Here is a 71908-nt window from a genome sequence, read left to right on the forward strand (position 1 = left end):
CAAGAAAAAACCAGTAATTTAAACAGAGGCTCAAGTTAACCTGCTTGAGGTGGTTTTGTTTTACGTTACCTTATCACATCAACATATCTCTGCAAATCAAACTATATAATCCTGATTCTGTGAATGGTATTCATTAGTTCGCTGCTTTTGCAGAGGCAGCACAAAGTAGCAGGAATTTCTATTACTAACCTATGAGCTGGGGACAATCAGAAAAGCCTGAACAATAAACAAAAGGTAAAGTAGTTAATATCTCATTTTTTCCATTAAAATATTGAGTCCTGCAAAGGAGGTCAAACTTTTGCATAGAAACCCATTGCTAAAAGCTTTTGGTTATTCTGTCAAGGTTTTGGCTGACTTGAACTCCATCAAGTCCTATTCTTGACTCAATATTATCTTCTAACATTTCTGTGTCCTCTGCTATAGTTTTCTATTCTTGACAGTAGTATTTTGTCTGAAAGACCTGAGGGGCAGTCCAGCTTCTTAGAAATTATTTTTCCTCACATAGAATCTATTCACGTTGCCTTGGGCCTTTTTCTACTTTAAGCCTCCTGATCCTTCCAGTGTGCTGTTTACCTCTTCAAAGGATGCCAGTCCCAGCTATTCACTTGAATTCGTATTTCATATTGCACAACAAAGCATTGTTCATGACTGACTTTGGTTGTATTTGGACCTCCTTATCTCCCCAGACGATCATTACTGTTCTTAGTCCAGCTGGCAGCATACTTGGAACAAGGCCACCTCTGAGATGCTTATGACTGAAGCAGAAAGAAGCTATCACTAGGAAAAGAATGCATAAATAAACTTCACATAGCATGCAGGGTTAGTTACAATGGTGAATGACTGCTGGCAAACCAAGCATTTGGAAACGGAGAAAATACTTGAGATTCACCTACATACAACTTCTACTCAATCTTCCCCAAATAGAACTGCTGCTGAAGAACACATGTAATGCGTTTCAACAGCAAATGTTTTGTGGCTTAAAAAATAGCATGGTTTTTTAAATGTCTTTTAATGCTTGCACTACATGGGATAAAACTGTGGCTTTAAAGAAACACATAGAAACTCTGGCCATCAGCATTAATATTAACATATCATTAATGTATTTTCTGTATTTTGGAGAAAAGTTATGTTTGTTTTTTTCACTCTGTATTTTATGTTAGGTACTGTTTGTCTTGGTTCCTAGCTTCCCAGCCTAAAGTGCTACACGCTAATCCTGTTCGAGATTAATCTCTAATCTGTACCACCCATCACATCATTCAAGGTATAAATTAAAAACATAGCCCGAGTTGAGCCCTTATAAGAGTTCACTTGAAACACACATGAAGCGAACTGTAGGTAACTACAAGAGCAGTTTTTCAAATCCTTATGTACATACCAAGTTTGCTTATGAGACTACTGAGCTGTTGCCAAAAGCCTCACAAAAATCAAGACGTATGTCATAAATTAGGCCACTTGCTCTGTCAGAGAAATTACACCGGTTTAAGTCAATCTGCCTCGACACAGCCTCCTCGATATTTTCTCTCAGGCTATTTAAGTATCTGCTTTCGAGTCCAGGAGAGGTGTTCCCTTGCCAGAAACCCGCCCACTTTCCTCACAGCCGGCCACGCTGCTTCTCGCGTGAAGACTGACACAAAAAGGCACTGACGCACCTCAGCTTTCCGACCTTCACCTGCACTCCCCCCGTTATTTCCAGCTCCCTTCCTCGCTCCCTCCTCTACGCGCGCCGCCACCACCTCCCACCTGCGGCGGCCATTTTGGTTTAACCCTGGCACCCCGCGGGCCGGCCCGCCCCCGCAGGCTCCGCCCCCAGGCCCGTCCCGCCCTCTCGCGCCCCTTTCGCTACCTGACCCGGCCTGTCAGTCGATCCGGGCTCCGCCGTGGGGGGCGGAGCCCAGGCCGCTGTGGCAGCCAATCGGCACGCGAGGTGCGGCGGCACCGCGACCAATCAGCTGCTTGCTTCTTCCGGGGTGAGGTGCCTGCTGTCTCTGCGCCCCGCTGTGAGGTGGTGACACGGACTGTCCGCGTTGCCGCTTGAGGTGTCGCGGTAGCCGCAGCAGTCTGGCCCTTGCCCGGTGTCACTGAGGATGAGCCCCCGCGCTGCCCAGAGCGCGTCCCGCCCTGTCCGCCCGAGCCCATTCATCTAGCGACTGGTGAGGGGCGGGCCGCGACCTGCTGATGTGTCCGGAGGGGGAGCCGGGCCTGGGGGAGGGGCAGCGTCATGGCTGGCCCTGCCGGACGGGACGGGACGGCGGTGGAGGGGGGCCGTAGGAATGAGGCAGGAGAGCCAGGGATGGTAAAGGCCAGCCGGCCACGTAGGATGGGAGGGGACCGGCTTCGAGGCGGAAGAAAAGTGTCTGCGCCGCCTGTTTTGATAAGTCTCGTCTGTCGCTTGTCGCTTCCCGGCTACGTGGACTTGTGTAGTGGGAGTCAAAGCGGCCGCCTCTGCCCCTAGCCTGTGGCTGGCTCTTTGAAACACTTAAGACCTTCCCACTCTTGACACTGGCAGCAGCCTCTGCCAGGTTTCCTTAGCTGGAGATTCCCGGGAAGCTTGTTGTGTCCCTGGCCTTCTTGATGATACTTGTCTGCGGCTTTTGGGAGCAGCTCACAGTCTTGCTGGCTTTAAGCAGCAATGTAGGCACTAGAGAGCTGAAATCTCATGGTTTAGTTAAAAGGATTTTTCGTGTGGTCTTTTTAGGGGCCAACTACCAGATGTCTGAAATCTGGCTTTTTGTTGTCATGGTCACTGTAGTTGTCTCTTCATGGAAACTGACAACATTTTGTGGTTTACCAAAAAAATAATAATTGCCCAACACCTGATGTGGGTACTCTTTAATAATACTGTACCAAATGTTCAGAGTTCATTCTGAAAAGTCAGCTTTTCCTAAGACTTGATGTTATTTATTGGATATAGTTTTAAGTGTGAAATACAAACACACATTTGTGGTTCATTGCTCTTGACTTATCTTCAGGTTATCTATTTCAAGAAAAAATCTAGAGCAAGGTTCCAGTGTTTTGTGGAAATGCCTATAACTGCACACACTGTATTTGTCTATAACACTTCATGCTTTAACTTTTTGGACAGTGTTGAGTTATTAAATATAAGTAGTTTTGACTGTTTCAAGATAAGCCAAGCACAGTATTTCAGTGTTTACTGTTTATGTACTGTGATTCCTGACTAACAGATGTGCTGTGACATGTGCTAGACGTAGCTATCAATGGTACTTCGGTGGTTTTTTGACAGACGTGTCTGCCTTTAATTGCAAGTACTTGTTAGTCCTGTTAGGAGCAAATGTTACTGGATCACTGAATGTCTCATCCTGATAAGGATTAGGCTGTTGTTGCTGTGAAGGCGGAAGTTGTGGAAAGTCTGGAGAGAATCTCTAATGGTCACCTGTGCCAGGGTGTACCTGCCAAGTGGTGGCACAGAGGCTCTGACCTCTTTGTTTACTTCAGTAAATGAAGTAGCTTGGATCTCCAGTGGCCCAGGGGATGTAGCAGGTATGGTGGAACATGGTGGTTTTTGAAGCAAGTTGGTTTTCCTCCATAGCTTTAATTTTAGGCAGGTCACTTATTTAAAACTTCGCCTGGCCCATTTTGAGAGCCTCATTAGCATTCAGTTTATCATTTGAAAGTCCTTCCTGACATATAATCTTAATCCCTTAAGAAATCTGAACAAATAACTACTTATCTCACTGTCAGGGCTAAAATGGACTACAGTTTTGATTTGTCTTCTTTATGTAAAAGCTGTCTTATTCAAAGGCTCTGGGTGGTCTGTAGAAACTGCAGCTGAAAAAGAAAATAGATTGAATGTGCTCAGCCTGTACTCATGGGTTTTCTTATAAACTTCCTGAATCATAGTTGTTCTTTCCAAAGTTTCTTCTATTTATCTACTTCTCTTAAAACTTGATGTTTGAGCTAGAGGCAGCAGCCTACTTGATATCTTGTGTATTGAGAAGAGCAGAACCCTTGCTTTCTGTGCCTTGTATTGCAATGCCCTTGTAATATAGTTGAGAAGAAGGTGCTTTTTTAAAAAGACTGTATGTGAGAATTTCTGACTGCCAAACTACTCTTAAGGCGCTGCATAACTTAGATTTAACCTTTTTTCCTTGTATATTCTGTCACTTTCCCCACCCCTAAAATATATTGTGTGTTCAGATAGTATTGTTCAAGGGGTTGAAAAGCTTAGATTTATGCCCAGACTTCAACAAATGAGCAGGGAGTTTCTGACCAGGTTAAATCCTCTGTGGATGTGTAATCTGAGTAGAAATTAGTAGTGTAGCTGTTCTTTGAAACCTTGGATAATGTGCTGCTTATAGCTGAAAGGTGTGTTTGCTGTTATTTATCTGGAAATTCATCTGTGTTTCCTTGAGGGTATGTTGCTTAATGCTAGTGCTATAGACACTTTTGTCAGATTCTAAACCACTACTTTAATGTGTATTAGTGAAAGTTGCCATTAGGTAAGACTACGGTCGGCCGAAAATCCTGGAAAGTCAGTACTGTGGTCGCAAATTCCCTTGGCCTTAAGTCTGTAAGCTTTAGATTGTGATTTTTTTTTTTTTTTTTTAATATATTAGCTTACTTATCAAGTAGTCTGCATGGTGAAGTTTGTTTTAGGTACAAATATTTTCAGGATTTCCACGCTGTTATGGTTACAGGTCTTTTGTGGTGTTATGAATCAAGTGTGAATGGACTAACTTGGAGAATATTATTAAATGTCAGAATGCTTGTTTAAAAAGCAATCCCCCTTCCTCTCCACCCTGGAAATCTGTAACAACTTGCAATACCCTTACAACGATGGACTTAACCTTCCTGAAGCGTGTGATAGTGCCAGTTATATTTCTTTTCATTTATCAACTTAATTTCAGAGCAAATGAATTTTGCACCTTCTGAAAAGCCATATTGTTTACTTTTTTTTAAAGGAGGAATATTAAGATTGACAAGTAAAACTCTAGGCTTCTGTTATACAGAAAATAGAAACCATTATTTAGTTCCATTTTAGGGCAGCCAAATACTAGGTAGTTTTTCACCAAGTGTGTTGTAGATGCAACTGATATTTAGAAAAGTATCTTATTTTTCTTAATAATAATAATTAAAAAAAAAGCCAACAGAAAAAACAGTGACTGGAATGAGGTTATGCCAATTTGAAGATCAAATAAGATCTTGAGAAATATATTCTTAGTAGAGCAGCCTAAAGCTGGGTTTCAAGTTCAAGTCGCTAATTTGACATTTAATGAAGTGTGTATGGAAGATGCAAAACCAGCAATCTGTCTTCAGATGGCACTGAATTCTAACTAGCTGAATCTTCTGTTTTCTCTTTCACTTGCATGTGAGACTGTTGTCTTTATTAAGACCAAAAAAACCACACCAGCAGCTATTAGCCACTGCCATGGTACTGGTATCCCCATCCAGGTTAGGCAGATTTTGCTAGATCTAATACTGAGTATAGGCTTTCATCAGGAAGAATCTGAAAGACCACAGATACGAGTTCTGGTATCAAATGTGTGCCTCCCAGATTGGATACCATAGATAGACATTGAAACTGCCAGCCATGTGATAAGGGTTGGTTGCTGTTTCTTTTTTGATAGCACCCTTGTACCTTTGCATCAAGAATGCAAAACCTGTATGGAAATACGTTCTAGAAAAAAAGAAAATTGGGAATATGTTGGTGGAGAACATGATCCTACAGATGTAGAAACAACCAGCCTATATTTTCCTTCATCCAGTAGCTTGCGATGCCTCTGTGCTAAATGTCTCTGTTCTAGACATCACAAAAATTTGTGCTGAATACGCTCTGCTTTCACAGCGTTTATTTTCTGAAAGATAGTGACTAAGAAACAGTTATGTAGTAGGGGGGGTAGTAGGGGGGGGCTAAAGCTGCTTTGGTATCATCATTTATTTCTTCTGGCTTAATATTTGTGAGATTTGTATTACCAGAACACAACCGATTATATATTTTTTATCTATTCTGGGAAGCCTCTTGGATAACAAAAATAGGTAAGCAGAACCCTTGGACTTGAAGAACACTAACTCACCAGAAGTGCCTTATAAGCAGCTTTGATATGCAGAGAGATTTCTGGAACTTCACAGTGGGAAACTTCTGCCAACTCTTTTTATTTTAATTTTTCGCAATGATTGAACAGAATCTCAGGATTTCATGTCTTCCCTCTGCTGTTTGCAGGAAATGAAATCTACAATCATCATCCTTAGTTATTTGGTTATTTGTTAGCTTGGTCGTACAGATACATAGAATCTTAGTTAATTTGATACTAAAGAGAGGTGTGATAGTTTTGATTTGTAGACATTTTGGCAAAAAAGTGCCAAATCATTGCCTATTTGTAGTGACTTCTTGAAAGAAACAGGTATTTCAGACAACCACAGTAGTTAGAGAGCTGCTGTTCTGGCTCTGTAAGGTCAGGTGACGCGTCTGATGCACTCCTTGGAGGGGTTTGACAGCTGCGGTGCAGTGGTGCTTTGCCTTCTCTAAGGGGAAGAGCTGAGTGGGAGGGCTCTACCCACTCACTTCCAGGTGGTGAGATACCACAAACACTTTCTTGCTACTTAGGAATTGCTTCCCATTTGGTTGTAATCTTTTAGATTTTCCTGGGTGTGAACACTTCCAGGTGGTGAGATACCACAAACACTTTCTTGCTACTTAGGAATTGCTTCCAATTTGGTTGTAATCTTTCAGATTTTCCTGGGTGTGAACATGTTTAATAAGTACCTCATACCTCTAAGGAAAAATGCAGCAGCCTGCTTGCTGCTGAAGTAAAACATCTTTGGGATAATCTTAATAATGCTCCAATTCCTCCATTTTTTTTTTTTTTTGTGATTTGTTTTCTATAATGAAAATGCTAATTAGGAACCAGTTTTTAAAAATAATTTGAATTTCACATCATGCCTATTGTATAATAAAAATGTTTAAAACATATAATCTCATTTAGCTATTTATGTCTTTTAATAATTAGATCATTAGGAGGACACTAGTATTATAACATGAATATGATTAGCGCAGAGAAGCCTACAGAAATATCTGCAAATAAAAGCAGACACATAATCGAAAGGGCACTGTATTTTAGACATTTTAATCCAAAGTTTAGTAAATGCTGGTGCTGTTCCTATTCTGTGCTTACTTCAGGTGCTGTTCATTCAGCTGGGACCCCATATACTAGAAGTAAGCATTTGGACAGCACTAAGGTTTTCACACAGACTTGAGTGTCAGTTCACAATTTTAAAGTTTTAAGGTTTCACTTATGAACCTCCTTTGTATTTAAAAATAGTCAGATCTGATTATTAACCCTTCTCAGATGTTGCAATAACATGATATTTTGTGTCATTGGTGTGACAGTCTTTACTGTGGAGGGGTGAAAATTTGATCTACAGCCTCGAAACTCAGGGTGCATGTATCAATGTACTAATACAGTATCTAGTGTTGTAATGTTTATAGTAAAGGAGGGCTGGGTTAGAATGTCTTCTAAAGAAATAATTCAGCAGAGTCAGTTTTCACATAGCTTCAGTAAATGTCACCATAATGGAGCCTTTGTGAGGTAAACAGGGTTGTGTTTCTATCTGGTAGCAGATACTTTTTAATGAGTGGTTTGTTCACAGTATTTTCGTGTTTGGTGAAGCTAGAGCTCAGGTGCTTTAAAGTTGTTTTTCTTTGGCCTCTCTGTTCCTGTAATGACACAACTATCTTTGGAACCAGGATTTAACTTTCATCTGAATCATTTTCTCATACAATTCAGTGTCTTAAATAGGTGTGTACCTGCACAAGGGAAGGAGTGGCATGGGGCATGGCAGGACTCCTTCCTTGGGTGGTGGTTCCATTTCATATCAGGTTACCTAACAGAGTAGCTTATTTTGTGAGTCCCCTGAGTAATTTTTCTTTATGTTCTTTTTAATTTTACTTTTCTTTATTTGTAGCACTAATAGCAATGTCTTAACAGTGAATAATATTTAAGATGTGCTTTACAAGGCATATGTAACATTTATACTTCTTCAACATCGTAGTTTTATTGCCTAGTGATATATTGATGAAATGTGACAAATTGGTTTGAGAATAATAGCACTTCTGATGTTTTTCCTGTAGTCTCTGAATTTTACTTTTTTTTAGTTGTTACTATTTAGAAAGGTGTTTGATGCACAGGCAATCTGAGTCTGCTGATAGCAGTCACCTGACTCACTTTGATTCTGTGGAGCAGCAAGTCAGGCTGTGTTCTGTGAAACTAGAATGTTTTTCAAGCTTGCAGCAGTGATTCACTTTTCTTTATAGTGTGAGGCTTTAGAGAAGGTGAAGGGAGAAGAGTCCACACAGGTATATGTAAAATTTCTTGAGTTACTGCAGAAGTTTGTATGTTGGTTGTAAAATGCCCTGTGGAGTGAACTGAAGCTTGCTGTGACAAATGTAAGCTAAACAGTTGTGGTCAATTTTGGTCTCTGAAATAGTTATGAATGTTACTCCTGGTCAGGGATGAAGGGCTAAATTGCACTGAATAAAAACTACTTCCCCACCCCTCCTTCAATTACCAGCTTTTTGAAATTGTTTTGAAGGTACATACTGAACAAATTCTGATCTCTAGATTCCCATTCCAAGTATTTAAACTTTTCTGAATGAGGTGGGAAAATAATTGTTGAGGACTTTGTCATAACATGTTTAAATGAATACTCTTGGGTTATTTTTTTTTTTCTTGGAAGTTTAGATTGCATTACTAATGCTTGTTGTAAACTGATTGCTTTCAGCTTGGTGGCAATCTTGAGGATAATTCTTGAAATAGGAGGACCGGTATTTCTGTTTTCTTTTCCAAACAAAATCGTATTTTCCTGACAAGTCTTTGCAGATAAGAGACATTAAAAAAATATGGTTATACATTCAGTGCCTGAAAACCAGTGGAAGCTAACTAACAGGTGTTTTTGAAGGGGGTGTGGGCCAAGGAGTGGGGTGTGCACATCTATAATGATTGCTGAGCTGGAAAGACAGCAGGGTGAGGTTTTTTTGTTTTGTTGTTTTTTTTGTTTGCTTTTTTTTTCTCTCCCAAGGATTTCTTAACATTTCAGTTTTCATGTTGACATTGCCCGGCTTCTTTTGGCATATTTTACTCATGGATAGAACAACTTTAAACTACAGTTTGCATAGCAAGCAAAAACTTCAAAGAGTATAACACGATTGAATACTACTTCACTCAGTTTGCAATTTACACTTGAAAGATTGAAGCGTGTGTTTTGGGGACTGAATAGCAGTTCACATTAAATTAGGCAGTGTATCAGTGATGTATATAGTTCACTTTTTCTGTTTTAGATGGGTTTATGTATGATTTTTAGACTGCTGTCTGTACTTCACGTACTGTAATCCTTTTAAGTATAGCTTCACGTTTTTAATAGGTTAGATGAGTGCTTCTGTCAGGCCTTTTTTACTTTTGAGAAAGTGGATGCCAGAGAAAGATGTATATGCTGAAGTAGGCACAGATAAGCAGAAATGCTATATGCCCCAGACAGAATATATTTTTATGAAGAATTTGTATCTTTGCCTCCTTTTCCTTCTTCTTCCTCCCTGACCCCTTCCACCTTAGACCTTCATGTCTTCTTGCCTGTTTCAAGAGCTTTAGCTCTTAGCCCTACATGAGCACCAAAATCCTGAATTCATGTCTCTTGTACAAGTTGCTTGTCTTTACTCTGTTCCCATCTTTCCTCTCACCTTTGTCAGTGGCTCAGGGAGCAGTGGAGAGGAGCCTTCCTGTTGGTTCTGCTGAAGAGACTCAGTAGGCAGATGGGTAGACATTCAAGCCAGGGAGAAGAAAGAGGGGCATAATGCTTTTTTTGCAGTGGCTAAAGGAAACTGTGGTGGTCCCTCCGTCCTTCTGTGTGACCTGGCAAAGCTGCTGATAGCCTAGGTGTACTCAACAGCTATGGGGATTTTTTAGTGCGTGTTTCTGTTTTGGTGTGTCCCGTCCCCGTCCCCCCCCCCCCCCCCCCCCCCCCTTTTAGTTCAGTTCTTGGTTTGTGATCACAAAGTAGTGATATAATTAGATGGTAAACTCTCAGGGTCCTAAGGACCCTAAGTCTGGGAAAACAAACTTTTTCTTTTCCTTCAGATTACTTTTTTTGGATCCAGTTCACAATGTAGCCTCAAAGATTTATATCAGAGAAAGGGAGGAGGTGCCTTTGGAGGCTGGGGTGGCAAAGGGACTAATGCTTTTTTAAACTAACTGAATGCCTGAGTATAAGCTCAAATGGCATGGGACATGCAAGTTAACCCTTGCCACATTGCTCTTGAGCTTACAAGTGCTAGTTTGATATGCATTTAAATAGGTACAGTTGCTTAGGAAAATAATTTTTGTTTACTAATCTGTTCTGGTTTGTTCTCTTTCAGGTCTCCCTTGCAATTATGGAGTTTTAGAAGAATAAGGTAGTGTGGAGGGGGAATCCCCCTCTGCACACGTGAGTTAGTTCACTTTTGGAATTTTCTATGGACAAGAACATTTGTTATATAAGATGGTGAAATAAGACTTCTAAAAATATATATTTATAAGTATTTATTTGGATCAAGTGCCAAACGTAACAGTACAAAGATTTCTGATGGCAGCTCAATAAAACTGGATTTACATCTTCGGAATTACAATTTTTTTAAGGCACTGTGTTGTATACTAAATTGGAGTGCCTTGATACACTTAAGGGTTGTTCCCCTTAAGAAAGGAGCAGCTTTAGAAGTGAAGATGAATTCTCTCATGCCAGATTGTACTTCAAAGTGTCGATCTCTACAGCATGCTTTGGATGTTATTTCTGTAGTAACCAGAGGAAGCGAAGGCCAGATCAAGGCCTTTCTCTCTTCTTACTGCTACAATGCTGCAACTATAAAGGATGCCTTTGGTAGAAATGTTATACATCTTGCTTCATCTTGTGGCAAAAAAGGCGTGCTAGACTGGTTGGCTGAGACCAAAGGAGTAGATCTATTGGCAAAAGATAAAGAGTCTGGATGGACAGCTTTGCACAGAAGTATATTTTATGGATACATTGATTGTGTTTTGTCATTACTGAAGGTGAGTGATTTGCAACTTTAATTTTCCTTGGTATCTACAAGTTTTAGGGTTTTATTGGTTATGTAAAAGCGGGGTTTAAACTTGACTGAAAGCCTCCTGAGGATTGTCTTAATACTGTGTTTAGATCACAGTACATTGATTTACTGAAACGTTGTCTCTCTGTTCATACAAGATAACTGCCTTTGCCCATGCAGAAATCAGCACTGAGTAAGGATCCCTGAGTAACTGGATTTCCTTGAAGACTGGTTTGTGTGGATGATATCAGGGTCAGGATCTTAAAAGTGGAGAGTAATCAGACTAAATATACTCTAAAAACAGACTCTTCAATAAAGGAAAAAAAAACCCTGTACCAAGTAGCGCTTTTAGAGAACATAAAATAATGAAAGCTTGAGTAGAGTTATAATTAGAAGTGAATCTTGCATTTGAGAGATAGCACTTCAAGATACGGAGCATTTTACTAAGCAAATCCCTATTTCATTCATATTTTAACCAGGGCTTTTGCTCAATACCCCTTATTCCTTTCTTGCAATTGCTGTTTATTCCCTACCACTTCGGAAGTTGTGTTTAGTTTTGATTGTCTTTCCTTCTGTTCTTCCTGTCCCAAGTATAGCAAAGGGAAAGCTACATGTGGTTGAGATCTGTTCAGGGTCCCTTAACCATGTAAGAAAATGAAGTATTTGTGGTTCAGGGTTACTTAAAAGCATACCTTTTAAGGCAGACAACTTTCCATTTTGAGTTCAGCCTTTTAAAATTGCAATGACTAGCTGTTTGTAAAGAGAAAACTCTGCTTTCAACAAGATTTTAAGCAAAATGGTTGTGGATCCAGTATTTTTTAGTTCTTGAAGGTCTGATAACTGTTAAATACGTATTTCATGTTCTGTACCCTTACACAGTGAGGAGGTTTCCATGAAAGTTGACAAAAGTCATTGCTGGCGTGAGAATTTATATAATTCTGTTCTTTACAAAACTGGAAATTTTGTATGCGATGTATGAAAAAGTAATCAGTCCTCTAGTGCATGTGTGTATATCTGTATCTTTGATACTTGCTTAGAAGAGACCTGTACAGGTTTCCCCAGATGTATTCTACTTTTCTATCAGCTGCATGAATGAGTGAGATTTTTCTGATAGCTAGCTCTGCTGATACGCTTCTAAGAAGTGGAATGAAACAGCTCATGGAGAATGCTCTGCTTCCCAGTTCCTTAACTGAAGTCTCCCTGCAGTACTGCATTATAAAAAGGATATGCCCTTAAGGTATTACAGCAACAACAGGAAGGGATTACAGAATAAGTTTATGAAATAGCTGAGCTAGAAAGAGATCTTTGAAGGTTGGCTAGTCCAACCCACTTGCTCAAGCAAGGTTAGCTAGAGCAGGTTGCCCAGGACTATGCCCAGTTGGATTTTGAATGGAGATTCAAACATCTCTGTTACAATATTTTAATGCCAGTGCAGTAAAAATGGTGTTTAGGTTTAAACAAAATTTCTTACGCTTCAATTTGTGCCCTTGTTACTTTGTTTCTTTTGTTCCCTTGTGTCGATATCACTGCTATCTACACCTCACCTCCAATCAGGTACTTATACATACTGATAAGACACAGCCCCTCCCCTCCCCCCTCCCCCCCCAACCTTCTCTAGGCGAAGCATTCCAGTGCTTTCAGCTTCTTGTATGTCAGATGCCTCAGTCATTAGTTTCGTGGTGTTCTGGTGGATGTGCTCCTGTATGTCTGTCTTGTACTGGGGAGTCCAGACCTGAACACAACACTCCAACCGTGGCTTGCCAGTGCTGAATAATACCTGTTGGCAACACTTACTTGCAGCCCTGGATGCTTTTACCATTCTTAGCTGTGAGGACACACTGCTAGCTTGTGGTGGACTCGTTGTCCACCAGGAGCCCTGGATCCTTTTCTGCCAGGCTGCTTTCCAGTCACTTGGCCTCCAGCTGTATAGTGGGTTGCTCCTCCCTGGGCCAGGACTTACATTTCCCTTTACTGAACTTCATAAAGTTCCTCTGAGCCAATTGCTCCAGCCTGTCAAGGTCCCTCTGAAGGGCAGCATAACTCTCTGGCTTGTCAGCCACTCCTCCTGGTCTTATATCATCATCACCCTTGCTGAGGGTGTACTCTGTCCTGTCATCCAGGCCATTAGTGAAGATGCCAAACAGTACTGGGCCCAGAATCAAGAGCTGGGGTACACAACTGGTGCGGATGGCAGACTTCTTTTGTGGGCTGGGGGCAGTCATGACTTACTCTCAAACTGTATCTAAGTACAAGTTTTGCCACTCAGCAGTTGGGGTTTGTTTTTACAAATTCAGATCACGTGAATAGCACTGCAGCCTGTGTTCTGCTTGTAAATGACTTCTGTAGCTGCCAAAGAGAAGAATATCCAGCTACTTGTTAAATCATAAGAGTAGGTTGGTACTTGTTAAATCATAAGAATAGGTTGGTCTGTCTGTCATATAGTGAATTAATACGGGCACTGTTGCTAGTATGGTAGCCTTTATAATTTGGAGAATGTATGTTGTTCTGCAACTTGCAATAGAACATATTGCAAGTGTTTTTCCAAAGGAAGTTATGGGTTAAAATCCTTACTGCATATGTGGCTACTTGTCCTGTCATGTTTGAATGAATCCCACTCTGTTGATTTTTTTTATTTCATGTGTTTACTTCTTAAGTGTGAAATTCTGTAAGGTTTTCTTTTATATTAGCCATGAGCTGTGGTACATAGGTACAGCAGTATTATCCACTGAGTTCTGCGTGGGGACACCTGCAGTTCTTCCCTTCTGGGATGTGGTTGATGAAACTTGATTTCCTTAAAACCAATGGTGGTGTAGCAGCAGTTTTTTGCATTGAGAATACAGTGTACACAGGGAATATTTACCCCGCTCTGAGTTCTAAAGGAATGACCTGTTCATGCTTTATGTTTCTGAAGCTTCCATGCTGCTGTTCTGTTGTTCATGTCCTCTTGCCTTTTCTCAGCAACTGTGAACCACTGTTCCTTGCTTGTATTCAAAGCCATTGCAGGGTATTTTTGATGTTTTCACTTCTCTAGCTTGTCAAAACTGACTTTATATACCAATATAAGAAAATGTGTTCTTCAAAGCTGGTAAATGCATTTTGGTAAATCATTGCCCTTCCTAGATGGCCATGCTTTATTTTCAAGTGTGTTTCCTTTGTGTTTCACTGATTACATCTTATTACTCAGTGAGTATTCATACAATAAAATTCCAGTTAATAGGTTAACATGATGTATACTTGGCTGAACAGAATTGCACTGTTTTTTTCGGGTTTGCTTACAGTTTACGTGAATCTGAAGATTATACTTCATCAATATTAAACTTCAATTAAAGATTCATGTAGCTTCTCAAACATTTAACTGGCTTACTTTAAACTGTGGAGTGAAAATTAACTTCTGCTCTTCTCTTCCCCTCCTCTCCTCTTTCAGCATGGCGTTAGTCTGTATGTCCAGGATAAAGAAGGCTTATCAGCCCTGGATCTAGTGATGAAAGATAGGCCAATCCATGTGGTGTTCAAGAAAACTGGTAAGAAATCAAATTGCTTAAATTGTTTTATAAGGAGGTGTGTTTCAGCAATGTATTAATGTACATATGAGTGTAGACAAAATTCTCTGTTTCTAATTAGGACTGTGTAATGAGATACACCTGAAAATATGGGGTCACGAATATCCTGAGACAGCAGGGGCAGAATCTTGGCAGTAGGCACAGGATGCATGTGTGTAGCAAAAATGAAGGAATAACAAATGACAGGTTAAAAAAAAAACAAACAAGTGATATAATAGGTAACCCAAAGAGGTTGTGGAGATCTCATCCCTCTTTTATCTTAATTGAAGTTATTAGAGAGCCTTCAGTGTCTCTGAATTTGATAGTTACATCAGTTTTGTGTCTTGTTAAAAGAAGGGGAATATGTTCTTGTGTCTTCAGAATATTTTTTAGACAAGGTAGCTTGATGCAAGCTAGTTACACTCACTCTAAATACTCATTTTCTATTTGGAGAGATTGTGTGTAAGAATAACTTGTAGCATACAAGATTTTCTTTGACAGGGGAGTAGTTTTCCCAGTAGTGTTTCTTTATTTATGTACTGTTTTATACTTCTCTACAGCCCCTTCTTTCCTCTTTTCTTCATGTTTCCAAGTTCAGTCTTGTACAGTGAATTTTTTTCTTTTTAGCTTGTTTCCAGTCAGTTTAAGTAACGTTGGTTATACAAGTCCTGAGCATGTTAGTGTTAAAAATTGTCACAGCACCTTGCTTCTTACAAGAATAAATATTTTTAAAGTTCAGGTTTAGTTAAAAACAACTTTCATATTCAAATTTTTAATAGAAACAGCAGGAGTTGCTTTTTCAAAGTCAGTATGCACAAGACCAGTATATTTACAAGCTGCAGAGAAAATTTTTTTCATTGCAGATCCCACAGAAGTCTACACCTGGGGAAACAATATAAATTTTACTTTGGGCCATGGTGGTCAACAGGGCAAACATCATCCTGAATTGGTGGACCTTTTTCCTCGGAACGGCGTGTATATCAAACAGGTACATTTTACATAGGCACCTTTTTGAGTGAACTTGAAATGGTGTGTGAGAGGGAACAAATATTGAAGATGTTACCAAGTTTTGAAAATTTGCGTGGAAAAAAAAAGTCGGGTCTGTGGGTTTTTTGTTGTGTTTGTATTTGGTATTTTGTCATGTGTCCCTCCCCTACCCCCTCCAATCTCTTTCTTTCTTCCTAGTTTTTTATCAGCAAGCAGCTTCTATTGATCTGGGAAGCAGCTTAGAGCACCTATGGAGTACTAGAGTAGGCCTGCTGTATTACATTCTTGCTGCTTTCCCCTCCCACCCCCAACCACCCTCAATGAAATTATGGTTCTCTATTTTGGTAGGGAGAGTTATTTTTTTTTATTTCTATGATTTACTTTGGATATATGGCTCATATATCATTAAATAGATCCAGAAACATGATACTGCTTATCTGTTCCGATTTTCAGACTTTTTGTGCAACTCCAGTAGTGAAGTGGGACAATTAATCTGTTTGATACAAGTTGAATTAAAATTCTTCTTGTGTTGAAAACAGCACGTGCTGTTAAACACACTTTCTGTAGCAGTATTTTTGTCCTTAATAACTCCTTGAGACTTCAGTTTAAGAATGCATGGAAGTTAAAAGAACAGCTTGAACAAGCATTCAAGGCAGGCAGTCTGTGCTGCGGTCTTAACATGTTTCCTTCAGCTCTTTTGAGGCAATATTGTTGTCCTTAAAACTCAGTCTTTTGAGCTTCTGTTAGCCTGTAGGGGCATGCTTGAAATGATTTTAATAAATACAAACAGTAGGTCTCTTCAGGTAGGTTTAGGCAGTACATAATAAATTTAAATCATTTTAATTAAATTAAATTAAAAAAATTAAATAAATTTTGTGTTTTATGACTTGATTTGGTGGTCCTGTGCATTAATAGTAGTATCTTACTTGTATTTTCACAAGCAGATCTTTCTTAAAGCTGAAATTCTTCACACAGTAGTTCTGGCAGGTATTCTTGGATTATTCAAGAAAATTAATTTGTCCTATATTGCTTCCTCCCCACCCCTTTTTATTTCAGGTGGTACTCTGCAAATTCCACTCTGTGTTCCTTTCCCACAAAGGTCAAGTTTATACATGTGGACATGGACAAGGAGGACGCTTGGGTCATGGTGATGAACAAACATGCCTGGTGTGCTATCTTATGCTATCTTGTGTAATCTAGCGTGATGTTTTTTTTTATTTGAAACATCAGGTCTAAAAAGTGATTTAGAGTTTGTGTGAGTGTACTTTGAAAACGAGTTTGCTGTTGATTTTAAACAAATGCCCTTGCTCCCCATCAAATAACAGAAAAAACCAAAACCCTCTCCAGTACTACTAGTGAGGTGGCAGAGAATAGAAATGTGCTTTTAAATATATTTTAATTTAAGATAGCTAGGTACTGTGGTTAAACTTCTATGTTATGGAAGGGTTGTTTTAAAGGCTAGCTGATGCCATATAAGTAGAAGCAAATAGTTTTTGGCTGAGCTGGCTTCTTAAATAGGTTTGTGATGCTATCTGATGAGTGTCAAGACTGGCACAAAGGAAAAAGCAGTACTGTGGAGCTGTAGTGGCATGAAAAGTGATGGTAGGATTGCTCCTTCCTAGACTTGCACAGCTATTAACTGAAAACTCACCTATCATTTTTGTTTGAATAGTACATATTGCAATATGCAGAAACAAAATTTGAGGAGACTTAAGATATGATGACAATACAATTCTTAGACTTTAGTATCTTATCCTGTGTGCGTTACCTGGTAGTGTGCATTTAGTTTGCAGCACGATAAGTTTTAAAAATTTCTAATAGCAATTATCTGGTAGAACTTGATATTGTGTCGCTGGATGTTACTGTGAAGACTGGAGCTCAATTCTGAACACTTTTTAAAAAAAATGCAATTCTATGAAATGAGATTTTTTTGCAAATTGCTGTTTTGAATTTGGGATGTTACCCAGGGATGTTACTGCTTCCTTCTCTGGAATTTTCTTAGGATTATCCTGTGTTTTGGAGGGAGAAATCTTTATTGCTCGTGGTAATTTAAAAAGAAAAACAAAAGAGGTAATATTTAATATTTGTCCAGCTGTCCAGAAGTTATAGTTTTCAACCTAATTTTGGAACAGATAGTTTAAAAATCATCTCCCTGGTAGGAGAGGATGCATTTAAAATGAAAACAGCTCATCTTATTGCATTGGCTGTGGTAATTATGTTAATGAGTGTATTGTATGTTCAAATGCATTTTTGTCTGTAGTTCAATATTTCGTCATGATTTTCTGTTGGGTTTAATGTTTTTCATATATGGCCACTGGCTAATACCAAACTAGTATATTTTTATATCAATGCTGGGGTTTTTTTTGTTCAGGTTCCAAGACTTGTGGAAGGCTTAGCTGGCCATCAGTGCTCCCAGATAGCTGCAGCTAAGGATCATACTGTTGTTTTAACAGAAGATGGATATGTTTATACGTTTGGCTTAAATACTTTCCATCAACTGGGTATTCTTCCTCCTCCTCCTCACTGCAGTGTTCCTAGACAGGTAAAAATAACATCAGTCAAAGCTTAGTTGTTCATATGTTGGTTTTTTTCAACAGAAAGTAAAATGTGAAGATTGTGGAAATAACTTGTAAACCTTTTCAGGACAATTAAGTCAAATATGAGTTCAGATAAAATCTTGATTCTGTGTTATCATACATCTTAATCTGAAATACTTAACTGTGTCCTGATAAACATCTTACTTTGTAACCTGAACAGTACTACAGTGTGTAGTGCCAAGTATGATATAAGGTACAATTGCCAAAACTCTTTTCTTCCCCATATTGTTGTGTAGGTGAAATAACATAAAAGTAATAGATAGGTATTACTTGAGATTCAGGCTCTTTGCTCTTTTAAATCACTGGATGGTATATCTCAGGGTTTGATGGTTGTGTCCATTGCTTAGAAGCACTATTCATTCTGGAGTCATAATGCCTTGGGAGGAATAGTGACAGGGCAGAGTGTGTATGGACATTAGCATCTTGGCTGTATTTCTATGCTCAAACTCTTAATGTTTTCTTTTTTTTTTTTTTTCTTAAGTAAGTAAGAGTTACATTACTTATTATTTAAAGAAAGCTTCATCTGGAGTAGAACAATGTTGCGCTTCAGTGTTACAGAAGTAGGAAAGAATAATTTGCCAAAATGCAACAGGATAGTGTTTTGGGTTACAATGGGGTGCTTTTCAATAGTGTAATGATAGCTGTGTATCCACAGTATTTGCTTTGATCTTGATCATTTTGATTTGGGAAATCAAGTTAAATTTTAAGTGTGGAATTAGTGTTCTGTAGTGTGTTTAGGGCATTAGGATTTAAAAGCTGCAACTTTTCACTTGACACTTTTGCAGGACCTGAGTCTTTGGCTGTCTTATACGTGTCCTGTACAGTCTTGTTTCAACATCTTAAGACAGCCTGAGGAAATCTGATTCTTGTTCTGATTAGATAATGCAAAAATTTGACTACTTTTTGTGCAATATTTTTGCGTTATCTTTGCGTTATCATACATGCTTTGCTAGTGCAATGGCACCCCACTTGACAAACTTCTAAAATAATCCTGATTTAAGACTGTATGTGGATTGATACCGATTCTTGATGACTTTCAGAATGAAAAGTTGTCAGAAGTTTGTACATGAGAAATTCACCTGTTGCTGCTTAATATTAAGATGTACTTTGGATTTGTGCTTAGGTTCAGGCAAAAAACCTGAAAGGTAGAATGGTGATTGGAGTGGCTGCAGGCAGATTCCATACAGTGCTATGGACTAAGGAAGCAGTGTATACCATGGGGCTGAACGGCGGCCAACTAGGTAAGGTAGAAGCGTTCTGAAAGCAAAACTGAGCCATTTAAAAGATGTTATTTGTGCTGAAGCTGTTATGTGGTTCTGCAACAGAAGCCTTGTTAAAGCTTTCTTCTTGCTCTCCCCACCCCCCCCTTTTTTTTAAACCAGTCTGATGACATCATTCACTCTTCTTTTGAAGAATATTTTTCATTCCTGCCAGTCACTTTCACATTTTGAGATGATAGGAGCTAGTCAGACTTAGCTCTGTTATTTGAACTCTTTTGTAATTAGTTTGCCTTCCATGTGTCTTGTGTGGTCCTGCTGGTGAAGAAGGCTCTCCTGAAACTGAATGTGCTGTTTGCGATGCAAATTACCCCAAGGCAGACTTGTCTCCTTCCAGGGGCCTGGCTGGTACTACTGCCCTTAATAAATTATAAACTAGCATTCAGCTCTCCTGCCTATGTCCTTTTTTCACCATGCACTGTAAACATGCTACTGATAACTTTTTCCATACCAACTTTTTAAACTGAAATGCTTGCCCATATCTAGAATTTTCTTCAACAATGCAATTTACAGAATCTTAATTCAGTATTATTCTGAAGTCAAGAAAGAACCTAACAAAAATATATTACCAACTAGTGAACTTTTGATTTGTTGTATGAATGGGATATTTTAATTGCTTTTGTCTTTTTTAATAAACAGGTATTGCAATATTGGTTTGGATTTGCATTTCTGCAGTTCTGTATCTGTGTGCAAACAAAACTGTTAGCTAGCTCTGGTACTTACAGTTAATCTGCATCAGTTCTGGCATCAGGTTCAGGCACTTTTTTGTGTTCCTATTTAAGATTGCAAAGGTATGTGAGAAAACTTGTCTTTGTCAGAGAAGTATCTTACTAATGAGTATTTTTTTTTTCCAATGCATCAGTCATACATATTATTTTTTTGTGGTTTCGTGTGTTGTTGAGATTGTTCTGGTGTGCACATGGCCCAGTGCAGTACCATATGAGACAGTAATTGGGTTCTAAGCAGTATAGTTGTGTCAGCTGAGCGCTGTGATAGACCTGTGGTAATAAACCTTGCCTCTTTAAGATGTTTGGGCATAGCAGTACACTGTCATGTGACAGGGTCATTTTCAGCTTTAGGGGTAGCTGTGCTGCTTTTTCCTGGATATTTGTACTCTGTGGCACAGAAATAAGTGCACACAGAGCAGGGTTATGTTCTGTATGAGATACTTTGTGTTAGGTTTCTTGATGCAGTGGAGCAGCAATGGCCTGATTTATTTTTTTTAACGTTTTTAGTAACCTTACCTTACAGCTCCAACCTTGTCTGCTGTTTCTTGTAATTGCCTGTCTTCATGCTTATGTGTGGTTGTAGTAACTTCTACGACAAGCTTGTTTGGTGTCCTCCAATGGCTGAAATAATCTATAGTTTATGCCAGTGTGATGATGTTTCTAGTGTCTTGAGCTGTAGTATGATTGAATAGATGTTCTTTCTTTGAAATCAAAGGCAGTACCACTGCAGAATCTAACTGCATTAAATAGCTTTCCTTGAAGAATATGCCTTACTTCATTTCTTGTGCATCAAATCTTGAATGTTTTCTGGTGTTTGTGGTGAATGAACAAGTATGTGTGGAGTCTCTTACCTGTCTAATTATTTTAAAGATGAATTATCTACCCACCTAAAAAAACTCTTAGCATTTAAAGGTTCTTCAAAGCAGTGTAGCAAAGTGTCCTTTAAATGCACAGTGTGTAGAGTGGCAAATAATGTTTTTTGGGTATGTTATGTTTTCTAGGTTTTCTGCTGGATCCTAATGGAGAAAAACGTGTAACTACACCTTGCCAAGTTTCTGCTTTACACCATAAAGATATCTCTGTGTCCTTGGTCTCTGCAAGTGATGGCGCTACAGTATGTGTTACTGAAAGAGGAGATATTTATTTACTTGCAGACTATCAGTGCAAAAAGATGGCTTCAAAGTATGTGTTACTTTTCTAATTTGTCATGAAAAATATGTGAAGATTTCACTGTAGTCTTATACTTGCAAGGTATTTTAAAGATTGTTGTGCATAAAGTAGAGATAATAGAGTGCTCCCCTGAGTTTTCTTGATTTGCGGTTCTTTCATATGAACTGCAGCCATCTTTTTTATTTGTTTTTGTTATTAGATGAAGCTAAGGTGCCACTCACTGTTTACCAAAGGTATTTTTAAGAAAAGCATACCAAGAGGAAATATTTTGTTCATAGGTTTAAAAACACTGCACCTGGTATTGTTTGTTCCTCTGTTAGCCTGAATTTGTATAAAGGTATCTTGGTAAGGGTGCTGAAGATCTGCTATTCTATTTAGTTATGTTCTTATAATTTTGCATCAGTAATTGGGGGTCTGAATTTTGTAATTAATTTGTGCACATAGTATATTACAAAGGGTAATTTAGGTTGCTGGGGGGACCTTGTGACATTATCTGGTCCATATGCTAAAACCTGGATGAAAAACCTGTTAAAAGAAACTGGGCCCATGGCTCATAGATTTAGGCAATTATTTGATCCCATACTCTCTTACATAGTTTTCAATAACAGATTATAAGAGGTGACTATACCTTGTTTTCTACATGGTTGTAAGTGAAGGTGCTGGCACTTGGAGAAACCTAATACTACGTACTGCTCTCTTATACTAAGAAATTGAAACGAGGTAATATGCATGGTTTTGATCAGGTAAAAACCAAAATGCACCAAAAACCTGAGAAATGGCCTACTGGGATAGAATAGGTCTTTTAATACAAACAGCTAAATGAAATTTATGCAACTATAATTTTTCTAATGCTAAAGATCAAAGCTAAATCATATATTGGTTTCTACTTATGAAATTTTGTGAAGAACCTATGAATATGATGTAACTTACTTAAAAGCAAAACAAAAATTACAGTCTACTAATAGTATTTTATTTGCAGTCATTATTAGCAGAAACAAAAATATTTTTTCAGTGTCACTACCTCAACTATATTTTCTAACTGCTGCTCTAAATGGAAAAGGTAACTGTTACAGAAGCAACATAAGTACATAATGAAGAAATACTAATTTAATCTTTTGTGTTCTTTCAGACAGCTAAACCTTAAAAAAATTCTTGTTAATGGGGGATATTTGGAATATAAGGTAGATACTGAGCATCTTAAAGAAAACGGGGGTCAGAAGATTTGCATTCTAGCGCTGGATGAAGCTGGAAGAGTAAGTTGTGCCTAGAAATCATAATTATATAGCAAGCTGCATACTGACTAATCAAACAAACTTCAAACATGAGACAAGACAAAAATCATGGACAGAAAATATTCAGTTAATTTCTGTAGAGCTGCTAGTGATTTATTTTTTTTAAGGACCGTGGGGAGATACTGAAGTAATGTACAGTAGTTTATTTCTGAATCTGTGAACTTCTACTAGCTTTTCAGTAAAGGTGTAAACTCCACTGTTTTTGCAGAGAGAAGTGGTTATATAGTGTTCATGGTCTGTGTTTTTTGTGGGTGTTCTTTTTTCTTTCCACCCGCCCCCCCATCTCTCCTCTCACCGCACCTACCCTGTCGCCTTTACATCCTCCAGAAACAGCCTCCAAGTAGTCTCTGGACTTGAAGTTTTAGAGCCTTTGCTGAAAAGCAGCTGTTTTGTAGGTGGGATGTTCCTTTTATTGTTGAAAAGTTGCAACTAAACCTGGTGAATTGTTTAGTATTTATAGTTAAGTGTAGACACTGTGTCGTCTTAGAAATGGAATACTGTGGTGGATTTATTGTTTTCTTTCCTCATTCTTTCATACAGTAATGGTTTATAGGACCCTTGAAAATTCCAGCCTTTTCTGAGCTGCTCACTGGGAGATCTAAGCCTGCAGTGCCATCTAGTGGTGTTTACAAAAAGGTTTTGTTACTGAAATGCTGTCTTAAAGAATGGTAAAAACTGAGCTTGTATATCAAAATAGGGAGCAGTGTGGCTATTTCCTTTTGTTTCCTTGCATTTGGCTGAATTATGTTTTGGGATGATCTTATCTGTTTATTAGGTCATTATTTGTCTCACATATTATAAACTTTCAGTTTGGTAGTTGTTCATGTGAGGTTTCGCTTCCAGCATCTGTAGTATTGGTAGTGCCCCTTCAGCATCTTTGGGACGCTGCTTTAGTGTCAAAGAAACTACTTTGTCTTCCTGCATCAGTGCAACTATGTCAACCTACCTTTCGTATCTTTCCATGCTGAATACTGACAAATGCTGGGATCTTCAGTACTTTTTGGCATTATAAATTATTGACTAAGGAGAGGGATGGAATCTTAATACTTCTGTTTCCTGAATCTGCACTTCCTGGTCTGTCTTGATTGTACTCTCTTTAAGAGAGCACTGTTTAGCCTAGGAAGAGGCTCAAGGGGGACCTTGCCAATGTAAGGGAATACTTGAAGGGAAGATGTAAAAAAGATGGAGCCAGGCTGTTTTCAGCAGTGCTCGGTAACAGAACCAGAAACAGTGGGCACAAACTGAAAGAAAGAAGACTGTCTGAATGTCAGGAAGCACTTTTTTGCTGTGAGGGTAGTTAGAACTGGCACAGGTTGCTCGTGGAGGCTGTGGAATCTCCATCCCTGGAGATATTCAGAAGTCATCTGGACATGGTCCTGGGCAGCTGGCTCTGGGTGGCCCTGCTTGAGCAGGGGGTTGGACTAGATGACCTCCAGAGATTCCTTCCAACCTCGAGCATTCTAGGATTCTGTAGGTCTCAAGAGAGAGCAAAGGAGATAGGTTAGTCAAATTCTTTTGTCCTCTCCTTATGTAGGTGTTAACAGACCTGTGCAGGTTCTTCAATGGGAGAAGATGAAAGCCTGGCTAATGCCACATCTGGGCTTTATCTTGCGTGGGATTGTTTCTTCATGCTCGCTTCTTTCAGACACCTACAGTATACCTTGTTGCGATCATGGTGTGCGTGCAGTTCGTCATGTTTCTGTTGAATGTTTTGAAGTTTGTATTTGGTCATTATCTCCATTCTAAAACCATGGCTAGTACAGAGAAACCTGAGTTTTTGTCAAACAATTAACTTGAAGTGGTTTAAATTTTTGGTGTGCTGACTTTGAATTTTGCCTGATTTATAAGCAAATCAGTTTGACAGATCTGTAAATTAAGAGTTAGATTAAACTTGTTTCTTCACTTGATGACAACTTTTGCTGTCCTTGTTGTGTCAGTAAAAACTGATCGGTAGGTGACTGCTGTGAAGATGTTTGAATATTCAGAGAAGCTTTTCAAATGCCCTTCACGAGCAAATGGTCTTGATATCATAATAGGTTTTCCCTGTTTTACTTGTGGGTTCTTTGTAATAGATGTTCATAACACTTTAAGGTATAATTTTGAAGAAGTCTTTTTTCCTTCTGTATGCAACTTTGAGATGACATGTTCTTGTGTTTAAAAAAAGTAGTTTGTAATATATAACTGGGTTTATATGATATGAAAATTGACCTTTTCTCTGAAAAAATATTGTAGGTATTTTGCTGGAAGTCATCTAACAACTCCATGAAACAGTGTCGTTGGGTGTATGGCCGGCAAGTCTTCATGTCCGATGTTGCTTTAAATGAGAACGAAATAATGTTTGTCACACAGGATGGTGAAGCCTTTACAGGGAAGTGGGTGGAAGAAGGGAGGAAAATCTCAGAAAAGAAAGGTTAGCTGTGCTTTCTTAACGTTTTTTAAGTACTTCAATATCAAAGTTTAATTGAATCTTTACAGCCTCACAATGTTAAGTGGTGGGTTCGTTCTGTCTGTCCTCTGTGGCTGATGGTTGGTAGCATTGACCACTACTGTTCTCTTTCTTCAGTAATACTAAGATTTACTTTACAACCTTCAGTTATCCCTCATGTGAAGACTTCCAGGAAGAAAAGTACTTCTGAAGAGTAATAGTAGTACAAGGGTCCAGTGTAATGATCTTGTCACATATTAGATGACCAGTCCTAAGAGACTGGCATTGAACAAAAGAAGGAGCATGTATTTGCTTGCACTGCTAAGTGTGAAACCTTACTGTGTTTCCCAGACCCATATCTGGGCATAATACAGGATCCAGAGCCATTTCCACCTTATTAACTTGGCTTGTGTTGCTTGAGAGTGAGTCCTGCTGGACTGTTTTTCTGCAAGGTAGATAACTCGTCTAGGACAAGATTTTAATTGAAACTGTCATCCCTGTTCATGTAGGGGTCTTTAAAACTCTATGGATAGAAATGGATTTACGTCCAACCTGGGATGTATTTGAACTTTATAGCTTTATGTTGCAGTTCTTCCTTTGATACCAAGATTCCATCTTTATTTGTGTCAGTCCATTTTTGCATTCTTTCACAGCAAAAATCTTTATCCTCAGTTGCTCAGTCTGGAGTTGTATACTGGTTTTGTTCTGTTGCTGCTTTCTTTCATTCTACACATCACACAGTAGTTCCCTCATTACAGAGGCACCAAACACATTGCCTTTTTGCTCTGTTCTGGTCCTGGTATGTGTCTACAGGCACTCTCTTCTTTATGCTTGTTCCTGTTCTTTTTGTAGTTTTAGTATCTTAAGGAAACTTCAGAATCCAGATCTGTTGGCTAGTTGAATGTCTAGTTGATGTTCATCACTGATCTGTAATGAATGAGAGCTTCTGGCTTTTTGAAAGGTTCTAATGAATGTGGTGAATGGTATGTACATATTAAGAAGCGACAAAACACTTCCACAAGAAGTTCTGGATAAAAACTTGTCTATATATAATGTAAAGTCTTATTCTTCAAATGTCTTCCTGCATTTCAGTTAAGCGAACTGAAATCTTCAGCATAATTTAGCCTTATTCATTGACTCCATCAATGGACTTAGAGCAGTCATGTATCTTGCCTGTTCTGTCAGTTGCATTTTAATTAGCTGGACCCTTCAGTGGGTTTTTTCAAATTTTTCTTTATTTTAGCAGAACTTGTATCAAGCCTTCAGAATTCTTCATGTGATGTGTCTTGTGAACATGATACAAACAGTGTGTATGAAAGAATTCGACTTCAGAAGCTTACTTTCGTCCACCGAGCTGTTAGCATTGCCACTGATCCTAATGGCTGCAATTTTGCTGTTTTACAGTCAGATCCTAAAACAAGGTATATTTAAAATATCAACAACTATAATTTTTCTCTTTTTTATGTGGGATTGCCGTTCAGTCATTCTGCTTTTCAGAACCATTTTTTGGGTCATGGAAAAGTCACAGTAAATGCAGTTATCCATACTGCTAGAGAATAGTACTTGTTAGTAAACAACTCCCTTGAAGTTACCCAAAGACCTCTACTTATATATTTGCATAATTAGTATAAGTAGCGTTGATGTTTTATCTAAAGTATTTAAAGCAAGCATTGATGATGTATTTTTTTAGCACACTCTGAGCTCTACATTCTGTAGAAATTAATCCCTTCAGTAATCACCAATAATCAGCTTTTGAATAAAAGTGAAAAGTGGATCTTTCATTTGTTTGGAAAAAATGTTTGAAGTAAAATGAATAAATAGAATACTGAACCATATTCCTTGCGCTTTCATAATAGTTTCCACTGTATCTGATAAATAAGTAAATATTAGCTTTTTTCCTCATTACTTTGGATTGTAATAAGAAATACAGCAAACATTTCTCTGTTTTCATGTTGGAAAAATGAGATGAAGTTAAGATAGTTGTGGTAATACAGATTTACTGGCTGCATTATGAAGACACAGTACTGTATTTGATATTCTGAAGCTAGAAGGATCTTACATATATTGTTTAATTGCCTAAATGCTATGTTATTAGTTCTACTTATAAAGAATAGGACAAGAGATGTTGAGTAGTTCAGCAATGTAAGAAAAAAACCCCAAACCGACCAAATGTAAACAACCTCACAATCTTCATTAAACATACTATGTAAAATTTTATGGAGCTTGTAAACAGTGGTTGGGTTTTGTTTGACGGGTTTCATTTCGTTCTAGTCTCTATGAAATTCCAAGTGTGTCAGTATCGAGTTTTGGAGAGGATTTTGGCAAACTGTTAGATGAAACAGACGAAATGGACAGCATCCATGATGCAACTTTTCAGATTGGCACAAGAACTTACCCTGTGCACAAATACATCTTGGCTGTACGCTCTGACTTCTTCAAGAAGCTGTTTGTTGCCAGTGACAACCAGCTAGACACTCCAGATGTCTACCGGAAAGATGAAGATGCTGTTGGATGTGATCTTTATGTAATAGAGAAAGTTCATCCAGATCTGTTTGCTTACCTTCTGCAGTTTATATACACTGACACTTGTGATCTTCTGACTCATGGTTATAAACCAAAAATCCTGCATGAAGGAAAATCAGAAGAATATGAAGATACTTTAATTTCTAACCTGAGCAAAATGAGTTTTGATGAAAATATTAATGGAAAGTCGGCATTTGAGATTTATAGAAATAATCAAGTGCAAGTTCTAAATGAAAAACAGAAGAGCAAATCTAAAAAAGGCAAAGTTGTGGGTGAAGAAGCTAACCTCATAAAAATGTTGCAAAGTGCTGCAAAGAAGTTTGGACTCAGCAATTTAAGTGGAAGGTAGGTGCAAGGAAATGCCTTTGTATTCTGGCAAGCTCTTCAGAGTGGTTTTGTGTAAGCTGATCTAACTTTAATGACAACTAAAGTAGAAAGGTAGTTGGGGTTGATAAGTTTGCCTTTTTTTGCTTGCTTTATTGTTTCTAATTATAAAAGTTTACAGTGAATATCATGTCGTCTCTTTAAAGTAATGTCAGTTTGTTTGGATGCACTTTGCTAAGAGAAAGTATGTATGACCTTTTTGAATAATGTCAGAAGCAGACTTTTGCAGCATGATGATCTACTTAAAGCGTGATTTTTCCATAGGCTTCTATGTGATGGAAATGTGCTTTTGGCTCTCACTGTGTCATAGAACCTCTTGGACATTTGTGTTTAAAACATCTGTCCTGTAAGTTTTTCCTGGTTTCAGCTGGGGTACAGTTAATTTTCTTCTTAGTAGCTGAGTAATAGTGCTATATTTTGGATTTAGGATGAGAATAATGTTGATAACACACTGATGTTTTAGTTGTTGCTAAGTAGTGTTTACACTAAGTCAAGGATTTTTTCTTGTGAGTTGGCTGAGGGACACGAGAAGCTGGGAGGGAGCATAGTGAGGACAGCTGACCCCAGCTGGCCAAAGGGATATTCCATACCATAGGACATCATGCTCAGTACATAAAGTAGGGGAAGAGCTGACGGGGGGCCACTGCCGGGCATTGGTCCATGGGTGGTGAGCATTTGCATTGTGCATCACTTGTTTTGTATATTCTAATTCTTTTGTCATTATTATTTTCCCTTCCTTTTCAGTCCTATTAAACTGTCATTGTCTCAAACCATGAATTTTACTTTTTTCCCCAGTTGCGCCCCGCCCCCCCCCCCCCATCCCAGTGGTGTTTAGCTATCAGCTGTGGGGTGTTTAGCTATCTGCCGGGTTAAACCATGACAGTATCTTTTAAGGTGTGAACTCTGAAACTTGACATCTGATGCAGATCATCTGACTTTCCAGATGACTATCATAAAATATCAATACTTGTTTTGTTAGAGACAGCTGATCTGAGTGTTGGATTGATGAATGTCTACACTTTGGTTCTTAGTCTACCAGTTTTTCCATAGACAGTGGAAATGTTTAGTGTAAAACAACACGAAAGCAAAGTTCTGTTTAACTGATGCGTTTTTAATGTTATGTGATGAAACTAATGGAATTGAGACCAAATGTTTCTGTAGAACTGTATTACTCAGTTGTTTGGATTTTTTTTCTGCATTTGTTTTTTCCTTTCAAAGGAAGGAATGAGCTTTTTCAGGGCAGTTTTCTTCACTGTATTTTTCACAAACAGTAAAATTAATCAGTGAATCAGATGTGAAGCTGCTGCTAAAACTGAGTCCCCAAGTAAAATTTTCATGTTAAAAGCACTTTCCCTTTGAAAGTGTATTGTTTTGTAATCCACTAGCAGCACTTCTGTGTCTTTACTATCCCATTCACAAACCTCGATGAATTACGGTGGTAAAGAAGCCTGTGCTGAAACATGCCTCTCTGAAACCACTGTCTTTGCTCAGGTAGCTGATGAGTAGCAGTATATATAACTCCTAGATTTTTGACCCAGTGGTGTTCAACTTTGGCTTTAACTATAGCAGTATAGCTTTCACCTAAAATAATAAATAAGGTAGCTAAGATGTGGAAAGAATGTCAGTTACATTTTGCATCTGCGGTGAAGACTTTCAAGTAACAACTGGCCCTTTCTAGTTTTCTGGAATGGATGATTTTGATCCTTTTTCATAGTCACAATATGAGCCCACTGAAGTGCAGTTACTTTGTGACACTGTTCTTCTTAGTGGTTTGAACTGTAAACTAATTGTATTACTTATTACTAATGTTAATGATTTGCAGGTTGGATGGAGTCAGGTTAGAAAATGGAAAAATTAATGTTGTCAACAAGAAGAATGGGAACAAACCAAAGTTAAATCAGAAGAAATGGTAAACTCTTTAAATGAAATGCACCCTCCCCCCCACCCCCCCATCTTCTTATGTTATCTATCTGTTAAGTGTAGGGTAAGATTGATCAGCTGCATTTTAACTTCTGGTGTGGACTTGTCTCACAGCAACTCATGTTTGAAAGATCTCTGTAGATGCTTGTAGAACTGATTTGTGAATTGGTAATCTGGGATAGATTATGTATGGTATATTTTTGCTTCTTTTTGCTGTACAATAATGTGTTCTGTAGATTAACTGTCAGAATACTAATGCCAGGATAAATGTGAGTAGTCTAATAAAAAGTAGTTAGACTTTTGCAAATATACTTGCTGTGACAGTAAGACCACATGGATTGGAAATAAGCAAATGTATAATACTCTTTCTATTTAAGACAATTTCTGGAATATCTTTCAATAGAAAAAATTCCTGATGCTTTTATCAGTGATGTTTGTTTTTTCATTCTCTTGGTATGATTGGGTTATTTATACCCAAAGGCTTGAATTGTCTACTTAACATAGTAAAAGCTACATTGCATAAAAGTAGCTTTTTCACAGAATTTGGATTGCTTCACTCTTAAAATGCATTGTCAAAGCTTAAAGTAGCTAGTAATGTAAAAGAAATAACTAAACTCAGATCATTTAAGACTGACTGAAATTAGCCATCATTAATTTATTTGGTCATAGCAGTTTCGAAACAGTAATTGACCATGTTTTGCAGGAAATAACTTCAGATGCCATTTTGAGAGCTTAACTTTGGACAAAAAATTTCTGTCTTGAAACTATCATACCTGTACTTTTAGGTTCATCTTATGTGATATTATTGAAGTTCAGGTGTGTTTTATTTTAAAGGATAAGTCCTGATTTGTTGAAGTAAGATTTATTTGTTGTAGTAAGCATTTATTTGTAGAGTTTATGACTTGTAGTTCTTCTGAATAGTCACAGTTCTGATCCTATCAAATATCTTACAGTTCCTATCTCTGCGATGTGACCCTGAAATCTTTAGATGGAAAGGAATTCCCATGTCATAAGTGTGTACTTTGCGCAAGACTTGGTATGTCTGTGTATTTATATATATTTTATATATATATGAAATAGAAGTCATATTGTATTCTTTAACTGAAATTTTATTGCATCTTGAACTGAAATGCCTTTCTTTACAGATTATTTTCACAGCATGTTAAGCAGCTCATGGATTGAGGTAAGCTTGTCAGTAAACATGCGTGGTGGTATGTTTTGTTGCATCAAGTAAGTGACAGTTTTTAAATTTTTCCTAGAATAACATATCTTAAATACTGAGGAAAAGGAAAGGCTGGATTCTTGGATCCTGTTTGCAGGGAAAAAAATGAATAACCAAACCACATTTGTGGTTACTCTGTATTTGTACTATTGAGATTGTATATTAAATGAGGGTAATAGATGTAATAATGTATATCGAAGGAAGTTAAAGTATTACTTTCTTTTTAGGGGTTTATTTGGAGCTAGTTCATGGATTTATAAAAGCTGCTAGACTGTTCTTAAAGTATACGGCTTTGCTTGATTTTTGTTTTCTGTGAAATATTGTACAAGTTAAATAATATGCAGTATGGAATAGCTTTTCATAAGCAGTGAGTGAAAAATACAGCAGAATCAAGAGTCAATGTGTAGAATCTCTAGCTGACTTTCACTGTTAATGAAATAGAGTATATAAAGGAGTACTCCACTTAGTCACCAGCTGCTGCTTCAAAAGGTGTAGCTTTTTTATTTGTTTTGGTTCCTGTTTGCTAGCTGTGTGTCAATGCCCTGGTTATTCCTGGATAACATAATTTCACTAAATGCCTGTTTAAGTATATCAATACTATTGATAATACTTGTTGAAAGAGAGGAAAGGCGTAAATGGAGAAGTGTTTTTCAGTGACTGAAAGCTGAAGCAGTGTGCAATAGTTTTCTCAACTTTCATAGCTTTTTGGCAGTATGTAAATCTAAGAACCTGCCAAAGTACTGGCAGTTCTCTTCTGCTGCGTAACAGAACTTCACCTGTCCTCAAAGTTACTGTGCTGCCTTTTCCTCAGTCATCCCTGAGGAAACATGTCCCAAACACTGTGAGACAAGTGATTGAATTATTTTTAATTATTTTAAGTGCTGAATGTCCATTTGTATTGTTTATTTCTGTATCATTTGTGTGCAGTTTGTAAGTTACGTTATTTTGTAAGTAAATATAAATCATACTAAATTCATAAGTAAATATTTTGTGAATCAAGTGCTCTGGATGCTATATCAAAATCTTAATGTCTGCAAGAAGTTTTTAAACTTCAGATGGGAAATAGGTCAGTACCAATAGCTTGTTCTAAAACAAAACAAAACAAAAAAGTATAAAACTACTCTAGTACCACATGATATAAACCAAAGTTTTTAAGCAGTAAAGTTGCACAGACTTGAATGGTGACAGTTACATGGTTTAATGGCTAATCTTTGCTCATACAAAAGCTTTGCCGTAATGGTTAAGATGATTCTTCAATTGTATGATTTGCTGAGGACCTTGTTTTCTGAAGGATTGACAGTAATGCCTCCCTTTGTTTTATTCCTGCATGGGAACTTCTGATTTCACTAGATCTTCTACCTTGAAAGGAAAGCAGTTCAGTAGTTGCATGTGGGATTCCTGTAGTTCTATTTTTAGACAGTTACGGGTAACGTAGTATAATACAGTAATTTAATATAGTAATATGATATAATCAAGGATTGTTAGAGAAGATGTTCAAACCGATGAAACATTGAACTGTTTCATGGATATTTGCTCAGAAGTTTGGGCAGGTTTTAATTGCACTGCTACAATCAGTTCTTAATGGAAGAACTTCAACAGATTTTATGCAAATACTTAAATAATTGTTTAACTTTGCAAATGTGACCCTCAGTCTGAGTTATTTGCTAAATGCAATTGCTGTCTTAATTTGATATATTATTCCAAATAGTCAGCTTCTTTTACTCTTTCTGTTTGTGGTTTGGGTTTGGTTTTTTTTGTTTTTTTGTTTTGTTTTGTTGTTTTTTTTTAATCCTTTTGTCTTTTAGGCTTCCTGTTGTTCAGCTCTGGAAATGCCAATCCATTCTGACATACTACAGATAATTGTAGATTACCTGTATACAGATGAAGCTCTTGCCATAAAAGGTGCCATTAATATATTTTCAACTCAATTGTAGCTCCTGCTATTTTTGTGTTTTTAAGATAGAAATTCAATACTTAATATACTTTTGTTGAAGTTTTATGTAGAAAATCCGTGTTTGTGTGACTCGTGCTTTAGATTTTGAGGTGATAGCTGTACACCAGGCCCTTTTGTAGCTCTTCTTTAGTTTGTCAAACTGTAGTTTTCCTTTTTCCTCCTTTTCTTGCTTCAAAAAAATGACTTTTTGTGCTTCACTAAGCTATTCCTTGTGCTGTAAAAAACCTATGAAAATTTGCAAAGCCATTACATTAGTCCTTTGGTAAAATCCCATTGAAGCTGTATGTGTTGTAGTTGCTTTTGACTTGCCCACAGTGTTTATGTGATGCTTTGTTTTCCAGATTCTCAAAATGTGGAATTCGTATGTAATGTTCTTGTGGTAGCAGACCAGCTTCTTATGTCCAGACTCAAAGAAATCTGTGAAGTAGCCATTGCAGAAAAACGTGAGTTCTTCCACTTGTATTATGAAGGGTTAGAGAATAAAAATTTTTTTTTAGATACTATGTTCTTGCCTGTTTCAGCACAGAATTATTTACTTATATTCTTTTGCTCTGATTACCTTTTGCTGCTCATTGCATAGCTGTTAACAGTTGCTTCTTTAGTCTGGGTGATGTTCTAAGTTAGTATAATCTTCTGTTCTTTATGCATCATTTTCTTCATCTCATGTTCTTCAATAAAGGAAAAAAAAAGTAGAAAAATGCAACCCCCGCCAACACCAACCCCAAACCACTACAACAAATAAAGCAAATTTTTATAAAACCTTTATTTCATTGAATTCAAACTTCTTATCTTTCAAACATGATAAAATTAATTCTGTGTTTTTATTTCTGTCATTGTATTTAGTTTTACTGGTTCTTCTGTTGTTTGTTTGAGACAGTGCTGTTTCTATATGGTCATGAAGATCTGCCTTTTCTAGGAAACACTAAATGTTGTCACTTGGTACAAGAAGTCAGCATACAATATTTGCTTGGCATTTCTTAGGGACTTCCATTTTTATCTCTTCCCCCCACGCCCCCTTCAGCTCCCTTTTTTTTTTTTTTTTTTTTTTTTTTCTTTCTCCCTGCTAAAGGAACATTTGGAACTTTTAAGAATTGTTTATGCTGTGTATGAAATCTGGTATTTTTCCTTTCCCCCTTTGTTTTGAAACCAGTATGTTTGTAGGTAGGGCCTTTCTGTTTCTGTGGAGCACCCGTTGCATTCAAGCTGCTACAAAGTTATGTGGACCTTGCTGCGGTTTATGGCCATTTGAGCATTAGTGGTTTTTTTAGGAATGAGGAAGTATATGTTAAGTTTTAATAAATAGATCACACTGTGCATTAAGTCTTAAAAACTGCTGCATGATATTGCAGCACATTATCCAGTTTAGTTTGTTGTGTTTCTTCTTTGCAGTTACTTTAAAGAATGCTGCTGAGCTGTTGGAGTTCTCAGCAATGTATAATGCTGAACAGTTAAAACTATCCTGCTTGCAGTTCATAGGTCTCAATATGGCAGCTTTGCTTGAAGCAAGGTAAGGAGGAATGCAAATGTTTTTATGTACTAGCTGTTAAATTCAAACATCCCCAAAAGACAGAAGGGTTCAAAGAACTAATAGAAGCAGTTAAATGTTAAAATACAGCTGAATTCTTCTAGTTTAAAAGGAGGCTCATTTTTGCTGAACAGGGAGAAACAAACTAGTTAAATATCTGTAAATACTGTACCAGTTCTATAGTATAAAACCCTATGTTACCATCTGGCATGAAGAGCCTGAATTAAGGGGAAAAAACTCTCTTGAATTCAGTAGGCTTTGATGTTAGGCCTAATCCTGTTCAGATTTTTTAAATTGTTTTTGAAGATGTATAAAACTGCTGTGCGGTTTGTTTTTTTTTTTGGTGTTGTTGGGTTTTGGTTGCTGGTTTTTGTTTTTTTGTTGTTTTTTTTTTTTAACATGATAGTTACTATGAAAATTGAATTTATTTTAAGTAGGTTTCTTATAGCTGGTACATTTTCCAAAGACAATGGGCCTGCAGTCTGGTAGTCTTTTTGCTTTAACTGTCTGCAGAGAGGGCTGAACAAATTAATTACCCTTGCTTTCCACAATGATACAGCTAGAGTTCTAAGAAGCTGAATTCTTCTCTTGATGTTTCTGGACAGGGCTTCAGGTTGCTTCCAGAGTACATACCATTTTCTCAGAGCAAGCCTTATCAATGCTGGTTGAACTTTCCTAGCAAAGCCTTAAAAAAAACAACCCAAAAAACCCCAAAACCCAAATGAACCCCCATCTCTGTTATTGGTCCACTCTGTCCATTCCTAGCCTTTTTGTCATGCTTCCTTTTACCTGTAGAAGTTCTTAGAGATCTGAACCAGTTCAGAATGCCAGCACTTCATTGCTGTGTGAGGCAGCTACTGTGCTTGTATCACAGATACAGGAATTCATTCATATTAGCAATTTTCCTCTTCACGTCTTTATAAAGTATAAACATTTTACCCTTTGATTTTGGAGAGAAGAGTAAAAATCTGATAACATTGTCTTAAGTATTATTTTGGATTCAGATTTGTTTCATCTTAAGCCTGGAAAGGACATGCAACATTCTTACTACAGTTAAGACTATATCTGTATTTCAGTGAAAACCTGAAAATGTCACTACTGGGTACCAAGACTTTTAATCTGAGACACCTGAGTCGGATAGAACTGAATAATGAGAGCTTTGTGCAAGGAGAGCTGCTCACACAGCAATATGGTTCTGTTGAGTAGTTTGTTGCTATGGTATATTTTGGCATAAATGTCAAGGGATGTTGTGGCTGAGTTTTATAGAAGAATTTGCATGGACTTGGGAGTTTTAGATACATGTCAGGAAGACTTGAAAGTATCCAGAAATAGGTAAAGTAATGACAAATTCATGGTAACTTAACTATATAGGTCTATACTGCCTGTGGCCTTAGGTGAAGGTAGGCTATCTAGAACAGTTGTAGGTTTAATCCTGCCTTACAATAAGGGCATTGATGAGTTTATATTTTGTGTTCATTTTCTTCCTTCTGACTCTGTGACCACCATGAATAGATAATAATGCCTGTAGGTGATACTAATCTACATTGTTCATTTGTGTTTTTCATTAACTTGGGTGGGGTTTTGGGTGTGGTTTTTTTAAGCTGGTAAGATAAATTTGTATTTATTTTTTTAGGACTCTGGATGTCTTAAGTGACGAAGTTGTAAAGGATCTTTCTGTTTATTACAGGAAAATGGTAAGTTGTACAACTTAAGTGTAAGATGCTTAGGTTTAAAATAAGAAGAGATGAGTAATAAATACATACCTGCAGGGTCTGTAGATGGCAGGCTGGATCTGGAACATCTGACTCAAAGCCAAGGTTAGCTGCTGCTGTTGTCACTCTCATGAAGCTCATATTTCATTATTCACTAGCCACTGCTGCAACAGCATTGTGTCCTTTAATTATATACATTAGATGTATTTATGTCCTGCAATTAACAATTGTTGCATGAAAAAACATAAGCAAAACCTATGGAAAAGAGCATCTGTTACTTGGAAGAAAGAAGAGTAAGCAGATTAGACTTCTCCAGTTAAAAGTTCAGGGTGATCATATAGATCTTAAAAACATCTTAAAAGAAAAATAATGTTGAAGCTGAACTTTAATGCAAAGAGCAAAACCAAGGCACATTGTAATCCAGTATTCTTTTAACTGTACAGTAATAAAAGATGAATGTTTGCAAAACCTTGAAGCAATTTTTTTTCAGTAGTTATAGCCAGTTGAGGTATATTCATTCTGAGTCTGTGCCTTAAAATAATTCTCCTTCTGTTTTGCTTAAAGATATAATTTAAGTTTATAGGCTGGTTAAATAATTAATCGGTCTGTAAAAGTTTTAAGTGACAGTTGGTTTTGGTCCTTTTGCAAAAGATCGTATATTTGCTGGCAGTGAATTTAAGAGAAACATAGTGTATCGGCTTTTATGAATACAGATTCCAGCTATGGTCAGGAGGGTAATTACTCCATATCCAGATGGACCTGACATAAGTTCTTTAGAGCCTGAAGATGGAGAGAACTTTATCTTTTTAAGGGAAGAAATGAATACAGAACAAAATTCACAGTAAGTATCTTATTTTTCATCAACATTTTTAACTAGGTGAGCTGCATATGGTATTTATTCCCCTTTGGATGGTGCCTGACTCCTTTTGGTTTCAGAACTGAAACATGAAGAAAGAGGAGAAATGGAGATTTGAAAGACAGTTCTCAGTTCCTTTAAGTATTTTAAAATGTTATAGAACTGCAGCAGAGCACTCTTTTTCAATTTATAAGTAGCATATGAGTAAAGGTAGCAAACCAAACATTCACAGTGAGTTGTGTGTGTGATGTGGGTATCTATGTATGTATGAGATTGAATTAGGAGAAAGCAAAAGAGAAACAAACACACTTTAATGTCCTATGGATGTGTCCAGAAAAATGTGATAGTCTACATTTCTTAATCTTAACAGAACTGTCATGTGAAATGCAAAGTCTTGTAGCATGAGTTTTTAGTCTGTCAGTTTGGAGTGACTCCTGTCTGGCTGTAGAGTAACAAAACAAGTAACCTCTGTTTAAGAGGTGTGATCCAAACAACTGTAGATCAAGTAGTTCAGCCTTGGTGGTTTTGTGGACTTCTGGTATTCTGTCTTTGAACATTTGTTCAGAAGACTTAGAGGTGAGAACAATAGAATCTGTAAAGTCTTGTCAGACTAACTTAATAAATAATAAAATTAGAACTGCTTTTTTTGGTACAGTTTTAAAACTGGAGAAATTGACTATGACATACAACTACGAAAAGTTAATTTGATGGGATGGTTTGGTAACATGCTTCCAAATAGTGAAATATGATGTCACTGTGCAGATGAGACCTCACCTGTGGTATTGTGTACTGTTCAGACCACTTGGGTAAAGAAAAGTTATGCTAAATGAACTAGTAAAGATGAAGACTAGTAGATCAAGGGAAATGAGAGGCTATTTTGTATTAGACTTAAAACCTTCCAGTGTTCTGAAAGGGTAGATGATGGCATTTAGGGAGTAGGGCAGTCCAAGGGTTACAAAAAACCCCAAGCATTGTAAGGTTACACTCCTGATGCAGGAATAAATAAGTATGTGTATAGTTATTCCCGAAAAAGCTTCTCAAAGAAGCTTTTTGAAATAGGGTTATTGTAGCTGTGATTCATATAATTCTGAATTTCTAGGAGTTCTCTTAAAATGAAAGATGCCTGTTATTTGATTCCACTCTTCCTAATATCATGTATAGGAACATGTGACATTTTGCTAACAGGACTGTGTACCTGCTTTATTGTATAAGTAGTATTATCTTGGTGGCAGTATTTGTGTTGGGGGAAAAATGAGACCAACTGTGGAGTTTATTGAACTTCAGTAATTCAAGAGAAATCAAAAGAGAATAAAGTGGAGCCTTGACTGTAGTTTGCTTTATGTCAGTTGCTGTGATGTGTAGCAGGTTTATTGTGACCTAGGTGGCAGTGCCAGCCTGTGCAGCTACTGTTTCTTCCACTGTCTCAGCAGAAGTCTTTTGTGCAGTATACTAGACCAGAGACTAGAGCTAGACTGGAAACAGGTTTTTTTTTTTTCTTCCTCCTGGATTCACCTCCCTCCCCCCAAATCATTTACTAAATAGTTGTGCCAGTGCATAAACAGAGCAGGAACAAGCAGCTAGTGACAACTGGTGGGAGCAGATACTGCTGTTTGAAGTGTAACTGCTGCTGCTGACTGAAAAACTTGACATTGACACTGATAGTTCTGAGGCTCAATTTCTTTGGTTTTAATCCATCTTGGGGGGGGGGTTGTTTGCTTTTAATAGGGAAGCCCTTTTCAAAAGAGCAAAAAGTAAGGCAAAAAAGAAGCCACGAAAACGGTCTGACAGCTCTGGAGGATATAATCTATCAGATATTATTCGGAGTCCAGCCTCTACAGGTCAGTGGAAAAGAGGTTCCTTTCAGGTATTATATTATATTATACCTTTCAGGTATAAACCCAGAACATTTAATATGCAATGCAGTGTGATTTCTATACTTCAATAAGGAAGTCTTGCAAATACTATTTCTTTTTTAGTCAACGCCATAGTTGAATTTGAATAGTGAATTAAGTAATCTTAAGGGTTTTTTGAAAGGATGTTTGTCATATTAAGCTTGTGACAAAAGTTCAGATTCTGTAAAAGCATGTATTTTTTATAAAGTAAAACTAATGGACAATTTCCCATGTGTTTGTAATAAGTGGAAGATTACTACTGATGTGGTTTTGGGGTTTTTTTCTGGAATATAAAAAATAAATTAGTTGTTGTTTATTGGAAAGATGGTAGGAGCCTTCGTTTTCCACAGAAAAGTGTCCATGTTACTTCCTAAAACTATATATTATGAGACAGAGAAGGAAAACCGGGAGTAATCTTATTCTGAAAAAAGTGGTTAAGATAGTCTCAAATTTGCTTATAGTTCTATATATTGCAGTCTAGTTACACTGGATTAGTAACTTCCAGTTATTTTGTATTCATCATATGTAGCGTATAACTTCTGGTGGTTTTTTAAGCATTGTTTAGTCCAGCTCTCATGATTTAATATTTCTGTTCTCTTTTCTTATTTCTTAGGCTCAGTAAAACTGGATAAAACTAACTCTGTAGAATCACTTCCAGAACTTTTAACATCTGATTCTGAAGGTAGTTATGCAGGAGTGGGTAGCCCCAGAGACTTGCAGTCCCCTGACTTCACAAGATTTCATCCAGAGAGGACTGAGGTTGGATTTCTTTGTTCCTAACAATTTACTTGTTTGCATTTATCTAGTCCATCAAAAGCAGAGTTTGTATTTTGCGGTGTTTCTGAGAAGCTGTTGTCCTGAAAATGGAGTAAACAACTTTAAGTATTATTATTTGTCTCAAAAAGCAAATAAAAATTAGTATCCCTTATTAAATCTTCTAAGGGTAATTTGTTCATGTGGTACCCTAATAAGAATTTTTATATACTTACTGTAGCGTTCAGGAAATATCAAGCTGAAAGGGCAGTTATGTAAAGGCTTTATTAATTTAAAATGCAAAGCAAATCTGAAGCTCATAAGCCAAAAAACCTAAAAGTGGATACAAAAAATCTCCAGGAAAATCCTGCTGTTCTTCAGCTGTTGTAGTTGGACAGGAACATGGTCCAGCATAACTGGGCCATAACTGCCAAAGAGAAGTAAGTTTGAAGAATTGTGCCCATGGTAAGTTTTAAAACTTCAGATGTGAACATCTGTGAGTAAATTTTCCCTTATCAAGATGCAAATTTGGACTTAACTCAGGGTAAAGTGAAAAGAAAAAAAAATATTTACAAATAGCAGACTGATCAGGGATTTGCTATGTTATTGGTATTTTTGAGGTATCCTTTACAATCTTTTCACTTACATGTGTCATTCAAACTGTTTGCAGCATTACTCTTTCCACCCCACCCACCCCTGCCAAATGAAAAAATGTGGCAATATTCAACATTTTTCCTTTTTTGTTTTTTTTGGTTTTTTTATAGATGAAGGACAAAGCATGCAGTCAGGGTATGAAACCCTCTCAACCTAACAAGGAGATGAAGTCATACAAGGGATCATCAGCATTGACACAGTCTATTCCACAGTCCATTCCCAGCGCCAAAAATAACTCTGCAAGCTCTCCCAATTGGGTAGCAACTAGTTTCAGGTGGCGTAGTAGTTGTGGTGCATAACTTACAATCACTGTTTTACACTTGGTAGTGAATGCTAGTAACATTCTCTTCTGACTAATTTACTCTTCAAAGTGATACATTACTTGACACATGAATTAAAGATTTTGGCAGTTTTATTAACCTGGTACCTTTTTTAATTATTCTTTGAGAAAAGCAATTGCTGGATTTTTTTTTTTAAATGCTACTGGTATAGACTTCTCATATCCTTTTTAAGAAGGCTTGCTTGTAAAAATACTTGCAGTTTTTTGTAGAATCAGAACATGTTTAAAGCCATTAGAAGCACTGTTGTACTTTGACGTTTTTAAGGCATGCCTTTAGACTTAAACAGTCTGTGAAAATCAACACTTCAAGTTTAAGTGATACAGTAATAAAAAATTGTAAATTTTTATCTGTAGCAGTATCTGCATATGGAAAAGGAGCAGTACTGCAATAGACTGAAGTTCTGTCTTGCCTGGTGTCCTGTCTCTGACAATTGTCAATAGAAGTTGAATAAAGAAGAGTTTAAGGATTTAGGGAATTGTATAGTGATAATTTCCAGCAGTTTTCCCAGGCTCTGTTGGTTTGTGGCTGATGGGCTTTGTTAATACAGGTGATGCAGCTGTAGAAATTAAAAGTTGCAGCTTTGAAGTGTATTGTTTGGTCAGCAGGGTCCATTAAGAATCTGTGTTGTCTCACTATGTATTTGTGCAAGCCTAGTCTATGCAGAGGGTAACATCCCACAGCTGTCTCTCTGGCCTATAGACTTGTTGGAAGAAGCTCCGTGTTCATCTGCTATCTTTGAGTTCTTCCTCAATGTTTTGTTAGAGGATTGCATGGAAGGGGAATAAATAAAACCATAGGACTTTATTGTAATGTCACTGTGCCTTTATGGGATTCCCTTGTACTATTTCTTCACTTTTTCTAGTGTTGCTGGTATGATATCAAGAAAAAGCAGGCGGCACTGTTGTGTAAAAAGTTTAAAGGATTAATACTCTAGCCTATTTGGTTGAATTACTGTGGAGAGTCAGTGGCAACAGGGTTTGTTGTGACCTTCCAGTGGTTAATTCACTACTTGGTCTGTGGCAGTTGGATTTATGTAGGAAGAGACAGAGGGAATGCAGCTTATATTTTATTTTAAAGCCTTGAATCTAGTTGTAACACAGCTTAGTTTACAAATGCCTTTAGATGGACAGGTTTTAATTCATAATTTTATGTAAAACTTCAAAATGTCTGGATTTAATTCATGTTCATCTCTGTGGAAGTTTAAAATTGGGTAGTTTATGAAAAAGAAACTGATTGCTGAAGTTTGAAAAAGAGCTGTGTATAAACACCAGCAACTAACTTTGCAAAGGGTGTTCTGTTTGCCCTGTGAAGTAATTTTTATATTTTTATTTATTTATATGATTTAATCCTGTTCTTCAAAGAAAGATCTAATTCAACCTTCATGAAAGAGCTGTGAGCAGTGCCTCTCTAATACTTAGCATGAGCAGTTGACTACTAAATAAGTATTCTGGATTTAGGTATCTAATTTTTTTAAAGTAATCATAGTTCACATCTTTTTGTTTCGTAGTATAATGAGTCTTGAAAGTATTTTTGTAGTGTGCTCTTAAATATGTATATATTTATAAAAGTTTTGTCAGAAACATTCTATTTGAGGTTTGCCATAATTGAGGAAACAGACATAAATTATACATCCGGTTACCAATCTTATGTATGATTTAGAGGATTTCATTGAAGGCTGGAACTGTGGAATGTAAGTAAAAATCAATGCCTTGTAAGGTAACGTTTTGTTTTTCATTTTGCCCTGCCAGCCCTCCTGCTATGGATCTAAGGACTATCATGGAAATTGAAGAAAGTATGCAGAAATGTGGAACCATGCCAAAGGCAAATTCAGGGTTGGTAAAAAACCAAAATCTATAAAAGAAAAAGTGTGATAGACCAGGCTATTATGAATTTTACTTAGTGGTTCAGGCAGTTTGGAGTTTAAAAAAAGCAGGAGAAAAGTTGTCCTGTTTCTTTTTGAATGACTTTGTTTACTTCAGTTCATTATGGTGTTCTTCTGTGAGCATACAAAATTTGTCCCTTTATTTTATTGTAGTCTTGTTTGATCAACTACTGCAAAACCGTGTTTAGCTGTTGAAATGTGAGGGGAAGAGCTAGTAAACTAGCACCTAAAATCAGTGGCCTCCTCTGCTGAGCTTTCCTATTTCCAATGACCAAGAATTAATTCTTGTCCCTAGCACTTTGGAAATTACTTGTGGAGCAATACTGTAGTTGATCCTAAAGTTTGTTTCTTGTCTTGCATTCTTTGACCTCCCTGAACACCCATGTGTTGATATTGACAATTCTTCCTCAGGCAGAAGCAAGGGTGTTCTTGCTCAGAGAAGCATCCCAAACACACAGGGACATAAATGTGCTTTTTTCATGAGGCAGTGGATTAGATCTAGTGTTCTTAACTGGCAACATATGGAAGAGAACTGGAGATTACTTTTGTGACCTTTGAAGGTCTTGTAAGGCAGAGCTAGGAGAGTAGTCCTGGAGCCTAATAAAGGATTGCTGGCTAGGTAGGTTCAGAAGCTGTGAACAAAGCAGCCAAGACTGAAGAATCCAAATAATTTAGAAAACAGATTATTACGAATGGAAAAAATGTCTGTATGCCATCGCATACATTTCTGTGCACGAATATTTTTGGTTTAAGGGAGCTAAGGTTCTGACAGTCTCTACGAAATCACAAAATTAGATAACAGTCTTTGTCTGGTGATAGTCCATCTGTTTTAGGTACTTGATTCCTACTCTGCATGTTTTAATTTGTAGGCATCTATGTGAAGAATAGTTTTATGAGATTTTCTTTCTGTTACTCTTGATATTCATTGATCCTTCTTCTGCTCTCCAGCCATCCAACCCCTCCCCCACACCTATATTCCCCTTTTGGCACTCTAGACAAAGTATTTTGCTCTAGGAAAGAATTATTTCTCAGTTTAATTTGCAAGATTAAAGGTGAGTCATCTCAAAGGACACTGGTCTTATATCTTCTCTCTTTGCAATATCAATTCACAGCAGAATGGTGTCTCATGGAATCAAGCTTTCTCAGAAGCAAAGGAAAATGATTGCCCTGGCAGCAAAAGATAACGGATCAGGAGCTAGCAGCACGGACTCTGCTGCACTAGTAACTACACCACCACCACCTACAAAAGTTGCAAAACTAGGGAGTGCATGGTATGTTATAAATCAGTTATCACTTTTTTTTTCTTTGGAGGGCTTTTACATTGAATGCACTCTTAGAAACAGTTGCTTAAATAAAAGTGGCCTTGGTTCTTTTTATTAAAGAGACTAGCATTGAACTATGTGTATCTACATTTGGTAGTAATCTAGAAATTCAAGGTGGGCAGGGAAATGCAGTGGTTGCAGTTTAACAGTTCTTTGAAATTTTACTGTAGTGAGTCAGAAGACTGCATCCCATCTGGTTCTTCCCTGTGTGTGATGTGGTATTTGCAGATGGTATCAAAGTGAAGCATAGAAAACGAAGGTTTAGCACAAGCTCTGAAATTTAGGCAGGAAAAGGTTGTTTAAAACCATTATGAATCCTGTTTTTTCTCTGTCAAAAACATCAAGAAAAATGTGTAGCCCTTCTTGGGGGAAGGGGCTAGAATGACTTCAGAGTAGAGCAAAATTGACCAAAATTACAGATAACAAAGTTGTTTAGGAGCTGGAGGGAGTGATGAAGCTGCTACAAATTCTTATGGTGGAAGGGTGCATGACTGCTGATTACAGAGTTTAAATTTCCAGTTAAGTGTCACTGTATTGACTAGAAGAATGGTCTATCATGTTCAGTGAACAAGGTTTACAACAACTGTAATGAGGTGGTAGCCCAAATCATGCTTTGTTCTTTACATTTACAGTTGGTTTTGGATGAAAACGTAAAGGCATAACTGTAAAAGTTGCAAGCTATGTAAATGTTTTTAATTTCTGCAGAATAAATACCTATGTGTATGCTCTTAACTTGAGGTAAATGTTGGGCAGTTTCCCCCTTTTCCCTTTTCAAGATTTCCAGACTTCTGTTGCAGCTTCCTTCTGTACTGCTACCCTAGGAGATCTGTGAGTCAGTCTCTTCTCTCTGGAGCCTACCTGTTTGTGCATCAGTGGGGACAAAGCTTGCTGCGTACCCTTCACAGTCGCTCTATTTTAAATGAAGCTTTTTAAAGACAGTTTAGCTTCTAAATGCTACTGTAGCAGGTTTCCTTTTGTATTGGAAAGATTTCAAAATAAAATAGGAGTCTGCCTTTCAAAGGGTAGGTTTATTTTCCACAGAGCCATCTCCCTCTACTGTCTTTTGGCGCTCTTTCCTTTGATCCTTTGTATGAATCGATTGCTCCTTTCAGAAATAAGAGTAGTAAGCATCTGCTGGAATCTTTGCCTTTCTGCTATGCCCCTGTAAGTTCAAAACGGATATGTAGCCTGTTAGTTATTTAATGGGCGTATGGAGAGAAAAAAAAATCCCATCACTAGCTGGCTGAGGAAAAGGCATAGTGACCACATGAGTGTTAGATTGGATTCCATCTTTCTGAAGCATACCCTGGACTTTCCACTTAAGATGGTTTGTGTCACACAGTAAAACCCAGCTACTTTCAAAACACTGTTTAATCAGAACCTTAAAAGCACAATGTATTTTCTGGAGACTGTTATCTAAACGTATTCAAAAATCAGTCCATACTTGCTTTTTAGATGCAAGTGTGGTCGCCTCTTGAGAGGTGTTCTGTGACAAAAGGTTTAGGGCAGTATCTAGGAGTACTTGCTTCTCTTCTCATTTCATGGGGAAGTCTGGGGCCTTTCTGGGATCAGTGGTCTCAAGTGTCTTCTCTGGAGTCTTCAAAGGAACTTCCCCATACCTGCTGTGCTGTGGCTTGGACTGATGTTAGTGATCACTGGTGTAGGCATTTCATGGGTGTTTTCAACCAGTCCTGTTAAATATCATCAGTTATTTTCCCTTTTTTTTTAAATTTATTTTTTAACTAGCCATTTTCAAGCTGCAGTTTTCTATACTTGTCTCTGACAGACTTTGCTTATCAAGGGAAGGAGTTATGAGAACTCCTCTGCAGGAGAATGTTTGTACAGGGTCCCTGTCTCTCCAGCTTGGTCTTTCTTTACCTTCTCCCCTTTATACACAACTCTTAGATACAACAAAGCCTGAAGTAGGCTTTGGAGCACATTGTGTAGCTTATCTAGTTATCTGGGCTTCTTCAGAAGAGGTTTTTGTTGATTCCTGAAGTCTTATTTTTCAGCGTAAGATAAATGACTTTTCATAAGAATCTGCACAAGTTGACTGAAGCACATGAGCCTCTAGTTAAGTGATTTACTTTTTACTGCAGGAAATAAGACGTTAGGAGAGGTGATGATAAAAGGCCTGTAAAAATATGGGGCATAACTTCCTTGATCTGACATCTGAATAGTTTGACTATTCATGCTATTCATCTGCTTCCTGATAAATAATTCTTTACTTGTTGGATGTTACTTAATTTTAAACTACTAACTGCCTGTGAACTGTTCCTTGTATCTAAAAAGTAGTATGGACTGATTTTTTGAATACGTTTAGATAACCGTCTCCAGAAAATATATTGTGCTTTTAAGGTTCTGATTAAACAGTTTTTTTGAAAGTAGCTGGGCTTTACTGTGTGACACAAACCATCTTAAGTGGAAAGTCCAGGGTATGCTTCAGGAGGATGGAATCCAATCTAACACTCGTGTGGTCACTATGCATGATTCTGTACGTTCCTTTGCAGCGTTCTGCTGGCTGCTGATGTGGAAAATGCCGGTAGCTCAAGTTCAAGCAAAGAACCAGTGGGAGTTATATGAATATTTAAAATTGTGCCTAGCTGCTGGAAGAGAGCACTTGTTGAATAAACTTTAAGCTGCTTTAGGCAAGCCGTCAATTATTTGATTGTCCCTGTTAGTTGTTCAAAGTATTTTTGTATGTAAGGTAGATGGTGTTACTCATCTGCTCTAATATTATATTTGCTAAGTTACATTCTGGAAATTCACACTGGACCATCAGAGTGTGTTTGGCAATAGATTGAGCTTTCCACGAGTGCAGTATAGTCAAAGCCATAGAACCTGTGTTCCAATGAAATAAGATACTCATCTTGGATGTGTGGTGAGCATGCTTGCCAAAAGGGTGTGGGACCTTGCAGGTCTTTTTTGGCTGACTAAAAGACAGAGACTGTCATACATGATGTCCTACCTTTTCCACCAAAAGATGGTTTGTACTTTTTTGGGGACTGAACCTGTTTCCTCCTTTGAAGAAAATGGAAATCAGAAGGGGGGTGGAAAAAAAATCACATTAGTAATACTTAGAGAGTATGTCGTGCAAGAAGCTAGGTGTTGACTTTGTTAGTTCTCCAAATGTGCTTTGATTGAGGCAGGGGGATGTTGTGTATTTATTTCTGTTTTCTTTTTTTTCAACTCAGGAGAGCCTGTGGCTTTTCAGGAGTGGAGACACAAAGAAGTTTGAAGTCTCTCTTGAGAATTAACAATTGTGTATTTTAATGTCTAGGTTGTCAGTTTCTCCGGGTTTCAGCTTATACTGAAACATCAGCTGTTTTGGAGTTTCATGCTTTGATGTATTGCAGTTACAGCTTGGAGAAACTTAGTCATATTCTACTTTCTTAAAAAAGATGTATAGATGAGTTTTTCTAGTGCTGCAGACTAGATAGAAATGGCAATGTATCAGGTGGGATAAGCTGAAATTTAGAGTTGTTACTGTTAGGAAAATTTGTACCAGTTTAAGTGGAACCGTTTTAAGGCACTGGTAACTGTTTTGGATCGGTTTACAAGCTGAGAGCGATACAGGGTTGGGGGGTTTTGGGGGGGTTATTTTGGGTGGTTTTGGGAGGTTTTCTTTGGGTTTTTTGGGTTTGGTTGTTTTGTTGGTGTGTTTTTTGGAGCTGTGTTGCAGGTGGATTTGATTGCAGTACAGAATTTTAATGAAAATAGGTAGGCTACCTAAATTGTTAGTAGCAGAAGCTTCTGTGACAGCAGATCTAAGGGAGCCATTTGCCTACTCAGTATAATAGGTTTGGGGAAGTTCTGGTCAAACACTTGCCTAGACTCATGTCTTTTCAAGGAATACTACTGTTAGAAAAGGGACAGCTTGTCTAAGACAAGATGCTTGTGAGAGTAAAATTGCTCTTTAAGAGGGTGGGTTGGGGTGGAATAGATGGAAGTATGGGGTTTGGGGTTTGCTGGTTTTTTTTCCCCCTTCTTACAAAATTTCCGTACTGCTGGTCTGCTTTGTTCTTATAAGTATTTATTTTCTGATGATTAACTATTTGACCCAAAGGGACTTATTTTAGTGAGTGGGGTCTAGCGGGCAGAATGGTAAGATACAAAAGCAAAATAATATTGTATTTTTATTTTTAGCAACTGAAAAAGCCCTCTTTGCTATCTGAATATTGGAACAATATGGAGTCTTGGAAAGTGCAAGTATAAAATACGTTGTTTTGGGTTTTTTTGTTTTTGTTTTTAAAGGTCATCTTCCTTACATTCTGCTTTGCCAAAGTCATTCCGTGACCTTGTAATGGAAGAAGAAAAATGTATGAGTGCAAACAATTCACCTGGTACTGGTATCAAAAGAGCTGGCTATAAAGGAACTGAGGATTCATCAGTCCAAAACACCATAAGGTAAGAGAGCGGTCTTTTCCTAATTGATCAACTGTTATACAAGAATCACAATAACCTATTTAAATTCTGCTGAAATAAGAAAGGATGAAATTATCATTTTTAAAAAAAAAAAAAAAGAAAAATCCTGTAACCATTCTTTTAATGATTCTGTTAATAGGATTTTATGAATAGAAAGCTTGAGACTAAAGTAATTTAATGCCACTGCTAATACTTCGTTTGAGGTTCAAAGTGTTTGTGTCTGTGTGTATGGACACAGGAGAGTGTGTGTGTGTGTGTGTAGGGTCATAGAATCATTTAGGTTGGAAAAGGCCTTTAAGATCACAGAGTCCAACTGTAAACCTAACACTGCCAAGTCCACCACCATGTCCTTAAGTGCCACATCTACACATATATATGGACACAAGCACTTCAGGCTTCAAACAAAATATATGTGTGTGTGTGTGTACATTTATATATGTATGTATGTATAAAAAATGTAGGAGGGATTTGGAGAGTGACAGGTGGGTTTTCTTCAGGAACAGAGGGATAAAGCTGAAATTATTGTGGTAATTGGAGATGTAGGACACAAAGCACAAAGCTGCAGAAAAACAGGTATCATTAATGTTGTTGCTAGCAAGATAATAAAGCTTTTTGTCACATGGGAGATGCAAGGACGTGTGATAAGGGAATTTGCATTGGATGCTATTTTTGTCATACCTGCTCTGTGATCTTTATAAAGTCATTCCTTTTCCTTTTGCATTGCTCTGTGCAGTCTGGTCAGTCTGCAGGCTCTCAAAGTGAATTATTTGAGCTGAATCCAGGCCTAATATGTTGTCTGAAAATGATATGCTAAGCTGCTGGGAGCCTAGATGACTAGAATGACTATAATCAGTTGGAAAAGATGGCTTTTCCAGAGCTATTTCAGGTTGTTTGGAACTGTGTCTGAAAATGCTGATTTCTCTCTATTAGGTATAAAGAGCCTAGGTGAGTAGTTCATCCATCTGAAATTAGGAGTTGAGTTTCTGGTTTGAGGTAGTTTTATTCTTTGACTGTATAGTTCCTGTCCAGTAGGATCTAATTTTTTTTGCCTGCAGCATTCAAAGGCTATTTCTATGAAGATTATTTTCCATACCCTTAACTCTTCCTTTTTAAGCAAAGGAAATTGCGTGTGTGTAGAGTATAAGTAATCTTCATCTGTTGGTGTCAGACTCACTGTTGGGATACTGAAGATGCTTGCATAGCTACTGTTCCAGCTTTGTCCTTTTTCTTTGGATAAACTAGCGCAGTAATTAAATTGACAATTTTCTTAAGTCTCTGGATGCGAGCTTTTTGGTGGTTGCATAAACACTTTTCCATATACTGTCACCTCCAGTTTATCCAACCCAGAAATTTCGTGTAGATGAACCATGTCATGAATGTGGACATGTGAACTGGATTCAGTCCAGAGGCAGATCAGCCCAAAAGCTGGGCTGTGTGGATGTGGCTGCATTGTTTCCAGGGAGAGCTGAGCCTTGGGAGTTACGCTGTGCAGCTGTGCGTGTGTAGCTCATAGTCCAAGCTAAAAACATAGGGCTGACATGACTTAACTTTGTTGTGGCAGCCTGGGTTGCCTTCACTGCGTTACTCCAGGGAGCAGTGAAGAGTCTTAGTGGAAACAAGTCTTTGTGGCTTCGCGTGGGAATGGCCTAGTTCTGGCATGGCTAATACTGAGCTAATAAGTAGTACATGACTCAAATGGTACAGCAAAACCCAAGAGGTTCTGCAGGAGACCAGGCTTTGTGTTCCTTTTCTGAGAGCATTCATTAGATCAGGGAGTCACTGGACCTGAACTGGCTTCCAGTGAACAAATCCTCAGGAAACACTGGGGAGCCAAGTTCTGGGACATTTTGGTGGCTGTGCAGGAGTCATGGCAAGTTCAGCCAACTGAATTAATCAGGTTGGTTCAGTACTGATGATACTTGGCTGGTTTGTTTCCATGCAGGACCACTCTGCATCAGTCCTTAATTTTCAAGACTTTCAGGTTTCCAAGTTCTATATATTTGGAGGCTTTTCTCCATTTTTCTGTATATGCTAGCTTCATGTTTCCCATCTGTTCCATTTTTCCGAGCTATTTTGATGCCAGCTGAGGAATTAATCTAGCATGTTGAAATATCTGCAGTTGATTTAATATCTGGACTGAGTGTCTTGCTAGCAAGAAACAGAGATGTATGTATGTGTAAACAGCTTCAAAATATCTGATTTTTTTTCAGATATTTTAAAATGCCTTTTAAAGCCACATTAAAATTCTAGGAGACGACATAGGTATTTAAACTTACCTTTTAATTGATCACTAGAGTGTGCTGTGACACTGGAACTATAAATTCCAGGTTTTGGAAATTTCTGTTGTGCTGGGGTTTTTTGTGTGGTTGGTTGGGTTTTTTGGTTGGTTGGTTTGTTCAGAAGTCTTACTCTGGAAAGATTTCTGTATCTGTACTGAAATAGGTTTGTTAAGTATCTACTTGGGTTCATTTATAGTAGTGCTGTGAGTTCTTTGGATTGTGAGTAGGAAGAAGAGCATAGTTGTTAAATGGGCTGGGTAGGTATTGATTACTGACAAATGGACAGGAAGGTGAGCTTTATTAAAGCAGGTGGAAAAAGAGATACAGTTGATATATTTGAGAGATGACAGCAGAATAAAGGCATTTAGTAAGCTGTGCAAACATGCTTTTAATTAAACAAACCAGCAAGCAAAAAACTGCTTTCATCTCTTATTGTTCTTCTTTCCTTTTCTCTGGCTCTTTGTTTTTTATTACATTACTGTCTTTAAGTGCAGTAAAAAATGGAATTTGTTTTACCTAGACCAGCTAAAAAGTAGTCCCCTGCTGCTGAAGTCATTAAATAATTTAGATTCTCTAGTTCAGCCTCCTGCTCAATATAAGTCAAACTAGATCATGTTGCCCAGGGCCTGGTCCAGTTGAGTTGTGACTTCTTCCAAGTATGAAGATAACCCCAGACGTTCTGGGCAACATGTTCTAACGTATGATCATCCCCATAGTGTTTGATTTTTTTTTTTTTCTTATATCTAACTGGGATTTCCTATTTTGCAGCTTGAGTATATTGCATCTCATTCTATCACTGCATCTCTCAGAAGATCCTTCTTTAAGAAGATCCTGCTTCTTTTCTTTGCCCTGTAGTTAGGTAGCTGAAGACAGTAGTGGGATCAGCACTTTGCCTCCTTCCTTTACAATTAACACAGTTCTTCTGTCATGTGCTTCAGCCCCTAGTCTTGGTGGCCCTCCACTGGATTTATTCCAGCCTGACAGCATCCTTCTTGTATTGAGGAGTCCAAAACTGGATATGATACTCTGTACGTAGACCAACAAATACAGCACAGAGGGGAAGAACCACTTCCTTTGACTGCCTGGCTATTACTCTTGCTAGTACAGCCCAGTATGCAGTTGGTGATTTTTCCTGCACAGGCATGTGCCAATTCACCTTCGCCTTGCTGCCAGCCGGGGCTCTGCAGCTTCTTCTCTGCAGAGCTGCTTTCTAGCCAGGCAGCCCCTGGCCTGTACTGCTCTGTGGGACTGTCCTCATCCCAATACAGGACTTTGCACTTGCCTTTGAAATTATGGAGTTCTCAGTTGCCCATTTCTCCTGTCTCTTGAGGGCCTTCTGAATGGCAGCCTGGCATCTAGAATGTGGACTGCTGCACCCTTCCCACCTTCTCCCCATCCATCTGTGGCCTTGCTGAGTGTGCTTTGTTCTACCAGAGGATTAGTCTCAGTATCTGTCCCTGAGGACCACTGTGGTGACACAGGTTGAGGCGGACTGAAAAATCACTGTGTCTGCATGGCTGGGTTTGGACAAAATGGCAAAATGGCCTTTATTGTTTATATAAATTACTTATGTATCTTAGACAGTACCTTTGTCAGACCCTGATAGGTTTTTGTGTTCTTCTTCTTGATTGCTATTTGCTGTTGCTGTAGGTGCCCGTATGCTGTGGTTCGAAGTTCTGGTTCTTTACATCCTGTTTACATACCTGACAGTGTGTGGCTGTCTTAAAGGTACACGGCTAAGTCTTTGAAGTAACGAACTTGTCTGCAGACCCGCTGCAGACCCCAACAGACCACCACTAGTACTTGGTTTCCAGTTGGACTTTGTATCGCTAACCCACAACCCCTGAAGCCCTTCAGGCCAGCCTGTTTTCCACCCATCTTGTAGTCCATTTCTCAGTCTGTATTTTTCAGACTAAGTATAAGGATAGGATAAAAGAACATGTCAGAGGCCTTGCTGAAGCCACAGAGCAGGACATCCACTGCTGTCTGGTTGTCTGCAGAGCCTGTCGTCCTATCACAGAAGGCAATCAGGTTGGTTAGCACAGTTTTCCTTGTGTCATACATCCGTGCTGGCTGTTCTTGTCCCACATGTGCTCAGAACTGCTTGCAGAAAAATTTGTTCCACGACCTTCCCCAGGATTGAGGTGAGACTGGTCAGTCTGTAGTTCCCCATATCCTCCTTGAAAACAGGTGTAACATTCAGCTTTTTCTAGTCATCAGGAAACCTCTGTGGTTGGTTGCTTTTTCTTCTTGCTAATACAGAAGCCCTTCCTTTTGTCGTGCACATCCCTCAGTTGTTTCAGCTCCAGTTCAGCATTGGCTCTTACAGCACAGAAGTAATATTTCTGTTTTCCTCTAGTGTAGACTGTCCCTGCTTCCACTGTTTATATGTGTCCTTTTTTAATCTGAAGTCCTTGTAGGGTTGGCTCTTCATTCCTGCCAACCTTCTGCCATGCTTGCTTGCCTTAAGGCCCATTGAAATGATCTGCTTTGTGTTTGGGGGAGGCTGTCCTTGTATATTGGTAAAGGTACTGTCTATATGAAGATCTGTTACTCTGCCTTGTTCTTTCCTTTGCAGGGTTAGAGATAATTTTTTAATCTTCTCAGAAGATGATCTCTGGAAGACTTAGTATCAGTTATTCTTCTCTGCATCTGTGATACTTTAGAGTATTCTTCCTTGAACCTATGAGACCAAAAATGAAAGCTCCTCCAAATAAGCTTTGTCCAGCATAGTATATGTTGGCAAAAGTATTTGTTTCAAATGGAAACAACTGTTTTTTCCCCCAACCATATACTTCTGATTTGTTATCATGATCAGTACACCCTGGATTCTCCTTCTCTTCAAGCTGAAAATCTCAGCTTATAGCTGCTACGGTCTTCACTTCACACAGTCTTTTGTTTTGTACTTTTGAATTTCCTTTCTCATTGCTTTGTTCCACAGTCATACTGTTCATTTTTATCCTTTGCTCAGTTAATAGTGTCTCTTAATATTGTCTACTGGTTTGAGCTTTGCTACTTACTGTGTTCACCAACATTAACTTAGTTATATTTCTTTTAGTTAATTTATTCTCTAAAGTAATGTATAACCCAGCTGTAAAGTGAATAAGGAATTAGCTAGGTAGGAGACAAATGAGAAACTTGGTTTAAAAAAAAAAATAAATTTCTGTGGCACTTGACTCAGTGTCTTACAGAATTCCCATATTTGTTTATCATACTTATCTGTCATGACTTGATACTTATCTTAAATATGATAGGATTCTCTAACCTGCCATTGGTTTTCTTTTACCAAATATAGAAAAAAAACCCAAGATACTTATTTTCTACCTTTTTTCAATTTTTAAATATTCTTCAGCACCTGTGGAAAAAGCATTGCATATTAATGAGGTCAAAATAAAGGAACTGCAGCTATAGATACTCAGTGTGGAGAACGGTGCAGCAGGTTTAACCACTCTTGTCATGGAGCTGTTGTTTCAGATGTCAGTTCTTTCAAAGCTTTGGAATAGTAGTTATCCAGAAACATCTGGTTTGGAGGCTACCACACCTTTTTGGCTTCCTCTCCTTATCCTGTCAGTGTCTGATATCGTTGCCATTACTGAAGCAATGACCAATGATGTGGTCACTGAAGGGGAAGGATCACCTTGACTGACATGAACTGTGCTTTCCTGATGGAAACACAGAAGCAATATGACCTGGCGTCTCTGCTGGGTTTGATTCAAGGGACTGACACGGTAGAAAGCCTCTTTTGAAGACCAGTGTTATGCTCTGGCAGCTGTTGCTGCAGATATATAGATATAGACATATATATATATATTTATTTATTTATTCCCTGAGCAGTTAAATTTGTGTTCATGCTGTTCTTAGAGTAGTTGGCTGTTTGGTGGGCAAAATTAATTTTGTGACAATAAGCTGGGCATGGTTCATTTAACCACATTTTTGATGATGGATGTTGAATTTCATAATTATTAAGATTTTGCCCTCATTGCTTAGCAGTAGGGATCATAGTTTGTTGTCCTTGGAATTGTGTTCTGGAGAAAATATTCCAAGCAGAGAACTTAGCAGTTACTGGAATTCTTTTAGCTTTCTATAGACTTTTCCTCTTTTCTCTGAGGTTTTGGCCACTTACAGAGGATTACTAAAGCCTTAAAGAAAATTGAGACTGATTTATCGAAATACCAACACCCTTAGAGGTTCTTTACAATACCATAGGATAATTCAAGAAAGTCTGCTAACATTTCATAGTATGCTGTAACACTTTTTTAGAGTTCTGGAAATCAAAAAGTTGCCAAAGATAAGTATTAAATAACAAGAGTATGTCTCTCTCTTCCTACTGATGTAGGATTTTCCTGACAAATATACTTGTCTCTTAAGGCATACAGTATACCAAGTCTAACTTCTTTTTGTTGAGAGGTTAACATTTTGCAATGGAATAAAATTATCTTCCTGTTGGGAACTCTATTGATATTTCATATGGATTTTTATTTTTTTTTCAATTATCTTAATTCTAGTTTTATGCTGTTCTTATGAATGTGGGAGCTGATTGCAGGATATGTACTGAAAATCCATAATTTCTAGGCGTACACTTGAGAAAATAATTTATTAGTGCTGTTGTAGCACTGGTTCTTTTACGTGAAAAGCTTAATTTGAATACAGGACAGTTTGTGGTTTTTTTCTTTATCTTGAAGCCGTATTTTCACATTAATTGCAAACATTTATAGTCAGTGCTGTTAGTCTGTAATTTGGTTGACTATTTTACATGTAGAAAAATATTTATTCAAAGCTCAAAAGCCTTTGTTCAAATGCTCAGATGTTAGGAAATGCCAGAACTGATGCCCAAGCTGAAAATCCATTAAGTTCTAGTAGTCAGAAATGAGCTTCAGTGTCTCCTGTAGTCACAATATCACACTTAAAGGTAAATTCAGCATTACATCCTAATGCCTTTCTTCTGGAAAAACCCTACACCTTTGTAATTGCCTATCGTAAATATGTACTTCACAGTAGGAGAGTGCTCTGTCAGTGACTTTCACTTTCCTACCTTTTTCCAGGTGCACCACTAGAAGTAGCCCAGGTCTGGAAGACCATGTTCTGGATTCTCCACAGCTGGAGAGTCATAAGTAAGTTTGACAGTGGCATAGATTCTGGAGCTTCTTTTCTGTATGTTGGGCTGACCTTGTTTTGATGTTGCCTCATGATGTCATTTTGGTTTTGGTTTGGTTTTTTTTTTTTGCAGTCCTTGGTCAGCAGCATCACCAACTAGCTCTCCTGTGATAGCACCTGTCATGTTTTCAGCTATCGTAGAGGAAGAGCTCCAGCAAGAAGCTGCTCTTATTAGGAGCAGAGAAAAACCTTTGGCTTTGATCCAGGTAAAGTACTATTACTGCAGCTGTGAAGTAATAAAAGGAGTTTCCAATGGCTGTTTCAGAGATCAGTTTTTAGGATTAATTACTTATTGGTACGCTTAGTATCATCTACATAATGATATTAAATATCATCTAGTAATAACTTCACATTGCTTGATAAAGTAGGCCTATATTAAACTCAGATTGACTACTCGGTTCGTGATTAGTGCATTCACAGCATCAGAGAACGGTTGAGGTTGGAAGAAACCTCTGGAAATTGTCTAACCCACCCCGCTGCTCAGAGGAAGGTCAGTTAGAGCAGGTTGTTCAAAGCCATGTCCAGGCAGCTTTTGAATATCTGAAGATGGAGACTTCATGGCCTCTCTGGGAAACCTGTTCCAGTGTCGAACCGTTCTCACAGTAAAAAAGATTTTTATATTTAAATGCAATTTTCTGTGTTTTGGTCTGTGCCCATTGTCTCTTCTTCTGTCACTGGGCACCACTGGGAGGAGCGTGATTCAGTCATCTTTATTCTCTCCCATCAGATACTTACACATTTTGATGAGGTCTCCCTAAGCCTTCTCTTCTGCATGCTACACAATTGCAGCGTGCTCAGCATCTCCTCATATGTCAGATGCTGTAAGCTCTTAAATAATTTTTTCCCCTTCACTGGACTGTCTTTAGTATGTCCATGTCTCTCTTTTACTGGGGAGTCCAGAAGTGGACCCAGCTCTTCAAATGTGTCTCACCCGTGCTGAGCAGAGTGAAAGGATCACTTATCACCATCTGCTGGCAGTGCTGTCCCTCACAGAGCGCAGGAGGCCTGTCACTCTTCTTTGCACAGGAGCACATTGGTGTCTAATAGTCGACTTGTCCACCAGGACCCCAGATCCTTTATGCTAAGCTGCTTTCTAGCATGTCAGCCTCCAGCGTGCACTGGTGCTTGGGGTTATTCTTCCCAGGAGCTGGATTTGACATTTCCCTTTGTTGAACTTCCTGAGGTTCCTCATAGCCCATTTCTCTAGCATATCTGGGTCCCTCTCAGTGACAGCACAGCCATCTAGCGTATCAGCCACTCCTTCCAATTTTGTATTGTCTGCAACCGTGCTGAGGGTGTGCTATGTCCCGTCAGGCAGGTAATTAATGAAGATGATAAATGGTACTGGCACTAGTCTTAGTATTGGAGCTAGTGACTGGCCTCTATCTGGACTTTGTGCCACTGATCTCAACCCTTTGAGATCACCAGTTCAGCCAGTTTTCAGTCCATCTCACTGTCCGTTTATGTTGTCTGTACTTAAGCTTGCCCAGTTAAGCTCTCTAGTTTGCACTTAGGCTCTACCACTTTCCTATAGATCAAGATGAGGGTGACTGATAAGTAGCCATCCTGATCCTCCTTGCCTTTCTTGAAGATAGGAATGATGTTTGCTTCCTTTCAGTCCCCAGGAACCAACCCTTACGGCCACAGTCTTTCAAAGATTTTTTGAGAGTGGGCTTGCAGTCATATTGGCCAGCTCTGATCCCAAGGGCCTGGGATTGCTGAAGACCGATCTTACCACTAAAGACCAAGATGAAGGCAGCTGTTAGTTCCCCAGCCTTTTCCATGTCCTTTGTCATTCAGCAGTGGGCCCCTGTTGCCTGTTTGCTGCTGTAGAAGCCTTTCTTGTTGCCCTTCATGTCCCTTGCCAGATTCAACTCCAGGCGGGCTTTGACTTCCCTAATTCTGTTCTTGTGTGCTCAGACAGTGTCTCTGTTTTCCTTCTGGCTCACCTTTCTCTGCTTCCCCCTCTTCTGTGCTTCCTTTTTGTCTGAATTTTGTCAGGCACTCTTTTTTTTGTCCATGCAAGCCTCCTGCCACTCTTGCTTGGCTTCCTGCTCATTGGCATGGACTCTTCTTGAGCTCAGAGGAGGTGATCCTTAAAATCGGCTCTCCTGGATCTCTCTTCTTTCCAGGGATGTATCCCATGAATTTTTTCTAAGCAGATCCCTGGACAGATGAGAGTCTTCTCCTCTGAAGTCCCAGGCTGTTATTCTGCTGTTTGTCTTGTTCCCATCTCTTGGGATCCTGATCCTCCACCATCTGATGGTCATAGCAGCTAAGGTTGCCCTTGACCTTCTCATCCCTGACCAGTCCTTCTTTGTTTGTAAGTATGAGATCCAGCAGAGTGTCTCCATTCATCAGCTCCTTGGTCATCCTTGTAAGAAGTTTTCACCAGTGCAAACCTCCTGGAGTGCTTGTGCCCTGCCACGTTGCCTTTCTGGCCCAAATCAGGGTGGCTCAAGTTTTCCGTGAGGAGCAGGACCTGCAAACGTGAGGTTTCTTCAACTTGTCTGAAGGCGGCCTCATCTACTGCTTCTTCCTGATTAAGAGTTCTGTAGCAGACATGCATTCAGGACCAGTAAAGCCAGGTCATAACTGTGCTACAGATGTAAATGTAGGTGTGACAATGACATACGTGTCTTTTTTTTTTCCCTTCCAGATCGAGGAGTGTGCTATTCAAGATTTACTAATCCACTATGAAGCTTTCGACAACCCTGATGAATTTGTGACTGTTGAAAGGGCTCCGCAGGGACCTATAGCAGCACCTATGTGGAACAAGCACTAATTCATACTCCTCACAGTCCGCGTTGTATGTGCACTTCTGAAGTTCTGATTCTTGTTACGAGTGAAAAGGGACTGGAAGAAGAGGAATCATGTAATTTTTATCATCATTAAAATTCTGCACATAATCACTAGGTATTCATTAGAGAGGATGGAAATCATGTGTTCACTGTGTCCTTTACCTGCAATATATATATACTATGTATGTTTTGAGAGAATTTCTTTAAGAAGACATATTATTAGTGATGTTACATGAAGGTGTAGGTTGGAAATGCATTTGCTAATGTTTTTTGTTAAATTCACAGGTGGCTGAAAAGCGAATGCTTATTTCGTGATTTAATGTGGGATTGATTGTGCAGAATTATATAACTTTAAAGTTAGGGGAGATGGTATGTTCTTCAGAGCTTTCTGGCAATCGGTAACATTGGAAAAAGTTTCTGCTTGAACTTCCTGTAAAAGTACAGTTTGGTAATGCAGTTTGCCCTAAGTTACGTGTGCAAGTACTGGTTCAGTTGTTGCGGCCGGTACGTTTTACTGCCATGCTCCATGCTGCTAAGTGCCCTGCCATTGCCTGCTCTCAGTTCAGTTGTGCATGTTTTTTCAGTGTTGTGAGACTGGCCTTCGAACAGTCAGCTCTGTTGTGAAGTAAAGCACACAGTTGAATAGAACATGGTGGCACTTAATTAGCTCATCTGTAGTCTTATTCTGGTAAATATGATACAGTTTTACAAGCACTGTGTTTAAAGTACAATTCACTTGAAGTGCTGAGGAAATAAAAGTTCTGTGTATTTGTTGTTAAAGCTATAGGGACGAATGCTTGACTTGGAATTTGCAAACACCTAACCTTCAAAGATTATCATAGGTGGCTTTCAGTATTGTGTGTTCCAAAGTTCTCTGTGCCTGTTTTAAACAGATTTATATATATATATATAAAAAAGGAAAAAAAAAAAGTAACCTTATCTGCAATATTCTGTCTAGTTTGTTGGTTTGTATAGGTGTGTTTGAACCTGTACTTTTTCAGTAGTGTCAGTACTCACGAACTCTGGAAGACGAATTGAGAGTGCTACAGAAAACGAATGTAGAGAGTTAATCACTGTGTGATAAAAGAATCTTGAAAAAACCTATGTAGATATACCTAATGGTTTCAGGTCAAGCTACACCAAAAAATCCCCCACAAAAATTGTAAACAAATGCAATAAACCATAAAATCTTGATTTACACAAGTTAGTATACTTTTATGTGCTGTCTGTATATAATCAATGCTTTAGGTAACTATAGAGTAATCTAAAGGTATTTCTTCGGCATATGAGACAAGAACTGTAGGCATTTTGAAGCTACGCAGACAAAGGAAGATGTAGCTTTTAATTCTATATTCAATTCTACTGGTGATTCATTCACTATACTGATGAGAATACATGCATTAAGTGCTTTACTTGATGCACCGCAGGGCCTTGGGGCCTGCTGAAACTATAGTTCTGATTTAAAAGAAAGCTGATGTGCTGTGGGAAAAAGCTATAAAAGCAGTGGGCCTTTCCAGGTGTGAACGCAGTTTGTTCTCAAATGTAAAATTACTGTAAAGTTGCTAATTTGCGTTTTGATTTTTTTTCTCCAAAAATTGATTAGAATATGCTGTTTAAAATGTCATTCTCCTACCATTATAAGAGGATTCGTGTTTCCGTCATGCTGAGGAGATTGACTGCTTTTAAGTTCTGCGTTTATTGTCGCAGTTTGTTTATGCATCATCACTAGTTATATTCACAAACAAAAGTGAGGATTGATCAGTGTAACACTCTTCTGAAACTGAGAACATTGTTGCAGCTGTTGTTAGGATAGCTCAAAGTTAAGGCTAAAATGTGTCATAACATTTCCTTTGATATCTGTGGTAAATAGTTATTGCTTTCAAAAACGATCATGCATTTTAAAGTAAATAACATCCTCTGGTGGGTCGGCCCCAGCTGCAGCCAAGCACCCTGACAGCCGCTCACTCATTCCCCCCTGTATTGCTGCTGGTTATGCTCAGTGCTTTTGGAGGGGCGACGGGTGGTGCAGGATGTTGAGGTCAGCGGTTCCTTTCTGCTGCTCCTCGGGCTTTCTTTCTCTGTTCCTTCCTCCTTACTTATTTCCCTTTCTCCAGCATTGTTCCCAGTCTGCAGTTCCCTGGGGGTGTCACCAGCTCCACTATGGAGCACTTCCTGCTGCTCTGGCCTTGGGCATGCATTTATTTTATTTTATTTTTTTTAATATTTTCTTCCCTTTCTTAAGTACACTTCTCCTGAGGCACCGTGTGGTGGGTTGACCTTGGCTGGATGCCCGTTGCCCACCAATGTGCTCTGTCACTGCCCCCCTCAGCAGAACGGAGAGGGAGAAAATAAGATGGAAAACCCCTTGTGGGTCAATAGAAAGGCAGTTTAACGGAGCCCTAGCAGAAGTCACGCACAGGCGGAAGCGAAGGAAAACAGCGACTGTTATTCTGTGCTGCCCCTCGGCAGGCGATGTCCGGCCACTTCCCGGGAAGCAGGGCTTCAGCGCGCGTAGTGGCCGCTCTGGAAGACAAGCAGAATAAATCACGTGTGCCTGCCCTTCATCCTCCTTTCCCTGAGCTTTTGTATCTGAGCAGACGTCCTGTGGTGTGGAACATCCCTTTGGGTCAGCTGTCCCAGCTACGTCCCTGCCCAAGACGCTGGCCCCAGCCCCCAGGTGAGAGCAGGGGGCACGCTGGAGAGACGGCCCCGGTGCCGCGGCAGCGCGGCTCAGCAGTGGCCAAACCACCGGCGTGTCATGCCCACCTTTCAGCCACCAGCACAAGCACCGCACTGTGAGGGCACCTGTGGGGCTCAGCAAGACCCAACACAATCATCCAGAAATTCAGCCACCTAGTGTACATGTCAGCTTTGCGTCAACATGGAAAATCTGCCTTTTTCTAGCTCGGGTGCCTGAGTTTGTAGCCTTTCTTGTACTGCTAAACACAAATTCCATCTTCTCTCGATTAGCTCTAACAATGCCCTGTAATTTCTGGGTTTGTTAACTCCTTGAACTTGCCCCAAAACAGGGTGGATCTCCCAGGTCCTAATGAACATACATCAACACGTCAGAGTTTGCAGTAAAAGCAGTTTTAGCATATTGGTATATAATTTCAGGGGATGTATTATAGCCAGTTGGCTTAAGAAATAGCGTTAACAAAAGGTTTCTAGTGAAATACTTGATATATCTCAAAGACAAACCAACCAACCTTTAAAACACGTTTCTTGAACAACAGTAAGCATTTTATCTTTTCTAGATCATTTAGTATCTCCAGTCACTTTTTTAAAAATGGAGGGATAAGGAAAACTTGCAAATTTTTCACATTATAATGGTTATAAAAAATTATGTTGATATTTTAATAATACTGCAATGTCTTCAATACTTCCTTTTATAGTCACTGTATCGAGACATTTGAGGAATGTAAAACTTTTCTGCATTGTATATTTAAATGAAAATGCAGGTAGAGTAGGACACTTCAGTTATGGAACCTATAACTGGTTTTGTTCCTTAAGAAGAGAGGCTGGGTTTCGTGGATAATTGGACTGTAGAGTGTCATTGAATGCAGTATCTATACAAGGGCTGATTGTGCAACTTTTCTTAGAAGAGCATTGACAAAAAATTACTACGTTACTCATTTAAATTGTGGTATAAGTCTGGATGACACCTTCCTATCACATGCATCTTAACTGAATTCTGCCCCTGCCCCGCCCCCCACCACAGCCCCTCAGAATTAGTAAACCATAGGTGGCAACAGGACATCATAGTTACATATTCTAAAATTAAAGTATTCAGAAAGTCTCTACTGAAAAATTCTGCTACAGTCAAATTACGGAGCTGAACTTTTTAAAATGCTTTTAGACTTCAAATTATTTTGGTGTCCATCTGTGCCCCCCCCCCTCCCTTTTTTTAAAAAAAAAAATGCTTACTGTAGGGAAATACTACAGGAAGGTACTCTGAGTTCTTTTGAGTGTGCTCAGCTTCAGAATTTCATTGATTGTTCTACAGAGGTCACATTCTGCAACCCCTGAACTCATTCCCTTGCCTGAAGAATTGCTTGCTCCAATGTAATGACTGCTTAAGTCAGAAGAGAACACTGGCTCATTAGATCTGATTCTGAACATAAATGTAAAAGATGTGTATTGGAGTAAAGTATATTTAACTCTTAATCTTTGACTTACATAATGTCATCAGAGAATGGCAAGGTGTTTTTGAAGACCTTTGCAGTAGCAGGAAACCGGTTAATGAAGGTATCAAATGATCTCAGAATGGATTCCACCCATTGTACTCTAGGGAAAGTCTGTAAAACTTCACTAAATAGCCTGTTAATTAAACTGAAGGAAGATTCTTCCCTCTCTAACATCAGATGTGCTTGACCCTGGTCAAGTGAGATGTTGAGGCATCCAAAAGGCGAGTCCCTCTTGTTGAGGTTCTAGCTGTGGCAAACCTCTGAAATGCTGAGAGGGGAAGGACTATTTTTATAGCATCATTTTAGGTGTCTAACCTTGAGAAAAAACTTATTATTGTAGAAGGCAAACAAATTCACATGCATACAATGTATGTTTAAAATGAAGACATCTTTGATAATGGTGCAGCAAAGGAATTCTCTGAGTTTGAAGAGTCCCTTTAACAGCTTGTGTGAGGTTTTTCTTGGATGGAAGAGTGGTGTCTGATATAAACTCTACTTAGGAATTTTTTTTCTTTTTAAGCAATTGTTTTTTGCACTATGGTGTATATCATGGCACCAAAAAATTATCATTTCTGTAGCAGGTTTGAGATGCCTGCATGGGCTGACATTGCACTAGTGCTGCAATACTAGGAGCCTTGAAGGCCTTGCCTGGAGGAAGGGAGTTCACTGTGAAGAAACAAGAGTCTCCTGGAGATGAAGCTACTTCTCAGGTGAGTTATCTGTTCTTCCAGCAAAGATTCTGCTCTTACAAAAAAAAACCCACTTTTTTTTTTTTTCCCCCAAAAGCACTATAGGATGCTTTTTCTTTAGCGTGTCCTGTCTTTTCCCCCCCTTTTCCCTTCTCATTGCTTGATAAAATGAGAAGAGAGCAGACTTTTGCAAGGGCTTCAGGTAAGGATTAAGAAGAACTAATACTAATACGTACAAGTTTCAAGTCTGCTCTGGACATCAGCCTTGAGGAATGTACCCAAGTTTATCAAGGTGTTGCTTAAAGCATGTTTGGTTTAACCCCAGCTGGCAACTAAGTACCACACAGCTGCTCACTCACTCCCCCTGACACTCACCTACCACCCTGAGGGATGGGGAGGAGAATAGGGAACAAGGTAAAACTCAAGGGTTGAGATAAGAGCAACTTAATAGTTGAAATAAAAACAATGATAATAAAAATTTTAATGAAAAGGAGTGAGAACAGGAGAGGAATAAAATCCAAAGAGAAGGAGGGAAAAACACCCAAGTGACACACAATACAACTGCTCACCACCCACGGACCGAGGCCCAGCCAGTCCTCCAGCAGCAATCGGCTGGCCCCAGCCAACTCACCCCAGTTTGTATACTGAGCATGACGTTCTATGGTATGGGACATCCCTTTGGCCAGTTCAGGTCACCTGTCCTGGCTGTGTCCCCTCCCAGATTCCCGTGCCCCTCCAGCCCTCCCTCTGGCAGGGCCTGAGAAGCTCAAAAGCCCTTGACTTAGTATAAACATCACCCAGCAACAGCCAAACCCATCCGTGTGCTGTCAGCATTGCAGTCACAGCAAATCTGAAACACGCCAATGCACCAACTACTAAGCAGAAAATCAACTCTACCCCAGCTGAAACCAGGGCATTCCTGTAATGACTGATATTCTAACGGTTTTCTGTCCTGATGCGATGTGTGTAGATGTCAGCCAGAGCCTGAAACCTGAGATTGGTCCTCGGGGCAGGTGTTACGTGCCTGAGCTGTTCTAGACGGTTAAGAGTTAGGCAATTGAGTGAAGGGAATGTGAAGATCCTGGTGTGGGCTTCTGAGGACCAAACAGTGGAGTTCTCCCCAGGCTCTGGTGCCTGCCTTGGCTGGGTCTTCTCCAGCCCTGTTCAGAGCACATGAAGGTGCCTGAATTTGCATGTCTCAACTTTGATGAAGTAGGAGGAGAGCTTCTTCGTTCATGTTTTCACAAGAACACCTTGAGTTTGTCAAAAGACTAAGTTCTGTGCAAGTACATTGTCTTTGAGTGGCTCTTCTTGGAGGATACTTTTGACTGGAAATAACCAGTCAAAACCAGGCCCCTCTATAGGATCAGTAATCTCACGGAGTGGGACAACAGTGTTCTTGTTCAACTGTGGCTAAGGTTTCTGAGAGGAGACATGATCCAGGAAGATGATGTGGTCTGAGTGGAATGAGGGTTCAGAACAGATAATCGCACTCTCCTCCTTGATTTCAGTTTAAATGAGTTCTTTATTGATGTATAGAGTTGCTTTAAAATACATAGTTTTAACGTTAGGGGTCAATTCTTTCAAATCTTGCATGAACTTTTCAGATAACAAAGGGAATAAAACTGTTAAAAGCCTAGGTATGGTTTGTTTTCCTTTGTTTTTTTTTCTTATTTCATTTGCATAAAGGGTATCGCATGCATGAAAAACAGATAAGCAAGCAAACAAACAAACAAAAAGCAATTTTATGTAAGAGCAGGCTTAAACAGGCCCACTGCATTTGCTCTCCGTAATGTACAGCTGGGGGAAAGCTGATAGTCTCCTTTCCTTCCTGTCCTAATAAATAAATCATAATTTTCATGAAATATTCTCAAATAAGAAAGTAAGCAGGGAAAACTGACCCAAAAGCTTTTTTTTTTTTTTTTTCTTATTCTCAGTACTTTAAGATTTCTTGCTTCCTCCTCCCCCCTCACCTTAGAAGTTTATTCCGGGAAGATATAGAGAATGCAACACCTGAGGCTGGATTCGCAACTAATTTCTCATGGTGGTAAACCATTTATAGATCTCAGTCTCTTCAGATTGAAGTGCCATTGAAGTAGGAGATTAGTCGTCTTCATCCAGTCATTTCACTGTCCTGTAATTCTACAGGAATATGTCACATGCATTTGTCATCCAGCAACCCCTGACGACAAGGAAATAGCCGCCTGTCTCGCGGGCTGTGCAGCGTGAGGTGGGAGGATGCCAGGTGCCCTTTGCTTTAAGCGCAGCGGCTGTATCTGCTGCATGAGTTTGGCTATTATCCCCGTGAACAGGGGAAGAGGGCATGAGAGCTGCATGGGGAACACAAGCTGCTTGCTCCTGCTCAGCTCTGTCCAGTCATCGTGATTCATCAGCTGTGCCTGCCCTGCAGGGAGGCTGAGCTTCTAGGGCTGTTTTTTGTCTAATGTTATAGCCTTGTTCTGAAGAGGGAACCTTACCACTTCTGCTCAATGTCACAGATGGCAGCAGAGCACTTCATTGTGGGGGTTGTGCTCGTGCCACCTGGTGTCACAATGCCTGGAACAACAGGTGATACATTAGCAAAAAGAAAAAAATATAAAGAACATATTAAGTCTAAATGGTCTTCTGATTTTCCTTATGCACATGGACAGCTATTTTTTGTTTATCCTGCCTTTTCTATGCTGCATTTATTGCAATAGAAGGGAATAATATGCAGAATCTTCGTCTTTTTTTCCCCACTGTGTGTATTTTAAGAGGTTTACAAGACACACTGCCCACGTCCGTGCATGCTGTGAAGATGGAGTTGAGCTGTAAGGCTATGAACACAGCAGGGTTTTCAGGGTCACATATCTGTATTGCACAAATACAGCATTACAGCTGAAGAAGAATGTGTGTGCATGCACGTGCAACTCTTCATTTGATTTGTTTGTGGTTGTAGAATTGAATTATATTGCACCACTTCAGCAAATGTTACCGTGTTATCGTTTCTCTCTATCTGTATATACTGAGCGGTAGCGAACCTTTTCATCTCTGTGCTTTGTAAATGTTAACAATTAAGCCTCACTGTACTTGTGAGGTGCAATAACTGAACTCTTACCCGGCTTCCAGGTACTGGCTATCAACACACAAGTAATAAGTTGGTTAGTCTAAGGGTAAGCAGTAAATTTATGGTCTTAACCTGAAGGAAAGCTGTCGCAGCACTCTCCAAACTATCAAGCTGCAACAAGGTCTTTTACCATCTCATACCAACACACTCTTCATGCCAGTCCCTCTGCTGCCTTCACCTCATCTCACCCCATCCAGGGCCCGCTCTCTCTTCTCTTGCTTCCTCCTCGGCTGCTCTCTCTTCATTGACTCTCAATCACTTCACAGAACCAGCCACAGCTGCACCTTATCTACATCGGCCAACCCACCGCCCCTGAAGCCAGCCCACAGCTGTATGTGATCAATGCTAATTAACCCAGCTTCAGAGAATCTGGAAGTCTTTTCTTCCACTTGCCTGTTCCAGCCCCGTGTAGAGCCTGTAGCTTTTCTGGAATCAACAACATAGAAATTCCTTTTAACCAGGACTTTCTCCTTTCTTTCTCTGACCCTCTTTCTGAAGCAAGCACCTCTGCTTCCAGAACACGCTCCTCTGAGCTACCAGTTGTTTGGTAGCGTCTGTTTGTTCTGGTTCTGGAGGTGCTGCAGGCTGTTCGCAAGCTGGTCAGGTGATGTTTCTCTTTTTGTTCTGTTTCATGTTCATAAGCAGTTGTTAGTCTTGTAAACTAATGTTCTTGTAAAATGCATTTGATCTGCTATTGGCAAGTCTATGATGATTGTTACCTACAAGTTTTAGTGTGATGATTTCACTCTAAATAGGGAACTAGCTGAACTGGTGGTGATGAATTCCCTGGGGGAAGGCACGCTAATGGAAGGCAGTAGCTGTGCTGAGTAGCATGTGCCATCTTCTTGGAGAAGTGATGGGCTGACTGTAACGTGTCTAAAGGTGAGCTGCAAAGAGAAGAAAATTGTACTTACATCCTCTGTGGTTTCTTGTCGATGGCATAGAAGTAGTTTCTTTTACGTATTTCTATGCATAATCTTTTTTTTTTTTTTTTCCCTTGCAAGTTCTATGTTAAATATATTGTATTATCCTAGTACTATCAAGACAAGGAAAAAGCAAAGAGAAGGTGAAGATTTTAATCACAGCTTGTATTAACCTCAGCACAGATATTTCCTTGCAGATATTTAACAGGCAAAGTCTTTTAGCTAACCTGCAAGGACAGGTAGTAAGTATCTTTTGAGTCTCTCAAATGTCCTTTAGTAAATCTGGCAAAGTTCTGACTTGAAATTCCTGTTATTTGAAGCAATAAAATCAAAATTATTCCCTGTGGTTAAGCTGGGGGGAGGTGGGGGTGAATAGTGGCAGAGAGACAGGGAAGTAGCAAAACAGTACAATAGAAATAAAAAAGCATGAGCTTGATTGTTTGCAGAGGGAAAAGAGGTATATGGTTAATTTTCAAAAAATGTGATATTATTTCATGTGTGTGAGCTCTCAGAGCATCCCATCAGGGCTGGGCAGCGATATAAGCAGACAGAGGTGGAAACTGCACTTCCAGGGTGCACTGTCTTCTGGCTGGTGGCATCAATAAAGAGATTTTGGCTGGAATTCTGAAAACTCATTGTGAGTTGCAAGCTGCAATTGTTTATGCTGCCCTATATTCATTCTCATCTTAGGATGCCTCTTCTTTCAACCTAGAGGCAGTAAACCCAGGTCTTACTCAGTCCTTTGCAGCTCCAGCAGGAGCAGCAATAACCAAGGCTTAGTATTGATAAACCTTTGGTGGACAAGGAGATGTGAAGATCTGTGTAATACTGTGCAGTTCAAACTTATTTTGTGAAGTACTATTGTATATGTTAGCAATGCAGCAACTGCAGAAATTGTAAGGCTTTCACCATAAGTGGCAATGACAACATGTGTATGAGATATTTTGTTTTTTATTGAAGAGTGTACTTGGTATAAACAGAAAGTTTCCTAATGTTCTCGTATAAGTCTTCCTTGCATAGCAGTCATCAAGCTGTGCATTTGTGTACACTGTTCAGAGCCTGAAATTACCACTTTAATTTCAGTAATGTCCAAGTTCACGTAGTTCTGAAACAGAGTTCATTTTCTCCTGGATTGTGCTTTTATGCCTCTTTGTAACTTAGAGCATAAGCAGTTCCCCTGCCTTGATGATAAAAATTTAACTTATTAAGGGGATGAGAGTCAAAAAAAATTCCCTAAAAAGGAGCTATATGGAGTAAGATTTACACTAAGTACTGAAAAGGCTTTATGAAAACATAGCAGCAAAAAACTGGCCTTTCTCCTGGTGGCCGTAGTGCTGATAGCCTTGGCACAGCAGCTGCAGGGTGTTTCAAACTGGCTCTGTCAACTTGTGAATATTGCAGTAGTTTTATTCTGGAAGCTATGATGCTTTCAGTCTTAAGTGCAGGAGGTGCTTTCTGTTTCTTACAGGACTAAGGCAAAAGAATCAACAGAGAAGCATACTGGTGTATCAAGGGGCAGCTCCTGACTTCAGTATAGTGGAATCCATCCCCACCGCAGCTTTATATTTATAAAAAAAAACCCTAGTGTTTTTTCTCTTTTCACCTGTCTCAAGTGATGTGCAGTAGTGGTGGCATATTGCAACAAAGATTTTAAGTCCGCTGCAAAACAGAGGTAACTACTGACCTGGTGCAAATGTGTTTACAACATGCAGACACTTTTTACAACGTGTTACAAGTTCCATAGATACATCGTTACTAACACTTGAACAGTTTGCAGAATGCTTGGGTGTTTCTGTGCCTGTGCAGTTCTGTTCTGTGCTCCGCCCCCCCTTCCCAGTGAAATTTCAGGTGACAAATGAGAGGTATGTTGAGACATCTTCCTTCTCTGGTTAGGAATTGTGTATTGGCATATGAAGAGTCTCCTCCTACTTCAGTCAAAGGAAAAACTGGGTTAACTCAAGTAGGAGTAGGATTGAGTTATGCCTTGCATTATTATTGGTACACTTGTTTTCAGCAAGGACGATGCGATCAGGTAAAAATTGTTGGCCATGTCGCTCTCTGTTTCATTTTTGTCAGTTCTGGCATTTGGGACGAAACAGGAACAGTTACATGTTCTCATTCTAGAAACATTACTAATAGTTCATAGCAGCTGGAGGAGATGCAGTGGGTAGCACAGGAGAGTGCAAACACGTTGCAATTGAAAGATTTATCGTGGAATAAAAGCTGATGATACTTTATTTATTAAGAACTAACTAAGCAATGTCCGTTCTGGAAGAAGGAAGATTTTATGAATAGGAATTTAATATTAATAATTAACTTATTAAAAGTTGCATTGCTAAGCTCAGGGTTGGATGTTTGTAATGCTGCTTTGGACTCTGAAGCAATATGCTGACATCCAAGAGACTCAAGACCTGGCTTTTTGACCTTACTCTTGCCTAAATATTTCTAACATTTTTAATAACATCTTTTTTGGATTCTACTGCTGACAACATAGTGATGAATACTTTCAGTTACTGGATGTTAAATTCGTTTTAGCCTTGTTGTGCAGTTCATGGGGAGAGAAGCTAAAAGTTAAATTTTGTGAAGTTCAAATGTGAGACAGAGGTGGAAAATGAATCCATAGGGTCCTAGGTCCTGTTGAGATATACACATAGGGTATTTGTCTTGCAGCTTCCCAGATTCAAATCAGATACCAGTTTCCCAGTCCTATTTTTCCAAAAGTATCTGTGCCTTGAATACTTCCAGAAACTATGGCTGCTTCTTCAGGTACTCACCTGTGGTGATGCAGGTGTGACACAGTCCAGCTGCGCCGTGGTGTAGGTGCAGTATGTCGAGCTTTAGCCTTTGACACATTCCTGACACTTTTCTATCAGTTTAACAGAATTTGGATCAGGCTGAGAGGGAGAAAAAGCCTAAGTTGCATATATTTTAATGTGTTATGCAAGATAGACTGAAACCTTGCCTTGCGGCAATAACGGTATTACCAAGGACTGGGTTAAGTTTGTCTGATGATATTTAGATACTAAGTATAAACTATACAGTGCCAAAAAGCTGGCTTAAATAGAAAGGGGAAAAAAAATTAGGATTATTTTCTCATTAAATTATTTTATGCTCTTGGTCCCTTGATGTGGATGTTACAGTAACTCTTAGACAATGGTGTGGAGATATAGACAGCTAAACATGAAAGAAAAGGGTGGAGAGCAGACTGAAATCAGGAGCTGATTCCCTTCTCATGTACCTTCACTCACACACTCACATCCACGATAGAAAATGCTTCCAAACGAGCAGGGTAAATTCCAGACAAAATTGACTTAGTCCCCCGTGGCTAAAAGCATTTCAGGCAAATACGTTACCCCATAGACTCCTTCACTTCCCTTGTTCTGTGTGAGACGGGAGTGAGACACAAGAGTGTAGTGTCCTGGCCCTGTTTCTTCTTGTACATGCACTGTCCCCACCAAGTAAAAAGTCCTGAAAGTTGTTTCCAGTTCCGTTATGTAAGATCACAGCACCCCGAGCAGGGAGGCTGCGTCACTTGTCTGTCCCTCTGCTGCATTCGTTTGAGACCGTAAATTTCAGAACCAAGTATCATTAGGGTAGATTAACCGACTTCTTTATATACTTGTCAATACAAAATTATTTCTAACCAGAATGAAACCCAACGCTCTCGGAACTAATGGTGTTCGGCTGAAGTGCTCAGCCCTTCTACACTGAAGGGAAATGAGAAACAAACTCTTCCACATACGTAGCGATTTCTCCCAGTGAGAAAGATTGATGCTGACAAAGCCTTTGTATTTCTAGCAGGCCTGAACACCTTGGGCAGTTTGCAACCGTTTTTCTTTTGAATGATCAGTCCTACTGTTGTTTTTCCCCATAGACATGCTGGAGCCAGTGAGCTCCATAGGTAATATATGTTTGTCTTGATATCACCTGTTGAAATAGTTTGGCATTAATGTTATTGAGGGAGTTTCTCAACCCAGAAGTGCACTTTTTGTTTCAATTTTAAAACTGCATTATTGGGATTTTAATAGAGAATTTGGTTTTGCTCCTTACGTGACAGTGATATGGTGGTAATGTGATATGCACACATTACTGCAAACTCACTGCAAAACAACACCCAGCTTGTGATATTGTTCTGCTGGAATGCTGTTGTTTGGTTTGTTTGTTTGTTTATTTATTGGGTTTTTTCCTTTCTTTTCTTGCTGTAAAGATTTCTCTGGGACCAGCTGTACTCTAAAATCTCAAATTTCAATATCATTTCATATGACGGGAGATGTAGATCCATGTAATTTTGCAGCGAAATCCCATGTTTTTTCCATGACCTGCTGCTAGTATTACGATCTGTAAT

General features: G+C 38.8%; 1 protein-coding gene across 3 annotated transcripts; it reads left to right on the forward strand.

Moving 5' to 3' along the window:
- The first annotated feature begins 1848 nt into the window (after nt 1-1848).
- IBTK (inhibitor of Bruton tyrosine kinase) lies at nt 1849-59861 on the forward strand. Of its 3 annotated transcripts, none has more exons than XM_080388086.1 (29): nt 1849-2150; nt 10364-11030; nt 14469-14565; nt 15447-15571; nt 16627-16737; nt 17942-18112; nt 19291-19408; nt 21174-21354; nt 22472-22595; nt 24867-25044; nt 26303-26480; nt 27331-27927; nt 29789-29875; nt 30840-30922; nt 31032-31069; nt 32914-33010; nt 33404-33505; nt 34452-34569; nt 36221-36281; nt 37013-37140; nt 38881-38993; nt 39661-39806; nt 40565-40728; nt 42544-42627; nt 43793-43948; nt 48254-48406; nt 55746-55814; nt 55931-56063; nt 58517-59861. In XM_080388086.1, the coding sequence occupies exons 2-29, from the start codon at nt 10707-10709 to the stop codon at nt 58640-58642; spliced, it is 4062 nt and encodes a 1353-aa protein (XP_080244212.1). In that variant the 5' UTR covers nt 1849-2150; nt 10364-10706; the 3' UTR covers nt 58643-59861. The 3 variants fall into 3 exon arrangements, with proteins under 3 accessions (XP_080244212.1, XP_080244210.1, XP_080244211.1); XM_080388084.1 differs by having other exon boundaries at nt 1853-2150; nt 43790-43948; XM_080388085.1 differs by having other exon boundaries at nt 1853-2150; nt 26306-26480; nt 43790-43948.
- Nucleotides 59862-71908: the final 12047 nt, after the last annotated feature.

Source organism: Falco punctatus (assembly GCF_963210335.1).
Source record: "Falco punctatus genome assembly, chromosome: 5".
Lineage (NCBI taxonomy): Eukaryota > Metazoa > Chordata > Aves > Falconiformes > Falconidae > Falco > Falco punctatus.

Bases quoted from the DNA above. Each gene is read 5' to 3' on its own strand.
- IBTK (XM_080388084.1), top strand. From the start codon at position 10,707: ATGAATTCTCTCATGCCAGATTGTACTTCAAAGTGTCGATCTCTACAG. The intron at 15,572-16,626 runs GTACATTTTACA...TTTTTATTTCAG, and splicing joins ACGGCGTGTATATCAAACAG to GTGGTACTCTGCAAATTCCA. The intron at 25,045-26,302 runs GTTAGCTGTGCT...TCTTTATTTTAG, and splicing joins GAAAATCTCAGAAAAGAAAG to CAGAACTTGTATCAAGCCTT.